Source organism: Aquarana catesbeiana, linkage group LG11 (genome assembly GCF_042186555.1).
Source record: "Aquarana catesbeiana isolate 2022-GZ linkage group LG11, ASM4218655v1, whole genome shotgun sequence".
Classification (NCBI taxonomy): domain Eukaryota; kingdom Metazoa; phylum Chordata; class Amphibia; order Anura; family Ranidae; genus Aquarana; species Aquarana catesbeiana.
The window spans coordinates 185,897,506-185,969,594 of NC_133334.1; the positions used below are offsets into that span (position 1 = coordinate 185,897,506).

The 72,089-nt window shown below is 49.0% G+C and overlaps 1 pseudogene; it reads left to right on the forward strand.

The window, feature by feature from the left end:
• Positions 1-17,207: 17,207 nt before the first annotated feature.
• Positions 17,208-18,417, forward strand: LOC141111728 (ammonium transporter Rh type A pseudogene; annotated as a pseudogene).
• The last annotated feature ends 53,672 nt before the right edge of the window (positions 18,418-72,089 follow it).

The following is a 72,089-nucleotide window of genomic DNA, read 5'->3' on the forward strand; positions in this document are numbered from 1 at the left end:
TCATTTTTTATTACTTTTTTTTTTCTCCCTTTTGTTGTTAATATCTGTGTACCTGACCTGCAAAAATACTGTTAATGGGAGAGGAGTTTTCTTTTAAAGAAAAACATTTTGGTTTTTGTTTTTTGTTTTTTTATTTAGTTATTTTTTTGTCTTATTATTTTTTTTCAACTGATGTAAAGTCCCTGACAAGTCTTGTTGCTTCTCTATTTTTTTAGAAACTCCTGCTATTAACCTGACTTTTAATTAATCAATTGGTGTTAGAAATAGCTCATATGAAAAGCTAAAGCCCTCCCAAATGATGTTTAATGCACTGAAATAAATTAGTTTCACTGAAAAAATATTTATCATATTTATCAAGACAGACAGGTCAAATTTTGGCAAGACAAAAGTTTTGTCGCCTATACAGAAATTGAACAACTTTACTGAAAATCCAAAAATATGTCAGCAAATTAAGTAGTGGTGCTGTGAGATCCAAATTTAATATATTGTATGAAAAAAAAAAAGGAAAAAATGGCCTGAATGGGCCAACAAACCAGTATGGAGGAGTCCCTTGCCCCTAAAGCAATTACAACATATCATCATAGATCAAAGGAGAAAATTTTTCCTCCGCCCTTCTATATATATATATATAAATTTTTTTTTTTATATATATATTTTTTTTTTAACGCAAATTGCACTTAGTAAAATATAAACACATATTTTTTTTTTTTTTTAATTAAATTATTTAATTCAATATATTATTTTTCTCTTTTTTTTTTTTTTTTTTTTTTTTTACGAATTGCACTTAGTCAAATATATACATTTTCTTTTTTTTTTTTTTTTTTTTTAAATTTTCAACACACAAAGTATACCTATGTGCTGCAAACACTCACCTAAAGTTGACCAGAGCTGGGCGTGGGGAAGAGGGAGTCTCAGAGCGGTATTTGAAACTCCCCGCCCATGACGTCACCGCCCACGACGCGCCTGCGCCGTAGGTCAGCGATCGTACCGCGCATGCGCGGTTCCAGAGCATTACACCGTATTACGTGTGCGCGAGCCAAGCCTCGGTCTCGAGGAGGCTACTGCGCATGCGCGAACGGTGCAAACGCCGTACCCGGAAGTGGTGAGGCGAGCTGGAACGCACCAGCGCTCCAGCCGCCATGAGGGGCGGAAAAGGACCCAAAAGCGACCGGTCTCACTGACATAGAGGCCGGAGATACCTGAGGAAAGACAGGATACACAGAAAAACACTGCCATGGAGACAAACATGCTTCCGACCTTTCCAGCCGTTGATACGTCCAGAAGTTTTCGGCATACAGAGGCAACCATCCCTCCACCACAAGGGGAAAACCTTCAGCCTCAGACGCTACTCGCCCGCCCGTGGCTGGGCCCTGAGCTGCACCGCAAGAGGTATGCCATAATCCTGGATCCGTCCGACCGGACGTGAACATCTTGAGTAGGTCCATTGGAGGAGGACAAAAAAGGAACGCAGTAGCTAGTGGTGAGTACTCATTTATGGGAATGGGGTCCTATAGCATTGGAGAGGAGGCGGGGTTAACCCACACGTAGGCTGCCATGGAGTCTGTCAGGAAATATATTTTAGCGGCACTTCAGGTCAATTTGTACACAAGCGACAAGACTTTTGTCAAGGACTGTATTCGTTTTTTTAATACAGATTCAAGGCTCTTTAACAGTCTTGGTTGGAGCAGCGTTCAATCTGTAGTTTTTTTCGGTTTTTTTTGTGTTTTTCATTATTATTCCCACTATTTTTCCTGGTAATTTTCATTACTCTCATTCATTACCTCTCTTCTGTTCCTTTTCCTTCTTTCTATCATCTATCTTCTCAAGATAATGTCATATCATTTTTGTTTTAAAAAAAGACTTTGCCTGCCTGCAAGTATCATATTTTAACTAAAGTATCCCTGGACATCCAGTTTTTATGTCTTAATGTAATTCCACCTCCCCTAGTCTACCTACTGTTTTAATCAAAGCCCCGTGAGCAGGTGTGGTGAACCCAGGGACCTGGCAATAACAGGCAGTGTTGACTATCCCTACCATCAAGGGCCATGGATGATACTGGCTATTGCTCAGACTCTGTACTCTGTGGGGATCCCACTCTACTCGTCCACATTACACCCCTTATAAGTATTTAGTCTTAATGGCCAACATTCTGCTCCTGTCTGGCATTCCTCCAATATCTGTACACTAACGTTCTCCTCTCTCTTTTTGTATTCATGCACGACTGTCTGGAGGCCCGCCCGACCACAACCTGAAGAAGCAACAACTAAATTATTTCTTGAGATAAATGTGTCACAAATAAGACTTTCCTGAAATTTCCTTCACCATGCTAAAAAGTAAGCGGCTGCTGATTGGACTCTGATGTAAGGGGGCTGGTGATGGGACTCTGGTGGGGCTGCTGATTGGACTCTGTAAGGGGCTGCTGATGTGATTCTGATGTAAGGGGATGGTGATGGGACTCTGTAAGGGGCTGGTGGTGGGACTCTGATGTAAGGGGCTGGTGATGGGACTCTGATGTAAAGGAATGGTGATGGGACTCTGATGTAAAGGGCTGGTGATGGGATCTGATTAAGGGGCTGCTGATGGGACTCTGATGTAAGGGGCAGCTGATAGGACTCTGATGTAAGGGGATAGTGATGGGACTCTGATCTAAGGGGCTGGTTATGGGACTCTGATGTAAGGGGGCTGGTGAGGGGTCTCTGGAGGGGCTGCTGATTGGACTCTGTAAGGGGCTGCTGTGATTCTGATGTAAGGGGCTGCTGATTGGACTTTGATGTAAGGGGGCTTGTTATGGGACTCTGTAAGGGGCTGGTGATGGGACTCTGATGTAAGGGGCTGGTAATGGGACTCTGTAAGGGGCTGGTGATGGGAGTCTCATGTAAGGGGCTGGTGATGGGATCTGATTAAGGAGCTGTTGATTGGACTCTGGTGTAAGGGGGGTGCTGATGGGACTCTGTAAGGGGCTGCTGATGGCATTCTGATGTAAGGGGCAGCTGATGGGACTCTGATGTAAGGGGATAGTGATGGGACTCTGATGTAAAGGGATGGTGATGGGACTCTGATGTAAAGGGATGGTGATGGGACTCTGATGTAAAGGGCTGGTGATGGGATCTGATTAAGGGGCTGCTAATGGGACTCTGATGTAAGGGGCAGCTGATGGGACTCTGATGTAAGGGGCTGGTTATGGGACTCTGATGCAAGGGGGCTGGTGATGGGACTCTGATGTAAGAGGATGCTGATGGGACTCTGTAAGGGGCTGCTGATGGGACTCTGATGTAAGGGGGCTGGTTATGGGACTCTGTAAGGGGCTGGTTATGGGACTATGTAAGGGGCTGGTGATGGGACTCTGATGTAAGGGGGCTGGTGATGGGACTCTGATGTAAGGGGGCTGGTGGTGGGACTCTGATGTAAGGGGCTGCTGATGCGACTCTGTAAGGGGCTGCTGATAGGATTTTAATGTAAGTGGCTGATGATGGGACTCTGTAAGGGCTGGTGATTGGACTCTGATGTAAGGGGGCTGGTGAGGGGTCTCTGGAGGGGCTGCTGATGGGACTCTGTAAGGGGCTGCTGATGTGATTCTGATGTAAGGGGCTGCTGATGGGACTCTGATGTAAGGGGCTGATAATGGGACTCTGATGTAAGGGGTGGCTGATGGGACTCTGATGTAAGAGGGCTGCTGATGTGATTCTGCTGTAAGGGGCTGCTGATTTGACTCTGTTGTAAGGGGCTGGTTATGGGACTCTGATGTAAGGGGCTGCTGATGGGACTCTGTAAGGGGCTGCTGATGGCACTCTGATGTAAGGAGGCTGCTGATGTGATTCTGATGTAAGGGGGCTGGTGATGGGACTCTGGCGGGGCTGCTGATGGGACTCTAGAATCACAGCAGCCCCTTACAGAGTCCCATCAGCAGCCCCGCCAGAGTCCCATCACCAGCCCCCTTACATCAGAATCACATCAGCAGCCCCCTTACATCAGAGTCCAATGAGCAGCCCCTTACTTTAGAATCACAGCAGCCCCTTACAAAGTAAGGGGCTGGTTATGAGTCTCTGTAAGGGGGCTGGTTATGGGACTCTGTAAGGGGGCTGGTTATGGGACTCTGATGTAAGGGGCTGGTGATGGGACTCTGATGTAAGGGGCTGATGATGGGACTCTGATGTAAGGGGCAGCTGATGGGACTCTGATGTAAGGGGATAGTGATGGGATTCTGATGTAAGGGGCTGATGATGGGACTCTGATGTAAGGGGCAGCTGATGGGACTCTGATGTAAGGGGATAGTGATGGGACTCTGATGTAAGGGGCGGCTGATGGGACTCTGATGCAAGGGCGTTACTTTAGAATCACAGCAGCCCCTTACAAAGTAAGGGGCTGGTTATGAGACTCTGTAAGGGGGCTGGTTATGGGACTCTGTAAGGGGGCTAGTTATGGGACTCTGTAAGGGGCTGGTTATGGGACTCTGATGTAAGGGGCTGGTTATGGGACTCTGATGTAAGGGGCTGGTGATGGGACTCTGATGTAAGGGGCTGATGATGGGACTCTGATGTAAGGGGCAGCTGATGGGACTCTGATGTAAGGGGATAGTGATGGGATTCTGATGTAAGGGGCTGATGATGGGACTCTGATGTAAGGGGCAGCTGATGGGACTCTGATGTAAGGGGATAGTGATGGGACTCTGATGTAAGGGGATAGTGATGGGACTCTGATGTAAGGGGCTGCTGATGGGACTCTGATGTAAGGGGCTACTGATGGGACTCTGATGTAAGGGGCTGCTGATGGGATTCCGATGTAAGAGGCTGATAATGGGACTCTGATGTAAGGGGCGGCTGATGGGACTCTGATGCAAGGGCGTTGGTGATGGGACTCTGTAAGGGGGCTGATGATGGGATTCTGATGTAAGCGGCTGCTGATTGGACTCTGATGTAAGGGGGCTGGTGATGGGACTCTGGCGGGCTGCTGATTGGACTCTGTAAGGGGCTGCTGATGTGATTCTGATGTAAGGGGCTTCTGATGGGACTTTGATGTAAAGGGCTGCTGATGCGACTCTGTAAAGGGGCTGATGATCGGACTCTGATGTAAGGGGATGGTGATGGGACTCTGATGTAAGGGGCTGGTGAGGGTTCTCTGGAGGGGCTGCTGATGTGATTCTGATGTAAGGGGCTGCTGATTGGACTCTGATGTAAGGGGGCTGAAGATGGGACTCTGATGTAAGGGGCTGCTGATTGGACTCTGATGTAAGGGGGCTGGTTATGGGACTCTGTAAGGGGCTGGTGATGGGACTCTGATGTAAGGGGCTGGTGATGGGATCTGATTAAGGAGCTGTTGATTTGACTCTGGTGTAAGGGGGGTGCTGATGGGACTCTGATGTAAGGGGCAGCTGATGGGACTCTGATATAAGGGGATAGTGATGGGACTCTGATGTAAAGTGATGGTGATGGGACTCTGATGTAAAGGGCTGGTGATGGGATCTGATTAAGGGGCTGCTGATGGGACTCTGATGTAAGGGGCAGCTGATGGGACTCTGATGTAAGGGGATAGTGATGGGACTCTGATGTAAGGGGCTGGTTATGGGACTCTAATGCAAGGGGGCTGGTGATGGGACTCTGATGTAAGGGGCTGCTGATGCGACTCTGATGTAAAGGGGCTGCTGATGGGATTTTAATGTAAGGGGCTGATGATGGGACTCTGTAAGGGGATAGTGATGGGACTCTGATGTAAGCGGCTGGTTATGGGACTCTGTAAGGGGCTGGTGTTGGTACTCTGTAAGGGGCTGCTGATGTGATTCTGCTATAAGGGGCTGCTGATGTGATTCTGCTATAAGGGGCTGCTGATTGGACTCTGATGTAAGGGGCTGGTTATGGGACTTTGATGTAAGGGGCTGGTTATGGGACTCTGATGTAAGGGGCTGGTTATGGGACTATGATGTAAGGGGCTGGTTATGGGACTATGATGTAAGGGGCTGGTTATGGGACTATGATGTAAGGGGCTGCTGATGGGACTCTGATGTGAGGGGCTGGTGATGGGGCTCTAATGTAAAAGGCTGCATAGGGGTCTGTGATGTAAGAGGGCTGGTGATGGGAGTCTGAAGTAAGGGAGTGTTGATGACACTCTGATGTAAGGGGAGACGATAGAGATAGAGCTGATATAGATACAGATGATAAAGCTAAAGATGATAAAGCTAGACTCAGAGATAATAGAGATGACAGAGCTAGAGATGAGGTAGAGATGATAGAGGTAGAGATGATAAAGAAACAGATGATAGAGGTTCAGCTGATAGAGCTAAAAATTAAAGAGCTACAGATGAAAGAGCTAGAGATGATATAGTTAGAGATTACAGAGCTAGCGATGATAGAGCTAGAATTGTAGAGCTAGAGATGTTTGAGCGAGATGATAAAGCTATTGATGATATATTTTTCAGAGCTAGCGACGATAGAGCTAGAGATGATAGAGTTAGATATGATAAAGCTAGATATGATAGCGCTTGAGATCAATAGGTATAGAAATTATAAAGCCAGAGATGAGAATAGCTAGAGACGAAAGAGCTGATAGAATCTGATAGAGATAAAGATGATAGAGACAGCGATGATAGAGATAGAGTTAATCGAGCGCGAGATGATAGTTAAGCTGGCCATACACCATACAATTTTCTTATTCAATTTTCTTTAGATTTACCTTCAACTATGTAGTGCAAGGGTTTGCCTGATTGCATACACATTGAAAGGGTATAGGTTTCACCTCATATTATATGGTTTTGGTAAATCTAAAGGAAAGTTGAACAGGAAAATTGTATAGTGTATGGCCAGCCTTATTATAGAGTTGGAAATGGTAGAGCAAGAGATGATAAAGCTAGAGATGATAGAGCTGGAGATGATAGAACTAGAGATGATAGACATTATAGAATTATAATTGTAAGAGCTAGAACGATTAGAACGATAGCGATATAGAAAGATCGAGATACATAAAGAGATATATAGAGATACAGAGAGAGCTTGAGATACTGGGAGAGCTAGAGATAGAGAGAGAGCTAGAGATACGGATAGAAGTAAAAGAAGGGAGATAGGGAAATACGGAGATAGCTCTCCATTTCTTACTTTTTAACTGTCTATATCTTTCATTATCGCTCTAACTTAATCTCTCTATCTTTAGCAAAATCTATATTTCTTGGTCTATCACTAACGCTCTATCTCTCTATAGAGATTGGGAGAAAAGATAGACAGATAGAGCTGGATAGAAATAAAACAAGATCGACACAGAAAAATATTTAGACATAAGAGCTGGAAGAAATTAACCTGGATAGGCGATTAGATAGATAGAGCTTCAGCGAGAGAGAGAGAGCTAACTATCACTATCCATCTCTATCATCTCTATTATCTCTATCTTCTCTATTTCTATTATCTCTAGCTCGTGATAGAGATGATAGATCCCTATCACCATCATCTCAAGCTCTATGTTCTATAGCTCTATCATCTGTACTGCTCTATCACCTGTAGCTCTGTCATCTCTAACTCTATCATCGCTAGCTTTATCATCCATAGCTCTATCTTCTTTAACTCTATCATCTCTGACTGTATCATCTCTGTCTCTATTATCTGTAGCTCTATCATCTCTAACTCAATCATCTCTGGCTCTATGATCTCTAGCTCTGTCATCTCTCTAGCTCTATCATCTGTAGTTTAAAATCTCTAGCTCTATCATCTATGACTGTATTATCTCTGGCTCTATCATCTGTAGCTCTATCATCTGTAGCTCTATCATCTGTAGCTCTATCATCTGTAGCTCTATCATCTCTAGCTCTATCATCTCTAGCTCTATCATCACTATCTCTATCATCTCTATAAGCTCTATCAGCTCTATCATGTCTTGCTCTATAGTCTCTAGCTATAGAGGATCTATCTCTGGTTCTATCATCATATCCTTATGATCTCTAGCTCTGTCATCTCTAGCTCTATCATCTCTATCCTTATCATATCTAGCTCTATCATCTCTGGTTCTAACATCTCTGGCTCTATCATCTCTAGCTCTATCATCTCTGGCACTATTATCTCTAAGTGTATCATCTCTTGCCCTATCATCCATAGCTCTATCTTCTTTCACTCTATCATCTCTAACTGTATCATCTCTAGCTCTATCATCTCTAACTCTATCATCTGTACCTCTATCACTCTAGCTCTATCATCTCTAACTCTACAATAACTGGCTTTATCATCTCTATAAGCTCTATCATCACTATCTCTATCATCTCTATCAGCTCTATCATTTCTGGCGCTATTATCTCTAATACTTATGACCTTTAGCTCTATCTCTTACCCAATCATCTCTATAGAGCAAGAGATGATACATTTAGAGATAATAATGCCAGAGATGATAAGGATAGAGATGAAAGAGCTAGAGATGACAGAGCTAGTGAAATTAGATCTAGAGATTATAGTGATGCTTAGAGCTACAAATGATAGAGCTAGAGATGATACAGCTAGATATGATACAGCTAGAGAGGATAGAGTTAAGGATGGGAGAGCTAGAGTCGACAGAGCTATGGATGATAGCGCTAGAGACGATAGAGATGACAGAGAGATAGAGATAGACATGGATAATCTCTAATCCGCTTAATCTCTCTAGAGATCTTAGATTTATAAATAACTCCCTATTTTTCAATGTCGGTCTAGGTCTAGTTCTATTAAGCTCTAATCTGTCTGTCTCTTTTCCCTATCTCCTGGATAAGAGATAGAGCGATAGTGATAGACCTAGAGATATAGAAATTTCTAAAGTAATGGAGATAGAGATATAATATAAGTTAGAGGGATAGAGAAAGATAGTAGTATATGCCAAGACAGATAAAGAGTAAGAAATGGAGAGCTATCTCCGTATTTCCCTCTTGGGATTCGAACCAGTGACCCTTCTTACTGCTAGGCGAAAGTGCTAACCACTGCACCACTGTGCCGCCCACCTCTATCCTTATGATCTCTAGGAGGCACTTACATCAGAGTCCCATCAGCAGCCCATTACATCAGAGTCCCATCAGCGGCCCTTTACATCAGAGTCCCATCAGAAGCCCCTTACATTGGAGTCCCATCATTAACTTCTTACATCAGAGTCCCATCACCAGAGCCTTACATGTGAATCCCATCAGCAGCCCCTTAGAGAGTGTCCCATCACCAGCCCCTTACATCAGAGTCCCATCACCAGCCCCTTACATCAGAGTCCCATCAACAGCCCCTAACTTCAGAGTCCCATTACCAGCCCCCATACATCATAGTCCCATTAGCAGCCCCTTACATCAGAGTCCCTTCAGCAGCCCCTTCCGAATCCCATCACCAGCCCCTTACATCAGAGTCCCATCAGCTGCCCCTTACTTCAGAGTTCCACCATCAGCCCCCTTACATCAGAGCCACATCAACAATCCCTTATATCAGAGTCCCATCAGCAGCAACTTATATCAGAGTCCCATCAGCAGCCCTTTACATCCAAGTCCCATCAGCAGCCCTTTACATCCAAGTCCCATCAGCAGCCCTTTACATCCAAGTCCCATCAGCAGCCCCCTTACATCAGAGTCCCATCAGCAGCCCCTTACATCAGAGTCCCATCAGGAGCCCTTTACAAAGTCCCATCAAGGGGCTGCTGATGGGATACTCTGATGTAAGGGGATGGTTATTGGATACTCTTATGTAAGGGGCTGGTGATGGGACTCTTATATAAGGGGTTGCTGATGGGACTCTGATGTAAGGGGACTGGAGATGGTACTCTGATGTAAGGACGCTGCTGATTGGACTCTGATGTAAGGGGCTGCTGATGGGACTCTGATGTAATGAGCTGGTCATGAAACTCTGATGTAAGGGGCTGGTGAGGGGATTCTGTGATGTAAGGGGCTGGTGATGGGACACTCTAATGTCAGGGGCGGTTGATGGGACGCTTATATAAGGGGCTGCTGATGGGACTCTGAGGTTAGGGGGCTGTTAATGGGACCCTGATGTAGCTGGGCTGCTGATGAGATTCTTATGAAGGGGGCTGCTGATGGAACACTCTGATATAAGGGGCTGATGATGGGAGTTTCTGATGTAAGGGGCTGCTGAATGGACTCTGATGTAAGAGGTTAATGATGGGACTCTAATGTTAGGGGCTGTTAATGGGACTTTGATATAAGGGGGCTGCTGATGGGATTCAGATGTAAGGGGCTGCTGATGGGAATCTGATGTAAGGGGTTTCTGAAGGGTCTCTCATGGGAGTCTGAAGTAAGGGCCTGCTGAATGGACACCGATGTAAGGGGCTGCTGATGGGACACGATTTAAGGAACTGCTGATGGGACTCTGAAGTAAGGGGTTTCTGGTAGGATTCTGATGGAAGGGGTTTCTGATGAGACTCTGATGTAAGAGCTAATCATGGGACTGGTGAAGGGACTTTGATGTAAGGGACTGCTGATAGGGCTCTGATGTAAAAGGCTGCTTAGATGTCTGTGATGTAAGAGGGCTGGTGATGGGAGTCTGAAGAAAGGGAGTGTTGATGAGACTCTGATAGAGATGATAGAGATAGAGCTGATAGAGATACAGATGATAACGCTAAAGATGATAAAGTTAGACATAGAAAGTCAGACAGAGAGCTGATAGAGATTACAGAGCTAGAGATGATAGAGTTAGAGATAGTAGAGCTAGAGATGTTTGAGCGAGAAGATAAAGCTATATATAGATAGATTCTTCAGAGCTAGCGACGATAGAGTTAGATATGATAAAGCTAGATATGATAGCGCTGGAGATCAATAGGCATAGAAATTATAAAGCCAGAGATGAGAATAGCTAGAGACGATCGAGCTAGAGATGAAAGAGCTGATAGAAGCTGATAGAGATAAAGATGATAGAGACAGCGATGAAAGAGATAGAGTTGATAAGAGCGCGAGATGATAGTTATTATAGAGTTAGAGATGATAGAGCTGGAGATAATAGAACTAGAGCTGGTAGAGATAGCGATGATAGAGCTAGAGATGAAAGACATTATAGAGTTAGAATTGTAAGAGCTAGAACTGTTAGAACGATAGCGATATAGAAAGATCGAGCTACATAAAGAGAAATATAGAGATATAGCTAGAGATACAGAGAGAGCTTGAGATACTGGGAGAGATAGAGAGAGCTAAGAGATACGGATTTCTAACTTTCCTAACTTTTCCTTCATTATAGATAATGAAGAATAGGAAATAGAGATAAAGCCTTATCATCTCTAGCTCTATAATCTCTAGATTTGCCATCTGTAGCTCTATCATCTCTCTCCTTATCATCTCTAGCTCTATCATCACTATCTCTATCCTTTCTATCATCTCTATAAGCTCTATCATCTCTATCATGTCTAGCTCTATCGTCTTTAACTCTATCATCTTTGGCTATCATCATATCCTTATGATAGAGCTAGAGATGATAGAGTTAGAGATGATAGAGCTAGAGACGATAGAGCTAGACATTGATAGAGATGATAGAGTTTATAGAGATGATAGAAAGGATAGAGCTAGAGATGATAGAGCTAGAGATGATAGAGCTAGAGATGATAGAGCTAGACATTGATAGAGATGATAGAGTTTATAGAGATGATAGAAAGGATAGAGTTAGAGATGACAGAGTTAGAGATGACAGAGCTAGAGATCATATCTAGCTCTATCATCTCTGACTGTATTATCTCTCTCTCTATTATCTGTAGCTCTTTTAGCTCTATCATATTTAGCTCTATCAATTTAGAGCTTAGATATGAAGGAGCTAGAGATTATAGGGATAGGGAAGATAGAGCTAGAGATGATAGAGCTAGAGTGATGATAGCGCTAGAGATTATAGTGAAGCTAGAGCTACAAATGAGATGATACAGCTAGAGAGGATAGAGTTAAGGAAGAGAGCTAGAGTTGACAAAGCTATGGATGATAGCGCTAGAGACGATAGAGATGATATACATGGATAATCTCTAATCCGCTTAATCTCTCTAGAGAAATATATAAATATAACTCCCTATCTCTCTATCTCTATTTTTCTATGTCGATCTAGGTCTATTTCTATTAAGATCAAATCTGTCTGTCTCTTTTCCCTATCTCTTGGATAGTGATATAGACTATAGTTATGGAGATAGAGAGATATAAATTAAGTTAGAGCGATAGAGAAAGATAGAAGCATATAGGTAGACAGATAAAAAGTAAGAAATGGAGAGCTATCTCTGTATTTCCCTCTTTTAACTCTACTTGTATATCTAGCTCTATCTGTACTTCTATCTCTCTCTCTGTTTCTCTAGCTTTACCTGTATCTATAGTTCTCCCTTGATCTCTAGCTCGTCCAGTATCTCTGTATCTCTTGTGTCTTATCTCCTTATGTCTATCGATCTTTCTATAATCTCTATATCTCCATCTTTCTAACTTTCCAGCTCTCTATTTCTATCCCCAATTATCATCTCTAGCTCTACAATCCCTAGTTCTGTCATCTCTAGCTCTATAATCTCTAACTCTACATCTCTAGCTCTATCATCTCTACCTCTATTATTTCTTATTCTATCCTCTCTGGCTCTATCATCTCTAGCTCTTACATCTCTAACCCTATAATCTCTATTATCTCTCGCTCTATCTCTATCATCGCTATCCCTATCATCTTTCTAGAGATATATATATCTATATAACATCTCTCTAGAGATATATATAAATATAACTCCCTATCTCTCTATCTCTATTTTTCTATGTCGATCTAGGTCTATTTCTATTAAGCTCTAATCTGTCTGTCTCTTTTCCCTATCTCTTCGATAGTGATATAGAACTAGAGCTATAGTTATGGAGATAGAGAGATATAAATTAAGTTAGAGCTCTTTATTTCTATCATCTTTAACTCTATGATCTCTGGCTCTATAATTATTATTATTATTTCAGATACTTATATAGCGCCGTCAAATTACGCAGCGCTTTACATATACATTGTACATTCACATCAGTCCCTACACTCAATCTAAGGTCCCTAACTCACATTCATAGATACTAGGGACAATTTAGACAGAATCCAATTAACCCACCAGCATGTCTTTGCAGCCCCCCTTACATCAAAGTCCCATCACCAGCCCTTTACATAAGCGTCCCATTTGGAGCCACTTACATCGGAATCCCATCAGCAGCCCATTACCAATTCCCATCACCAACCCACATACATCCGAATCACATGAGAAGCCCCTTCCATCAGAGTCCCAACAAAAACCCCTTACATCAGAGTCCCATCAACAGCCCCTTATGGAGTGTCCCATCAGCAGCCCCTTACATCAGAGTCCCATCAACAGCCCCTTATGGAGTGTCCCATCAGCAGCCCCTTACATCAGAGTCCCATCAGCAGCCCCTTACATCAGAGTCCCATCAGAAGCCCCTTACATCAGAGTCCCATCAGCAGCCCCTTACATCAGAGTCCCATCAGAAGCCCCTTACATCAGCGTCCCATCAACAGCCTGCTATATCAGAGTCATATCAGCAGCCCACTTACATCAGGGTTCCATCAACAGTACCCTTATATGAGAGTCCCAGCATTAGCCCCTTACATTAGAGTCAAATCAGCAGCCCCCTTATATCAGAGTCCCATCACCAGCCCCCTGCATCAGAGTGTCCCATCACCAACCCTTTACATCACAGTCCAATCAACAGTAACTTACATCAGTGTCCAATCAACAGTCCAAACTTTAGAGACCCATTAGCAGCCCCTTACATCAGAGTCCCATCTTCAGCCCCCTTACATCAAAGTCCCATAAGCAGCTGCCTTACATCAAAATCCCATAAGCAGCTGCCTTACATCAGAGTCCCATCAGCAGCCCCTTACATCAGAGTCTCAACAGAAGCCCCTATTGATGATAGATTTTTCAGAGCTAGCGACGATAGAATTAGATATGATAAAGCTAGATATGATAGCGCTGGAAATCAATAGGTATAGAAATTATAAAGCCATCGAGCTAGAGATGAAAGAGATGATAGAAGCTGATAGAGATAACGATGATAGAGACAGCGATGATAGAGATAGAGTTGATAGAGCGCGAGATTATAGTTATTATAGAGTTATTAAGAGATATATAGAGATATAGCTAGAGATACAGAGAGAGCTTGAGATACAAGGGAGAGCTAGAGATAGAGAGAGCTAAGAGATACGGATAGGAATAAAAGAATAGCGATAGGGAAATACGGAAATATAGCTCTCCATTTCTTACTTTTTAAATATATCCTTTCATTATCGCTCTAACTTAATCCATGTCTCTTAATCTCCATATCTCTCTATGTTTAGCAAAATCTATATCTAGGTCTATCACTAGCGCTCTATCTCTCTCTCACTCTCTTATCGCTATCTTGGGAGAAAAGATAGACAGATAGAGCTGAATAGAAATAAAACAAGATCGACACAGAAAAATAGAAATATTTAGATATAAGAGCGGGAAAAAAATTAACCTGGATAGAGTGTAGAAAGATTAGGTCTCTCTCATGCAGAAGCTCTAACTATCTCTGTCCATCTCTATCATCTCTATTATCTCTATCTTCTCTAAATCTATCATCTAATAGCATCTAATAGCTCTAACATCTTTTTACCTCTACCTCTATCTGTATCTCTAGCTCTCCTTGTATCTCTAGTTCTCCCAGTATCTCTAGCTCTCCCAGTGTCTCTGTATCTATTTATATATATATATATATATATATATATATATATATATATATATATATATATATATATATATATATATATAATCTCCTTGTGTCTCTATTTCTATCTTTCTAACTTTCCAGCTCTCTATTTCCTATACCTCATTATCTATATAGAGATGATAAAGCCTTATCATCTCTAGCTCTATAATCTTTAGATCTGCCATCTGTAGCTATACTCTACATCTATAGCTCTAGCATCTCTAGCTTTATCATTTCTGTCTCTAGCATCGCTATCTCTATAATCTTTATCAGCTCTATCACCTCTAACGCTATAATCTCTAACTTTATCATCGTTCGCTCTATCATCCCTAACTCTATCATCTCTATCAGCTCTATCATGTCTAGCTCTATCATGTCTAGCTCTATCATGTCTAGCTCTATCATTTCTGGCTCTATTCCTTATGACCTCTAGCTCTATCATCTGATGATTGAGTTAGAGCTTAATCATCTCTAGCTCTCTGAGCTTAATCATCTCTAGCACTAACATCTCTAGCTCTATCATCTCTAATCCTATCTTCCTTAGCTCTGTCATCTCTAGGTCTATCACATCTAAATCTATCATCTATAGCTCTATCATCTGCAGCGATCTCTCACCTTTAGCTCTATCATTTCTGGCTCTATCATCTGTACCTCTATTACCTGGCTCTATCATCTGTAGCTCTATCATCTCTAGCTATATGTTCCCTATCTCTATCATCTCTAGCTGTCATACCTGGCTTTATCATCTCTAGCTCTGTCATCTCTAACTCTACAATAACTAACTCAATCATCTTTATAAGCTCGATCTGCTCTATCATGTCTAGCTCTATCATCGCTGACTGTAGCATCTCTGGCTCTATCATTTGTAGCTCTATCATCTGTAGCTCTATCAGCGCTATCTCTATCGTCTTTATCATCTCTATCATCTCTATCAGCTCTATCATGTCTTGCTCTATAGTATCTAGCTATAGAGGATCTATCTCTGGCTCTATCATCATATCCTCATCCTCATATCATATAGAGATCATAATCTCTAGCTCTATCATCTCTAGCTCTGTCATCTCTAGCATCTCTCTCCTTATCATATCTAGCTCTATCATCTCTTGCTCTAACATCTCTGGCTCTATCATTTCGTGCTCTATCATCTCTGGCACTATTATCTCTAAGTGTATCATCTCTTGCTCTATCATCCATAGCTCTATCTTCTTTTCACTCTATCATCTCTAAATATATCATCTCTAACTCTAATCACCTCTAACTCTATCATTTCTATCATATCAAGCTCTATCATCTCTGGCTCCTATCATCACTATCTCTATCCTTTCTATCATCTCTATAAGCTCTATCATCTCTATCATGTCTAGCTCTATCGTCTCTAGCTCTATAATCTTTGGCTCTATCATCATATCCTAGATCTATCATCTCTAACTCTATCATCTTTTAGCTCTATCATATTTAGCTCTATCAACTTAGAGCTTAGATATGAAGGAGCTAGAGATGATAGGGATAGGGAAGATAGAGCTAGAGATGATAGAAATAGATATGATAAGGATAGAGATGACAGAGCAAGAGATGACAGAGCTTAGTGGAGATAGAGCTAGAGATTATAGTATGCTAGAGCTACAAATGAGATGATACACCTAGAGCTGATACAGCTAGAGAGGATAGAGTTAAGGAAGAGAGCTAGAGTTGACAAAGCTATGGATGATAGCGCTACAGACGATAGAGATAATATACATGGATAATCTCTAATCCGCTTAATCTCTCTAGATATATATATAAATATAATTCCCTATCTCTCTATCTCTATTTTTCTATGTCGATCTAGGTCTATTTCTATTAAGCTCTAATCTGTCTGTCTCTTTTCCCTATCTCTTCGATAGTGATATAGACCTAGAGCTATAGTTATGGAGATAGAGAGATATAAATTAAGTTAGAGAGATTGAGAAAGATAGAAGCATATAGCTAGACAGACAAAAAGTAAGAAATGGAGAGCTATCTCCGTATTTCCCTCTTTTAACTCTACTTGTATATCTAGCTCTATCTGTAATTCTAGCTCTCTCTCTCTTTTTTTTTTCTCTAGCTTTACCTGTATCTATAGTTCTCCCTTTATCTCTAGCTCGTCCAGTATCTCTGTATCTCTCTTTGTCTTATCTCCTTATGTCTCTCGATCTTTCTGTAATCTCTATATCTCTATCTTTCTAACTATCCAGCTCTCTATTTCTATCCCCATTCTATAATCTCTAGTTCTGTCATCTCTAGCTCTATAATATCTAACTCAAAATCTCTAGCTCTATCATCTCTACCTCTATTATTTCTTATTCTATCCTCTCTGGCTCTATCATCTCTAGCTCTTACATCTCTAACCCTATAATCTCTATTATCTCTCGCTCTATAGAGCTGGTTATTGTTGGTGTGCCAGCACCTGCAGATGCTACAGTATGAAGTAGCACTTCAGATCTAGATCTAATTTTCGGACTAGACCCTCCTTGAATGTGCCATATCTTGCCAGCTACATTCATGATGCATCCATCATCGGAGAAGACTGCAGCAGGTTGACCTCTAGCTTTTTCAGGTTTTTCAAGATGTCCACGTGATGATCTTTGTGGGCTTCGGCTTCTTGATGACATTTTTGAAAAGATATGGTTTCAGCAGTGTTGGATTCAACTTACTGATTGCAGCCTTTGGTCTCCAGAGGGGAACCTTGATGCTTTTGGCACTTACATGATGGAAAAATTGAGCTTGGTATCAAAAGCATGATTAATGCCGACTTCAGCACGGCAACTGTTTTAATTTCCTTTGGAGCAGTTCTGGGGAAAACAAGTCCTCTGCAGATTTTGATAATGGCAGTAATAGAAGTCTTCGTCTTCGCATGTAATGAGCATCTTGTTGTTAGTATTTTGAATGCCACCGACGTTGGAGCATCCATGACCATCCACACTTTTGGAGCATACTTTGGTTTGGCTGCATCAGCTGTCCTTTATCGCCCGTGTCTGATGAAGGGCCTTGATAACGAAGGTCTACCTCTCAGATCTGTTTGCCATGATTGGGAATCTGTTTTTGTGGATGTTCTGGCCAAGCTTCAATTCAGCCATTACCAACCCTGGAGCAGAGCAGGAAATGGCCGTAATTAACACTTACTTCTCATTAGCTGCCTGTGTCCTGACTGCCTATGCCTTCTCCAGCTTCTCCAACACAAAGGGAAGTTTGATATGGTCCACATTCAGAATGCCACCCTGGCCGGAGGTGTTGCTGTAGGCACCTGTGCTGATCTGAATATTGGCCCATTTGGGGCTATGATAATTGGTTTTATTGCTGGCATCAATGCAGTGGCAACAACACCAGCGACACCTCCCAGAGTTCCCGGCAAGCCATGCAAATTGTGCACATCACAAGTGTCTTGGATCCTCAGCTTGGAAGCGAATATTGGCGTTAAGTACTTTTTACTTTTTACTTTTTACTTTTTACAAGACACTTGTGTGCACAATTTGCATGGCTTGCCGGGAACTCTGGGAGGTGTCGCTGGTGTTGTTGCCACTGCATTGGGAGCCGCCAAGTCTGAGTATACACCATTCATACAAGGAGCTGCTTTGGCTGCAACTACTGGCATGGCTGTGGTTGGAGGTGTTATCACAGGGTTTATCTTGAAACTACCTTTCTGGGGACAGCCACCTGAACAGAGCTGCTATGATGACACAGTTTACTGGGAAGTTCCTCTAGAAGAAGAAGAACATGACAACCACTATCAAGGCGAACACGGGAACATCAAAATGGAAGCATAGAAAGGACAAGCCAGCCTGTACTTTTTCTGATCAAACTATTCCTTTAACTTACAAAAAATTAATTATGTCTACTTTATGTCTAACTATCTATTACAGTAAAGAAAGACATAATTTTAAAAGACCACTAAATCTATTTAGGATCTTAGATGAAGTGAAAAGAGTAAAGAGTAAACTGAATATTGCCTTTATCTTATTCTGACTATGTGTAGTTCTTCTTGTAGAGAATAAACTTTGTAGTGTTCCGGCCTCCAAGGTGGGGGTTGGAAGATGGGGACTTTCAGTGTGCCACAAATATATAAAAAAAAACCCCTTAAAAATAAACTTCATTTTTACATTGAAATTTGAAGAAAATCCACGTCAATTCTATTGTCTGACTTCGGTAATACGGTGGAGTTGAGGATCAATTGTTGTGGATTTTATTTCGATGTAGAAAAGGTTGTGTTTATATATATGTATATATATGTATATATATATATATATACACGATATATATATGTATATGTGTATTTTGGTACGCTGGGGGTCCCTATTTTTCTACCCCATTTTCTGGAGGTTGTAACACTATGAAGTTTAAATCTCTGTATTTTTGAGATAGCCATGTATGCAATCCGTAGGATGGTTCCACCTAGGAGATATTAGAAAAATTCCCCTTCATGTAGCTCCCGTGCAATCAACATGTGGCTAATCAATTTAAAAGTCTATGACCTATTAAAATAGAATTATGCCTTAAAAGTAAGCTGTAATCCTTGATGTCACCAGCAGACGCTGCTGCAGAAAATATTTGATACTGCACCCTCTGGTCTTTGCAAAATTTGGTACACCAGGCAGATGATTCTCTTCAATAGAAAACTGTATTTTCCTTTTGGAAGTATAAAAAAAGGGGATAAATAAGTGTCAAACAGAAAGAAGGGCTACCAGTCCAAATATAGTACCTCCTCTTCAATGCTGTCTACCTTCTAGGTTGGGCATAGAAGATATTAAGCTGCATGTAAATACCAAGTGTTTAAAAGTTTCAAATATTTCATCATCTGTGATGCTAAATGAAAACCTGTATGTTAAATTAACTGATTTCAAATTTTTTGTAATGTAAAACATTCATATATTGCAGTGTCAGCTGTGAAACAGTAACTGTGGCTGATTTACAGTTTGCCAAAGTTCATTGTTAACAATAACAAGTTAAGATTTAACTTTTTGGAGAAATGTAAGAGACGGGGCAGTTTATACATTGCAACATCAACTGTGAAACAACATAATGGATGATTTAACAAGACATAACAATTCGTTTTAGGTTTTGAAATGCTATGTTTTATTTTTACAGAAAGTCTGCTATTGAACAATTGTCTTATCCCTCATTGAACCAGACAACAGTTGTGCAGGAAATGGCTCCTTTTCAGGCTTAATGCCACCATGCTCATTAGCTGGGTGGTACACAAAGAGGAAGAGAATGAAGGAGAGTGAAATGTTGGGTCATTTTTTTAATGTACCAAACTATGCCTTTTATCATTTGTACCAAACCTTTTACCCTTTGTACCAAACTATGCCTCTTGCTTCCTACACCAAACTATGCCCTATGCCCCTTATTCCTCTTCAAAAAACTATGTATTTTACCATATGCATCAACCTATGCCTTTTACCCCATGCACAAAGGATATGCCTTTACCCCACGTTCAAACTATTGGTTTTTACCCAATGCAGTAACCTATGCCTTTACCCCATGTACCAAGACATCAGAGTACCATCAGCAGCCCCCTTTCATCAAAGCCCCATAAGCAGCTGCCTTACATCAGAGTCCCATCAGCAGCCCCTTCCATCAGAGTCCCATCAGCAGCCCCTTACATCAGAGTCCATTCTGCAGCCCCTTACATCAGAGCCCAATCAGCAGCCCTTTAATCAGAAAGTCCCATCACCAGCGCCTTACGTCAGAGTGTCCAATTACCAGCCCCTTACATCAGAGTCCCATGAGCAGCCCTTACATCCGAGTGTCCGATCAACAGCCCCCTATATCAGAGTCCCATCAGCAGGCCCTTACATCAGAATCCCAAAAGCAGCCTCCTTACATCAGGGTCCCATTAACAGCCCCCTAACATCAGAGTCCCATCAGCAGCCCCTAAGATCAGAGTGTCTTATCACCAGCCCCTTACATCAGCGTCCTATCAACAGCCCCCTATATCAGAGTCATATCAGCAGCCCCCTTACATCAGGGTTCCATCAACAGCCCCCTTATATGAGAGTCCCATCATGAGCCCCTTACATCAGAGTCACATCAGCAGCCCCCTTACATCAGAGTCCCATCAACAGCCCCTTACATCATGGTCCCATCAGCAGCCCCTTACATCAGAGTACAATCAGCAGCCCCCTTCCATCAGAGATCCATCACCAGTCCCCTTACATCATTGTCCCTTCAGCAGCCCCTTACATCAGAGTCTCATCAGAAGCCAGAATCAGTCCCTTCAGCAGCCCCTAAGATTAGAGTCCAATCAGATGCTTCAAACATCGGAGATCAATCAGCAGCCCCTTTAGAGTCCCATCACAGCCCCTTAAATCAGAATCCCATCACCAGCCCCTTACATCAGAGTGCTATCAGGAGCCCCTTACATCAGAGTCCCATCAGCAGCCCCTTACATCAGAGTTCATTCAGCAGCCCCTTAAATCAGAGTCCAATCTGCAGATCCTTACATAGGAGTCCCATCACCAGCCACCTTACATCAGAGTCCCATCTGTATCCTCTTACATCAGAGTCCCATCAGCAGCTCCTAACATCAGAGTCCCATCAGCAACCCCTTACATCAGAGTCCCCTCAGCAGCCCCTTATATCCGAGTATCCCATCACCAGCCCCTTTCATCAGCGTCCCATCAACAGCCCCTACATCAGATTTTCATCAACAGCCCCCTTACATCAGGGTCCCATCAACAGCCCCCTTACATTAGAGACCCATGAGCAGCCCCTTACATCAGATTCCCATCAGCAGCCCTTAACATCAGAGTCCCATCAGCAACCCCTTACATCAGAGTCCCATCAGCAGCCCCTTATATCCGAGTATCCCATCACCAGCCCCTTTCATCAGCGTCCCATCAACAGCCCCTACATCAGAGTCTCATCAACAGCCCCCTTACATCAGGGTCCCATCAACAGGCCCTTACATTAGAGTCCCATGAGCAGCCCCTTACATCAGAGTCCCATCAGCAGCCCCCTAAAGAGTCCCATCAGCAGCCCCTTTACATCAGGCTCCTATCAGCAGCCCCCTTACATCAAGGTCCCATCAGCAGCCCCCTTGCATCAAATTCCCATAAGCAGCTGCCTTACATCAGAGTCCCATCAGCAGCCCCTTACATCAGAGTCCCATCAGCAGCCCCTTAGATCAGAGTCTCATCAGAAGCCCCTTACAGAGACCCATCAGCAACCCCTTACATCAGAGTCCCATCACCAGCCCCCTTACATCAGAGTCCCATCTGTACCTTCTTACATCAGAGTCTCATCAGAAGCCCCTTACAGCAGAGACCCATCAGCAACCCCTTACATCAGAGTCCCATCAGCAGCCCCCTTACATCAAAGTCCCATAAGCAGCTGCCTTACATCAGAGTCCCATCATAAACCTCTTACATCAGAGCCCCATCAGCAGCACCCTTACATCAAAGTCCCATAAGCAGCTGCCTTACATCAGAGTCCCATCAGCAGCCACTTACATCAGAGTTCATTCAGCAGCCCCTTAAATCAGAGTCCAATCAGCAGCACCTTAAATAAGAGTCCCATCACCAGCCCCCTTACATCAGAGTCCCATCTGTATCTTCTTACATCAGAGTCTCATCAGAAGCCCATTACAGCAGAGACCCATCAGCAACCCCTTACATCAGAGTCCCATCAGCAGCCCCCTTACATCAAAGTCCCATAAGCAGCTGCCTTACATCAGAGTCTCATCAGAAGCCCCTTACATCAGAGTTCATTCAGCAGCCCCTTAAATCAGAGTCCAATCAATAGCACCTTAAATAAGAGTCCCATCACCAGCCCCCTTACATCAGAGTCCCATCTGTATCTTCTTACATCAGAGTCTCATCAGAAGCCCATTACAGCAGAGACCCATCAGCAACCCCTTACATCAGAGTCCCATCAGCAGCCCCCTTACATCAAAGTCCCATAAGCAGCTGCCTTACATCAGAGTCTCATCAGAAGCCCCTTACATCAGAGACCCATCAGCAGCACCCTTACATCAAAGTCCCATAAGAAGCTGCCTTACATCAGAGTCCCATCAGCAGCCCCTTACATCAGAGTTCATTCAGAAGCCCCTTAAATCAGAGTCCAATCAGCAGCCCCTTACATAAGAGTCCCATCACCAGCCCCCTTACATCAGAGTCCCATCTGTATCTTCTTACATCAGAGTCTCATCAGAAGCCCCTTACATCAGAGACCCATCAGCAACCCCTTACATCAGAGTCCAATCATTAACCACTTACATCAGAGTCCCATCAGCTGCACCCTTACATCAAAGTCCCATCAGCAGCCCCTTAAATCAGAGTCCAATCAGCAGCTCCTTTCATCAGAGTCCCATCAGCAGCCCCGAGTGTCCCATCACCAGCCCCTTTCATCAGCGTCCCATCAACAGCCCCTACATCAGAGTCTCATCAACAGCCCCCTTACAACAGGGTCCCATCAACAGCCCCCTTACATTAGAGTCCCATGAGCAGCCCCTTACATCAGATTCCTATCAGCAGCCCCTTACATCAGAGTCCCATCAGCAGCCCCCTAAAGAGTCCCATCAGCAGCCCCTTTACATCAGGCTCCCATCAACAGCCCCCTTACATCAAGGTCCCATCAGCAGCCCCTAACATCAGAGTCCCATCAGCAGCCCCTTACATCAGAGTCCCATCAGGAACCCCTTACATCAAAGTCCCATCAGAAACCCCTAACATCAGAGTCCCATCACCAGCCCCTTACATCTGAATCCCATCAGCAGCCCCTTACAGAGTATCCCATCACCAGCGCCTTACATCAGAGTCCCATCAGCAGCCCCCTTACATCAAAGTCCCATAAGCAGCTGCCTTACATCAGAGTCCCATCAGCAGCCCCTTACATCAGAGTCCCATCAGCAGCCCCTTAGATCAGAGTCTCATCAGAAGCCCCTTACATCAGAGACTCATCAGCAACCCCTTACATCGGACTCCCATCATAAACCTCTTACATCAGAGTCCCATCAGCAGCCCCTTACATCAGAGTCCCTTCAGCAGCCCCTTACATCATAGTCCCATCACCAGCCCCTTACATCAGAGTCCCATCAGCAGCCCCTTACATCATAGTCCCATCACCAGCCCCTTACATCAGAGTCCAATCAACAGCCCCTAACTTTAGAGTCCCTTCAGCAGCCCCTTACATCAGATTGCCATCAGCAGCCCCTAACATCAGAGTCCCATCATTAGCCCCTAAGATTAGAGACCAATCAGATGCTTCAAACATCGGAGTTCAATCAGCAGCCCCTTCAGAGTCCCATCACCAGCCCCTTACATCAGAATCCCATCACCGGCTCCTTACATCAGAGTGCTATCAGGAGCCCCTTACATCAGAGGCCCATCAGCAGCCCCTTACATCAGAGTTCATTCAGCAGCCCCTTAAATCAGAGTCCAATCTGCAGATCCTTACATAAGAGTCCCATCACCAGCCACCTTACATCAGAGTCCCATCTGTATCCTCTTACATCAGAGTCCCATCAGCAGCCCCTAACATCAGAGTCCCATCAGCAACCCCTTACATCAGAGTCCCATCAGCAGCCCCTTATATCCGAGTTATCCCATCACCAGCCCCTTTCATCAGCGTCCCATCAACAGCCCCTACATCAGAGTCTCATCAACAGCCCCCTTACATCAGGGTCCCATCAACAGCCCCCTTACATTAGAGTCCCATGAGCAGCCCCTTACATCAGATTCCCATCAGCAGCCCCTTACATCAGAGTCCCATCAGCAGCCCCCTAAAGAGTCCCATCAGCAGCCCCTTTACATCAGGCTCCCATCAGCAGCCCCCTTACATCAAGGTCCCATCAGCAGCCCCTAACATCAGAGTCCCATCAGCAGCCACCTTACATCAAAGTCCCATAAGCAGCTGCCTTACATCAGAGTCTAATCAGAAGCCCCTTACATCAGAGACCCATCAGCAACCCCTTACATCAGAGTCCCATCATAAACCTCTTACATCAGAGTCCCATCAGCAGCACCCTTACATCAAAGTCCCATAAGCAGCTGCCTTACATCAGAGTCCCATCAGCAGCCCCTTACATCAGAGTTCATTCAGAAGCCCCTTAAATCAGAGTCCAATCAGCAGCCCCTTACATAAGAGTCCCATCACCAGCCCCCTTACATCAGAGTCCCATCTGTATCTTCTTACATCAGAGTCTCATCAGAAGCCCCTTACATCAGAGACCCATCAGCAACCCCTTACATCAGAGTCCAATCATTAACCTCTTACATCAGAGTCCCATCAGCTGCACCCTTACATCAAAGTCCCATCAGCAGCCCCTTAAATCAGAGTCCAATCAGCAGCTCCTTTCATCAGAGTCCCATCAGCAGCCCCGAGTGTCCCATCACCAGCCCCTTTCATCAGCGTCCCATCAACAGCCCCTACATCAGAGTCTCATCAACAGCCCCCTTACATCAGGGTCCCATCAACAGCCCCCTTACATTAGAGTCCCATGAGCAGCCCCTTACATCAGATTCCCATCAGCAGCCCCTTACATCAGAGTCCCATCAGCAGCCCCCTAAAGAGTCCCATCAGCAGCCCCTTTACATCAGGCTCCCATCAGCAGCCCCCTTACATCAAGGTCCCATCAGCAGCCCCTAACATCAGAGTCCCATCAGCAACCCTTTACATCAGAGTCCCATCAGCAACCCCTTACATCAAAGTCCCATCAGAAACCCCTTACATCAGAGTCCCATCACCAGCCCCTTACATCTGAATCCCATCAGCAGCCCCTTACAGAGTTTCCCATCACCAGCGCCTTACATAAGAGTCCCATCAGCAGCCCCCTTGCATCAAATTCCCATAAGCAGCTGCCTTACATCAGAGTCCCATCAGCAGCCCCTTACATCAGAGTCCCATCAGCAGCCCCTTAGATCAGAGTCTCATCAGAAGCCCCTTACATCAGAGACCCATCAGCAACCCCTTACATCAGAGTCCCATCTGTACCTTCTTACATCAGAGTCTCATCAGAAGCCCCTTACAGCAGAGACCCATCAGCAACCCCTTACATCAGAGTCCCATCAGCAGCCCCCTTACATCAAAGTCCCATAAGCAGCTGCCTTACATCAGAGTCTCATCAGAAGCCCCTTACATCAGAGTTCATTCAGCAGCCCCTTAAATCAGAGTCCAATCAATAGCACCTTAAATAAGAGTCCCATCACCAGCCCCCTTACATCAGAGTCCCATCTGTATCTTCTTACATCAGAGTCTCATCAGAAGCCCCTTACAGCAGAGACCCATCAGCAACCCCTTACATCAGAGTCCCATCAGCAGCCACCTTACATCAAAGTCCCATAAGCAGCTGCCTTACATCAGAGTCTCATCAGAAGCCCCTTACATCAGAGACCCATCAGCAACCCCTTACATCAGAGTCCCATCATAAACCTCTTACATCAGAGTCCCATCAGCAGCACCCTTACATCAAAGTCCCATAAGCAGCTGCCTTACATAAGAGTCCCATCACCAGCCCCCTTACATCAGAGTCCCATCTGTATCTTCTTACATCAGAGTCTCATCAGAAGCCCCTTACATCAGAGACCCATCAGCAACCCCTTACATCAGAGTCCAATCATTAACCTCTTACATCAGAGTCCCATCAGCTGCACCCTTACATCAAAGTCCCATCAGCAGCCCCTTAAATCAGAGTCCAATCAGCAGCTCCTTTCATCAGAGTCCCATCAGCAGCCCCGAGTGTCCCATCACCAGCCCCTTTCATCAGCGTCCCATCAACAGCCCCTACATCAGAGTCTCATCAACAGCGCCCTTACAACAGGGTCCCATCAACAGCCCCCTTACATTAGAGTCCCATGAGCAGCCCCTTACATCAGATTCCTATCAGCAGCCCCTTACATCAGAGTCCCATCAGCAGCCCCCTAAAGAGTCCCATCAGCAGCCCCTTTACATCAGGCTCCCATCAACAGCCCCCTTACATCAAGGTCCCATCAGCAGCCCCTAACATCAGAGTCCCATCAGCAGCCCCTTACATCAGAGTCCCATCAGGAACCCCTTACATCAAAGTCCCATCAGAAACCCCTTACATCAGAGTCCCATCACCAGCCCCTTACATCTGAATCCCATCAGCAGCCCCTTACAGAGTATCCCATCACCAGCGCCTTACATCAGAGTCCCATCAGCAGCCCCCTTACATCAAAGTCCCATAAGCAGCTGCCTTACATCAGAGTCCCATCAGCAGCCACTTACATCAGAGTCCCATCAGCAGCCCCTTAGATCAGAGTCTCATCAGAAGCCCCTTACATCAGAGACTCATCAGCAACCCCTTACATCGGAGTCCCATCATAAACCTCTTACATCAGAGTCCCATCAGCAGCCCCTTACATCAGAGTCCCATCAGCAGCCCCTTACATCATAGTCCCATCACCAGCCCCTTACATCAGAGTCCCATCAGCAGCCCCTTACATCATAGTCCCATCACCAGCCCCTTACATCAGAGTGCAATCAACAGCCCCTAACTTTAGAGTCCCTTCAGCAGCCCCTTACATCAGATTGCCATCAGCAGCCCCTAACATCAGAGTCCCAACATTAGCCCCTAAGATTAGAGTCCAATCAGATGCTTCAAACATCGGAGTTCAATCAGCAGCCCCTTCAGAGTCCCATCACCAGCCCCTTACATCAGAATCCCATCACCGGCCCCTTACATCAGAGTGCTATCAGGAGCCCCTTACATCAGAGGCCCATCAGCAGCCCCTTACATCAGAGTTCATTCAGCAGCCCCTTAAATCAGAGTCCAATCTGCAGATCCTTACATAAGAGTCCCATCACCAGCCACCTTACATCAGAGTCCCATCTGTATCCTCTTACATCAGAGTCCCATCAGCAGCCCCTAACATCAGAGTCCTTTCAGCAACCCCTTACATCAGAGTCCCATCAGCAGCCCCTTATATCCGAGTATCCCATCACCAGGCCCTTTCATCAGCGTCCCATCAACAGCCCAAACATCAGAGTCTCATCAACAGCCCCCTTACATCAGGGTCCCATCAACAGCCCCCTTACATTAGAGTCCCATCAGCAGCCCCTTTACATCAGGCTCCCATCAGCAGCCCCCTTACATCAAGGTCCCATCAGCAGCCCCTAACATCAGAGTCCCATCAGCAGCCCCTTACATCAGAGTCCCATCAGGAACCCCTTACATCAAAGTCCCATCAGAAACCCCTTACATCAGAGTCCCATCACCAGCCCCTTACATCTGAATCCCATCAGCAGCCCCTTACAGAGTATCCCATCACCAGCGCCTTACATCAGAGTCCCATCAGCAGCCCCCTTACATCAAAGTCCCATAAGCAGCTGCCTTACATCAGAGTCCCATCAGCAGCCACTTACATCAGAGTCCCATCAGCGGCCCCTTAGATCAGAGTCTCATCAGAAGCCCCTTACATCAGAGACTCATCAGCAACCCCTTACATCGGAGTCCCATCATAAACCTCTTACATCAGAGTCCCATCAGCAGCCCCTTACATCAGAGTCCCATCAGCAGCCCCTTACATCATAGTCCCATCACCAGCCCCTTACATCAGAGTCCCATCAGCAGCCCCTTACATCATAGTCCCATCACCAGCCCCTTACATCAGAGTCCAATCAACAGCCCCTAACTTTAGAGTCCCTTCAGCAGCCCCTTACATCAGATTGCCATCAGCAGCCCCTAACATCAGAGTCCCAACATTAGCCCCTAAGATTAGAGTCCAATCAGATGCTTCAAACATCGGAGTTCAATCAGCAGCACCTTCAGAGTCCCATCACCAGCCCCTTACATCAGAATCCCATCACCGGCCCCTTACATCAGAGTGCTATCAGTAGCCCCTTACATCAGAGGCCCATCAGCAGCCCCTTACATCAGAGTTCATTCAGCAGCCCCTTAAATCAGAGTCCAATCTGCAGATCCTTACATAAGAGTCCCATCACCAGCCACCTTACATCAGAGTCCCATCTGTATCCTTTTACATCAGAGTCCCATCAGCAGCCCCTAACATCAGAGTCCTTTCAGCAACCCCTTACATCAGAGTCCCATCAGCAGCCCCTTATATCCGAGTATCCCATCACCAGCCCCTTTCATCAGCGTCCCATCAACAGCCCAAACATCAGAGTCTCATCAACAGCCCAAACATCAGAGTCTCATCAACAGCCCCCTTACATCAGGGTCCCATCAACAGCCCCCTTACATTAGAGTCCCATGAGCAGCCCCTTACATCAGATTCCCATCAGCAGCCCCCTAAAGAGTCCCATCAGCAACCCCTTTACATCAGGCTCCCATCAGCAGCCCCCTTACATCAAGGTCCCATCAGCAGCCCCTAACATCAGAGTCCCATCAGCAGCCCCTTACATCAGAGTCCCATCAGCAACCCCTTACATCAAAGTCCCATCAGAAACCCCTTACATCAGAGTCCCATCACCAGCCCCTTACATCTGAATCCCATCAGCAGCCCCTTACAGAGTTTCCCATCACCAGCGCCTTACATAAGAGTCCCATCAGCAGCCCCCTTACATCAAATTCCCATAAGCAGCTGCCTTACATCAGAGTCCCATCAGCAGCCCCTTACATCAGAGTCCCATCAGCAGCCCCTTAGATCAGAGTCTCATCAGAAGCCCCTTACATCAGAGACCCATCAGCAACCCCTTACATCAGAGTCCCATCATAAACCTCTTACATCAGAGTCCCATAAGCAGCACCCTTACATCAAAGTCCCATAAGCAGCTGCCTTACATCAGAGTCCCATCAGCAGCCCCTTACATCAGAGTTCATTCAGCAGCCACTTAAATCAGAGTCCAATCAGCAGCACCTTAAATAAGAGTCCCATCACCAGCCCCCTTACATCAGAGTCCCATCTGTATCTTCTTACATCAGAGTCTCATCAGAAGCCCCTTACAGCAGAGACCCATCAGCAACCCCTTACATCAGAGTCCCATCAGCAGCCCCCTTACATCAAAGTCCCATAAGCAGCTGCCTTACATCAGAGTCTCATCAGAAGCCCCTTACATCAGAGACCCATCAGCAACCCCTTACATCAGAGTCCCATCATAAACCTCTTACATCAGAGTCCCATCAGCAGCACCCTTACATCAAAGTCCCATAAGCAGCTGCCTTACATCAGAGTCCCATCAGCAGCCCCTTACATCATAGTCCCATCACCAGCCCCTTACATCAGAGTCCAATCAACAGCCCCTAACTTTAGAGTCCCATCAGCAGCCCCTTACATCAGAGTCCCATCAGCAGCCCTTTACATCCAAGTCCCGTCACCAGCCCTTTACATCCAAGTCCCATCACCAGCCCCCTTAAATCAGAGTCCCATCAGCAGCCCCTAACATCAGGGTCCCATCAGCAGCCCCCTAATTCAGAGTCCCATCAGAAGCCCCTTACATCAGAGTCCCATCAGCAACCCCTTACATCAGAGTCCCATCAGTAACTCCCATCAATGATCCCATTGTATCAGAGTCCCATCACCAGTCCCTTACATCTGAATCCCATCAGCAGCCCCTTAAAGAGTGTCCCATCACCAGCCCCTTACATTAGAAACCCATCAGCAGCCCCTTACATCAGAGTCCCATCAGCAGCCCCCTTATATCAAAGTCCCATAAGCAGCTGCCTTACATCAGAGTCCCATCAGCAGCCCCTTACATCAGAGTCCCATCAGCAGCCCCTAACATCAGAGTCCCATCAGCAGCCCTTACATCAGAGTCCCAACAGAAGCCCCTTACATCAGAGTCCATTTAGCAGCCCCTTACATCAGAAACTCCCATCATCAGCCCCGTACATCAGAGTGTCCCATCATCAGCCCCTTACATCAGTGTTCCATCAGCAGCCCCCTACATCAGAATCCCATCAGCAGTCCCCCTACATCAGGGTCCAATTAACAGCCCCCGAACATCAGAGTCCCGTCAGCAGCCCCCTAAAAGACTCTGATCCCATCAGCAGCCCTTAAGATCAGAGTGTCTTATCACCAGCCCCTTACATCAGAGTCCAATCAGAAGCCCCATTCATCAGAGTCCTATCATCAGCCCCCTTACATCAGGGTTCCATGAACAGCCCCCTTATATGAGGGTCCCATCATTTGCCCCTTTCATCAGAGGCACATCAGCAGCCCCCATATATCAGAGTCCCATCAACAGCCCCCTACACCAGAGTCCCATCAGCAGCCCCCTTACTTCATGGTCCCATCAGCAGCCCCTTACATCAGAGTACAATCAGCAGACCCTTACATCAGAGTCCCATCACCAGTCCCCTTACATCAGAGTCCCATCAGCAGCCCCTTACATCAGAGTCCCATCAGCAACCCTTTACTAATGTACCCCTTACATCAGAGTGTCCAATCACCATCCCCTTACATAAGAGTATCCCATCACCAGCCCCTTACATCAGAGTGTCCCATCACCAGCCTCTTACATCAGAGTCCCATCAGGAGCCACTTAAATCAGAGTCCAATCAGCAGATGATGACGCAAAGTCCCGTCAGCAGCCCTCTTACATCAGAGTCCCATTACCAGCTCCTTACATCAGAGTCCCATCAGCAGCCCCTTACATCAGAGTCCAATCAGCAGCCCCTTACATCAGAGTCCCATCAGCAGCCCCTTACATAAGAGTGTCCCAACACAAACCCCTTACATTAGAGTGTCCCATCACCAGCCCCTTACATCAGAGTGTCCAATCACAATCTCCTTACATCAGAGTATCCCCCCACCAGCCTCTTACATCAGAGTGTCCCATCACCAGCCTCTTACATCAGAGTCTCATCAGGAGCCACTTAAATCAGAGTCCAATCAGCAGATCATAACAGCAGAGTCCCATCAGCAGCCCCTTACATCCGAGTGTCCCAACACAAACCCCTTATATCACAGTGTCCTATCACCAGCCCCTTATATCAGAGTGTCCCATCACCAGCCCCTTATATCAGAGTGCCATCAGGAGACCCTTACATCAGAGTCCCATCAGCAGCAACTTCAAAGTCTCATCACCAGCCCCCCTACATCAGGGTCCCATCAACAGCCCCTAACATTAGAGTCCCATTAGCAGCCCCTTACATCTGAGTCCCATCACCAGCCCCTTACATCAGAGTCCCATCAACAGCCCCCTTACATCAAAGTCCAATCACCAGCCCCCTTATAAAAGAGTCCCATCAGCATCCCCTTACATCAGAGTCCCATCAGCAGCCCCTTACAGAGTCTCATCATCAGGCCCCTAACATCAGAGGCCCATCAGCAGCCCCTAAGATCAGATTCCAATCAGCAGCCCCTTCAGAGTCCCATCACCAGCCCCTTACATCAGAGTCCCATCAGCATCCTCTTACATCAGAGTCCCATTTGCAGCCCCTTACAGAGTCTCATCACCAGCCCCTTACTTCAGAGTCCCATCACCTGCCCCTTACATCAGAGTCCTATCAGGAGCCACTATACATCAGAGTCCCATCAGCATACCTTTACATCAGAGTCCCATCAGCCTACCCTTACATAGAGTCCCATCACCAGCCCCCTTACATTAGAGTCCCATCAGCAGCCCCTTACTTCAGAGTCCCACCATCAGCCCCTTACATCAAAGTCCCATCACAAGCCCCCTTACATCAAAGCCACATCAACAGTCCCTTATATCAAAGTCCCATCAGCAGCCCCGAACATCAGAGGCCCATCAGCAGCCCCTAAGATCAGAGTCCCATCAGCAGCCCCTAACATCTGAGTCCCATCAGCAGCCCCTTACATCAGAGTCCCATCACCAGCCCCTTACATCACAGTCCAATCAACAGCCCCTAACTTTAGAGTCCCATCAGCAGCCCCTTACATCAGAGTCCCATCAGCAGCCCTTTACATCCAAGTCCCATCACCAGCCCTTTACATCCAAGTCCCATCCCCAGCCCCCTTAAATCAGAGTCCCATCAGCAGCCCCTAACATCAGGGTCCCATCAGCAGCCCTTTAATTCAGAGTCCCATCAGAAGCCCCTTACATCAGAGTCCCATCAGCAACCCCTTACATCAGAGTCCCATCAGCAGCCCCTAAAGTCAGAGGCCCATCAGCAGCCCCTAAGATCAGAGTCCAATCAGCAGCCCCTTCAATGTCTCATCACCAGCCCCTTACTTCAGAGTCCCATCACCAGCCCCTTACATCAGAGTCCAATCAACAGCCCCTAACTTTAGAGTCCCATCAGCAGCCCCTTGCATCAGAGTCCCATCAGCAGCCCTTTACATCCAAGTCCCATCATGAGCCCTTTACATCCAAGTCCCATCACCAGCCCCCTTACATCAGAGTCCCATCACCTGCCCCTTACATCAGAGTCCTATCAGGAGCCCCTTACATCAGAGTCCCATCAGCATCCCCTTACATCAGAGTCCAATCAGCAGCCCCTTACAGAGTCTCATCACCAGCCCCCTTACATCAGAGTCCCATCAGCAGCCCCTTACTTCAGAGTCCCACCACCAGCCCCTTACATCAGTGTCCCATCACAAGCCCCCTTACATCAGAGCCACATCAACAGTCCATTATATCAGAGTCCCATCAGCAGCCCCTAACATCTGAGTCCCATCAGCAGCCGCTTACATCAGAGTCCCATCACCAGCCCCTTACATCAGAGTCCAATCAACAGCCCCTAACTTTATAGTCCCATCAGCAGCCCCTTACATCAGAGTCCCATCAGCAGCCCTTTACATCCAAGTCCCATCACCAGCCCTTTACATCCAAGTCCCATCCCCAGCCCCCTTAAATCAGAGTCCCATCAGCAGCCCCTAACATCAGGGTCCCATCAGCAGCCCTTTAATTCAGAGTCCCATCAGAAGCCCCTTACATCAGAGTCCCATCAGCAACCCCTTACATCAGAGTCCCATCAGTAACTCCCATCAATGATCCCATTGTATCAGAGTCCCATCACCAGTCCCTTAAATCTGAATCCCATCAGCAGCCCCTTACAGAGTGTCCCATCACCAGCCCCTTACATTAGAAAACCATCAGCAGCCCCTTACATCAGAGTCCCATCAGCAGCCCCCTTATATCAAAGTCTCATAAGCAGCTGCCTTACATCAGAGTCCCATCAGCAGCCCTTACATTAGAGTCTCAACAGAAGCCCCTTACATCAGAGTCCATTCAGCAGCCCCTTACATCAGAAACTCCCATCATCAGCCCCTTACATCAGAGTGTCCCATCATCAGCCCCGTACATCAGAGTGTCCCATCATCAGCCCCTTACATCAGTGTTCCATCAGCAGCCCCCTACATCAGAATCCCATCAGCAGTCCCCCTACATCAGGGTCTCATTAACAGCCCCCTAACATCAGAGTCCCATCAGCAGCCCCTAAGATCAGAGTGTATTATCACCAGGCCCTTACATCAGAGTCCAATCAGAAGCCCCATTCATCAGAGTCTCATCAGCAGCCCCCTTACATCAGGGTTCCATGAACAGCCCCCTTATATGAGGGTCCCATCATTTGCCCCTTTCATCAGAGGCACATCAGCAGCCCCTTACATTAGAGTGTCCCATCACCAGCCCCTTACATCAGAGTCCCATCAACAGCCCCTAACATCAGAGTCCCATTACCAGCCCCCATCCATCAAAGTCCCATCAGCAGCCCCCTTACTTCAGTGTCCCATCAACAGCCCCCTTACATCATGGTCCCATCAGCAGCCCCTTACATCAGAGTACAATCAGCAGCATCCTTACATCAGAGTCCCATCACCAGTCCCCTTACATCAGAGTCCCATCAGCAACCCCTTACATCTGAGTCCCATCAGCAACCCCTTATATAAGAGTCCCATCAGCAGCCCCTTACATTAGAGTGTCCCATCACCAGACCCCTACATCAGGGTCCCATCATCAGCCCCTTACATCAGTGTTCCATCAGCAGCCCCCTACATCAGAATCCCATCAGCAGTCCCCCTACATCAGGGTCCCATTAACAGCCCCCTAACATCAGAGTCCCATCAGCAGCCCCTAAGATCAGAGTGTATTATCACCAGGCCCTTACATCAGAGTCCAATCAGAAGCCCCATTCATCAGAGTCTCATCAGCAGCCCCCTTACATCAGGGTTCCATGAACAGCCCCCTTATATGAGGGTCCCATCATTTGCCCCTTTCATCAGAGGCACATCAGCAGCCCCTTACATTAGAGTGTCCCATCACCAGCCCCTTACATCAGAGTCCCATCAACAGCCCCTAACATCAGAGTCCCATTACCAGCCCCCATCCATCAAAGTCCCATCAGCAGCCCCCTTACTTCAGTGTCCCATCAACAGCCCCCTTACATCATGGTCCCATCAGCAGCCCCTTACATCAGAGTACAATCAGCAGCATCCTTACATCAGAGTCCCATCACCAGTCCCCTTACATCAGAGTCCCATCAGCAACCCCTTACATCTGAGTCCCATCAGCAACCCCTTATATAAGAGTCCCATCAGCAGCCCCTTACATTAGAGTGTCCCATCACCAGACCCCTACATCAGGGTCCCATTAACAGCCCCCTAACATCAGAGTCCCATCAGCAGCCCCTAAGATCAAAGTGTATTATCACCAGGCCCTTACATCAGAGTCCAATCAGAAGCCCCATTCTTCAGAGTCTCATCAGCAGCCCCCTTACATCAGGGTTCCATGAACAGCCCCCTTATATGAGGGTCCCATCATTTGCCCCTTTCATCAGAGGCACATCAGCAGCCCCCTTACATCAGAGTCCCATCAACAGCCCCCTACATCAGAGTCCCATCAGCAGCCCCCTTACTTCAGTGTCCCATCAACAGCCCCCTTACATCATGGTCCCATCAGCAGCCCCTTACATCAGAGTACAATCAGCAGCATCCTTACATCAGAGTCCCATCACCAGTCCCCTTACATCAGAGTCCCATCAGCAACCCCTTACATCAGAGTCCCATCAGCAACCCCTTATATAAGAGTCCCATCAGCAGCCCCTTACATTAGAGTGTCCCATCACCAGCCCCTTACATCAGAGTCCCATCAACAGCCCCTAACATCAGAGTCCCATTACCACCCCCTATACATCAAAGTCCAATCACCAGCCCCCTTACATTAGAGTCCCTTCAGCAGCCCCTTACATTAGAGTCCCATCAGCAGCCCCTAACATCAGAGGCCCATCAGCAGCCCCTAAGATCAGAGTCCAATCAGCAGCCCCTTCCGAGTCCCATCACCAGCCCCTTACATCAGAGTCCCATCACCTGGCCCTTACATCAGAGTTCTATCAGGAGCCCCTTACATCAGAGTCCCATCAGCATCTCCTTACATCAGAGTCCCATCAGCAGCCCCTTACTTTAGAGTCCCACCATCAGCCCCTTACATCAAAGTCCCATCACAAGCCCCCTTACATCAGAGCCACATCAACAGTCCCTTATATCAGAGTCCTATCAACAGCCCCTAACATCAAAGTCCCATCAACAGCCCCTAACATCAGAGTCCCATTACCAGCCCCCTTACATCAAAGTCCAATCAGCAGCCCCCTTCCATTAGAGTCCCATCAGCAGCCCCTTACATTAGAGTCCCATCAGCAGCCCCTAAAGTCAGAGGCCCATCAGCAGCCCCTAAGATCAGATTCCAATCAGCAGCCCCTTAAGAGTCCCATCACCAGCCCCTTACATCAGAGTCCCATCACCTGCCCCTTACATCAGAGTCCTATCAGGAGCCCCTTACATCAGAGTCCCATCAGCATCCCCTTACATCAGAGTCCAATCAGCAGCCCCTTACAGAGTCTCATTACCAGCCCCCTTACATCAGAGTCCCATCAGCATCCTCTTACATCAGAGTCCCATCAGCAGCCCCTTACAGAGTTTCATCACCAGCCCCCTTACATCAGAGTCCAAACAGCATCCCCTTACTTCAGAGTCCCACCACCAGCCCCTTACATCAACGTCCCATCGCAAGCCCCTTTACATCAGAGCCACATCAACAGTCCCTTATATCAGAGTCCTATCAACAGCCCCTAACATCAAAGTCCCATCAACAGCCCCTAACATCAGAGTCCCATTACCAGCCCCCTTACATCAAAGTCCAATCAGCAGCCCCCTTCCATTAGAGTCCCATCAGCAGCCCCTTACATTAGAGTCCCATCAGCAGCCCCTAAAGTCAGAGGCCCATCAGCAGCCCCTAAGATCAGATTCCAATCAGCAGCCCCTTAAGAGTCCCATCACCAGCCCCTTACATCAGAGTCCCATCACCTGCCCCTTACATCAGAGTCCTATCAGGAGCCCCTTACATCAGAGTCCCATCAGCATCCCCTTACATCAGAGTCCAATCAGCAGCCCCTTACAGAGTCTCATTACCAGCCCCCTTACATCAGAGTCCCATCAGCATCCTCTTACATCAGAGTCCCATCAGCAGCCCCTTACAGAGTTTCATCACCAGCCCCCTTACATCAGAGTCCAAACAGCATCCCCTTACTTCAGAGTCCCACCACCAGCCCCTTACATCAACGTCCCATCGCAAGCCCCTTTACATCAGAGCCACATCAACAGTCCCTTATATCAGAGTCCCATCACCAGCCCCTTACATCAGAGTCCAATCAACAGCCCCTAACTTAAGAGTCCCATTACCAGCCCCCTTACATCAAAGTCCAATCAGCAGCCCCCTTACATTAGAGTCCCATCAGCAGCCCCTTACATTAGAGTCCCTTCAGCAGCCCCTAACATCTGAGTCCCATCAGCAGCCCCTAAGATCAGATTCCAATCAGCAGCCCCTTCAGAGTCCCATCACCTGCCCCTTACAACAGAGTCCTATCAGGAACCCCTTACATCAGAGTCCCATCAGCATCCCCTTACATCAGAGTCCCATCAGCAGCCCCTTACAGAGTCTCATCACCAGCCCCCTTACATCAGAGTCCCATCAGCAGCCCCTTTCTTCAGAGTCCCACCAGCAGCCCCTTACATCAAAGTCCCATCACAAGCCCCCTTACATCAGAGCCACATCAACAGTCCCTTATATCAGAGTCCTATCAACAGCCCCTAACATCAAAGTCCCATCAACAGCCCCTAACATCAGAGTCCCATTACCAGCCCCCTTACATCAAAGTCCAATCAGCAGCCCCCTTACATTAGAGTCCCATCAGCAGCCCCTTACATTAGAGTCCCATCAGCAGCCCCTTTCTTCAGAGTCCCACCAGCAGCCCCTTACATCAAAGTCCCATCACAAGCCACCTTACATCAGAGCCACATCAACAGTCCCTTATATCAGAGTCCTATCAACAGCCCCTAACATCAAAGTCCCATCAACAGCCCCTAACATCAGAGTCCCATTACCAGCCCCCTTACATCAAAGTCCAATCAGCAGCCCCCTTACATTAGAGTCCCATCAGCAGCCCCTTACATTAGAGTCCCATCAGCAGCCCCTAAAGTCAGAGGCCCATCAGCAGCCCCTAAGATCAGAGTCCAATCAGCTGCCCCTTCAATGTCTCATCACCAGCCCCTTACTTCAGAGTCCCATCACCAGCCCCTTACATCAGAGTCCAATCAACAGCCCCTAACTTTAGAGTCCCATCAGCAGCCCCTTGCATCAGAGTCCCATCAGCAGCCCTTTACATCCAAGTCCCATCATGAGCCCTTTACATCCAAGTCCCATCACCAGCCCCCTTACATTAGAGTCCCATCAGCAGCCCCTAACATCAGAGTCCCATCAGCAGCCCCTAACATCAGAGTCCCATCAGCAGCCCCTTGCTTCAAAGTCCCATCAGAAGCCCCTTACATCAGAGTCCCATCAGCAACCCCTTACATCAGAGTCCCATCAGTAACCCCTTACATCAGATTCCGATTAACCAGCCCCTTACATCTGAATCCCATCAGCAGCCCCATTATATCAAAGTCCCATAAGCAGCTGCCTTACATCAGAGCCCCATCAGCAGCCCCTTACATCAGAGTCCCATCAGCAGCCCCTTACATCAGAGTCCCATCAGCAGCCCCTTACATCAGAGTCTCAACAGAAGACCCTTTCATTAGAGTCCCATCAGCAACCCCTTACATCAGAGTCCCATCATTAACCTCTTACATCAGAGTCCATTCAGCAGCCCCTTACATCAGAAACTCATCACCAGACCCTTACTTCAGAGTCCCATCACCTGCCCCTTTCATCAGAGTCCTATCAGGAGCCCCTTACATCAGAGTCCCATCAGCATACCCTTACATCAGAGTCCCATCAGCATACCCTTACATCAGAGTCCCATCACCAGCCCCCTTACATCAGAGTCCCATCAGCAGCCCCTTACTTCAGAGTCCCACCATCAGCCCCTTACATCAAAGTCCCATCACAAGCCCCCTTACATCAGAGCCACATCAACAGTCCCTTATATCAAAGTCCCATCAGCAGCCCCTAAGATCAGATTCCAATCAGCAGCCCCTTCAGAGTCCCATCACCAGCCCCTTACATCAGAGTCCCATCAGTAACCCCTTACATCAGATTCCGATTAACCAGCCCCTTACATCTGAATCCCATCAGCAGCCCCCTTATATCAAAGTCCCATAAGCAGCTGCCTTACATCAGAGCCCCATCAGCAGCCCCTTACATCAGAGTCCCATCAGCAGCCCCTTACATCAGAGTCCCATCAGCAGCCCTTACATCAGAGTCTCAACAGAAGCCCCTTTCATCAGAGTCCCATCAGCAACCCCTTACATCAGAGTCCCATCATTAACCTCTTACATCAGAGTCCCATCAGCAGCCCCTAACATCAGAGGCCCATCAGCAGCCCCTAAGATCAGAGTCCAATCAGCAGCCCCTTCCGAGTCCCATCACCAGCCCCTTACATCAGAGTCCCATCACCTGCCCCTTACATCAGAGTCCTATCAGGAGCCCCTTACATCAGAGTCCCATCAGCATCTCCTTACATCAGAGTCCCATCAGCAGCCCCTTACTTTAGAGTCCCACCATCAGCCCCTTACATCAAACTCCCATCACAAGCCCCCTTACATCAGAGCCACATCAACAGTCCCTTATATCAGAGTTCCATCAGCAGCCCCTAACATCTGAGTCCCAACAGTAGCCCCTTACATCAGAGTCCCATCAGCAGCCCCTTTCTTCAGAGTCCCACCAGCAGCCCCTTACATCAAAGTCCCATCACAAGCCCCCTTACATCAGAGCCACATCAACAGTCCCTTATATCAGAGTCCTATCAACAGCCCCTAACATCAAAGTCCCATCAACAGCCCCTAACATCAGAGTCCCATTACCAGCCCCCTTACATCAAAGTCCAATCAGCAGCCCCCTTACATTAGAGTCCCATCAGCAGCCCCTTACATTAGAGTCCCATCAGCAGCCCCTAAAGTCAGAGGCCCATCAGTGGCCCCTAAGATCAGAGTCCAAATAGCAGCCCCTTCAGAGTCTCATCACCAGCCCCTTACTTCAGAGTCCCATCACCTGCCCCTTACATCAGAGTCCTATCAGGAGCCCCTTACATCAGAGTCCCATCAGCATACCCTTACATCAGAGTCCCATCAGCATACCCTTACATCAGAGTCCCATCACCAGCCCCCTTACATCAGAGTCCCATCAGCACCCCCTTACTTCAGAGTCCCACCATCAGCCCCTTACATCAAAGTCCCATTACAAGCCCCCTTACATCAGAGCCACATCAACAGTCCCTTATATCAAAGTCCCATCAGCACTCCTGAACATCAGAGGCCCATCAGCAGCCCCTAAAATCAGATTCCAATCAGCAGCCCCTTAAGAGTCCCATCACCAGCCCCTTACATCAGAGTCCCATCAGCATACCCTTACATCAGAGTCCCATCACCAGCCCCCTTACATCAGAGTCCCATCAGCACCCCCTTACTTCAGAGTCCCACCATCAGCCCCTTACATCAAAGTCCCATTACAAGCCCCCTTACATCAGAGCCACATCAACAGTCCCTTATATCAAAGTCCCATCAGCACTCCTGAACATCAGAGGCCCATCAGCAGCCCCTAAAATCAGATTCCAATCAGCAGCCCCTTAAGAGTCCCATCACCAGCCCCTTACATCAGAGTCCCATCACCTGCCCCTTACATCAGAGTCCTATCAGGAGCCCCTTACATCAGAGTCCCATCAGCATCCCCTTACATCAGAGTCCAATCAGCAGCCCCTTACAGAGTCTCATCACCAGCCCCCTTACATCAGAGTCCCATCAGCAGCCCCTTACTTCAGAGTCCCACCACCAGCCTCTTACATCAGTGTCCCATCACAAGCCCCCTTACATCAGAGCCACATCAACAGTCCATTATATCAGAGTCCCATCAGCAGCCCCTAACAGCTGAGTCCCATCAGCAGCCCCTTACATCAGAGTCCCATCACCAGCCCCTTACATCAGAGTCCAATCAACAGCCCCTAACTTTAGAGTCCCATCAGCAGCCCCTTACATCAGAGTCCCATCAGCAGCCCTTTACATCCAAGTCCCATCACCAGCCCTTTACATCCAAGTCCCATCCCCAGCCCCCTTAAATCAGAGTCCCATCAGCAGCCCCTAACATCAGGGTCCCATCAGCAGCCCTTTAATTCAGAGTCCCATCAGAAGCCCCTTACATCAGAGTCCCATCAGCAACCCCTTACATCAGAGTCCCATCAGTAACTCCCATCAATGATCCCATTGTATCAGAGTCCCATCACCAGTCCCTTACATCTGAATCCCATCAGCAGCCCCTTACAGAGTGTCCCATCACCAGCCCCTTACATTAGAAACCCATCAGCAGCCCCTTACATCAGAGTCCCATCAGCAGCCCCCTTATATCAAAGTCTCATAAGCAGCTGCCTTACATCAGAGTCCCATCAGCAGCCCCTTACATCAGAGTCCCATCAGCAGACCCTTACATCAGAGTCCCATCAGCAGCCCTTACATCAGAGTCTCAACAGAAGCCCCTTACATCAGAGTCCATTCAGCAGCCCCTTACATCAGAAACTCCCATCATCAGCCCCTTACATCAGAGTGTCCCATCATCAGCCCCGTACATCAGAGTGTCCCATCATCAGCCCCTTACATCAGTGTTCCATCAGCAGCTCCCTACATCAGAATCCCATCAGCAGTCCCCCTACGTCAGGGTCCCATTAACAGCCCCCTAACATCAGAGTCCCATCAGCAGCCCCTAAGATCAGAGTGTATTATCACCAGGCCCTTATATCAGAGTCCAATCAGAAGCCCCATTCATCAGAGTCTCATCAGCAGCCCCCTTACATCAGGGTTCCATGAACAGCCCCCTTATATGAGGGTCCCATCATTTGCCCCTTTCATCAGAGGCACATCAGCAGCCCCTTACATCAGAGTCCCATCAACAGCCCTTAACATCAGAGTCCCATTACCAGCCCCCATCCATCAAAGTCCCATCAGCAGCCCCCTTACTTCAGTGTCCCATCAACAGCCCCCTTACATCATGGTCCCATCAGCAGCCCCTTACATCAGAGTACAATCAGCAGCATCCTTACATCAGAGTCCCATCACCAGTCCCCTTACATCTGAGTCCCATCAGCAACCCCTTATATAAGAGTCCCATCAGCAGCCCCTTACATTAGAGTGTCCCATCACCAGCCCCCTACATCAGGGTCCCATTAACAGCCCCCTAACATCAGAGTCCCATCAGCAGCCCCTAAGATCAAAGTGTATTATCACCAGGCCCTTACATCAGAGTCCAATCAGAAGCCCCATTCTTCAGAGTCTCATCAGCAGCCCCCTTACATCAGGGTTCCATGAACAGCCCCCTTATATGAGGGTCCCATCATTTGCCCCTTTCATCAGAGGCACATCAGCAGCCCCCTTACATCAGAGTCCCATCAACAGCCCCCTACATCAGAGTCCCATCAGCAGCCCCCTTACTTCAGTGTCCCATCAACAGCCCCCTTACATCATGGTCCCATCAGCAGCCCCTTACATCAGAGTACAATCAGCAGCATCCTTACATCAGAGTCCCATCACCAGTCCCCTTACATCAGAGTCCCATCAGCAACCCCTTACATCAGAGTCCCATCAGCAACCCCTTATATAAGAGTCCCATCAGCAGCCCCTTACATTAGAGTGTCCCATCACCAGCCCCTTACATCAGAGTCCCATCAACAGCCCCTAACATCAGAGTCCCATTACCAGCCCCCATACATCAAAGTCCAATCACCAGCACCCTTACATTAGAGTCCCTTCAGCAGCCCCTTACATTAGAGTCCCATCAGCAGCCCCTAACATCAGAGGCCCATCAGCAGCCCCTAAGATCAGAGTCCAATCAGCAGCCCCTTCCGAGTCCCATCACCAGCCCCTTACATCAGAGTCCCCTCACCTGGCCCTTACATGAGAGTCCTATCAGGAGCCCCTTACATCAGAGTCCCATCAGCAGCCCCTTACTTTAGAGTCCCACCATCAGCCCCTTACATCAAAGTCCCATCACAAGCCCCCTTACATCAGAGCCACATCAACAGTCCCTTATATCAGAGTCCTATCAACAGCCCCTAACATCAAAGTCCCATCAACAGCCCCTAACATCAGAGTCCCATTACCAGCCCCCTTACATCAAAGTCCAATCAGCAGCCCCCTTCCATTAGAGTCCCATCAGCAGCCCCTTACATTAGAGTCCCATCAGCAGCCCCTAAAGTCAGAGGCCCATCAGCAGCCCCTAAGATCAGATTCCAATCAGCAGCCCCTTAAGAGTCCCATCACCAGCCTCTTACATCAGAGTCCCATCACCTGCCCCTTACATCAGAGTCCTATCAGGAGCCCCTTACATCAGAGTCCCATCAGCATCCCCTTACATCAGAGTCCAATCAGCAGCCCCTTACAGAGTCTCATTACCAGCCCCCTTACATCAGAGTCCCATCAGCATCCTCTTACATCAGAGTCCCATCAGCAGCCCCTTACAGAGTTTCATCACCAGCCCCCTTACATCAGAGTCCAAACAGCAGCCCCTTACTTCAGAGCCCCACCACCAGCCCCTTACATCAACGTCCCATCGCAAGCCCCTTTACATCAGAGCCACATCAACAGTCCCTTATATCAGAGTCCCTTCAGCAGCCCCTAACATCTGAGTCCCATCAGCAGCCCCTAAGATCAGATTCCAATCAGCAGCCCCTTCAGAGTCCCATCACCTGCCCCTTACAACAGAGTCCTATCAGGAACCCCTTACATCAGAGTCCCATCAGCATCCCCTTACATCAGAGTCCCATCAGCAGCCCCTTACAGAGTCTCATCACCAGCCCCCTTACATCAGAGTCCCATCAGCAGCCCCTTTCTTCAGAGTCCCACCAGCAGCCCCTTACATCAAAGTCCCATCACAAGCCCCCTTACATCAGAGCCACATCAACAGTCCCTTATATCAGAGTCCTATCAACAGCCCCTAACATCAAAGTCCCATCAACAGCCCCTAACATCAGAGTCCCATTATCTGCCCCCTTACATCAAAGTCCAATCAGCAGCCCCCTTACATTAGAGTCCCATCAGCAGCCCCTTACATTAGAGTCCCATCAGCAGCCCCTAAAGTCAGAGGCCCATCAGCAGCCCCTAAGATCAGAGTCCAATCAGCAGCCACTTCAATGTCTCATCACCAGCCCCTTAATTCAGAGTCCCATCACCAGCCCCTTACATCAGAGTCCAATCAACAGCCCCTAACTTTAGAGTCCCATCAGCAGCCCCTTGCATCAGAGTCCCATCAGCAGCCCTTTACATCCAAGTCCCATCATGAGCCCTTTACATCCAAGTCCCATCACCAGCCCCCTTACATTAGAGTCCCATCACCAGCCCCTAACATCAGAGTCCCATAAGCAGCCCCTAACATCAGAGTCCCATCAGCAGCCCCTTGCTTCAAAGTCCCATCAGAAGCCCCTTACATCAGAGTCCCATCAGCAACCCCTTACATCAGAGTCCCATCAGTAACCCCTTACATCAGATTCCGATTAACCAGCCCCTTACATCTGAATCCCATCAGCAGCCCCATTATATCAAAGCCCCATAAGCAGCTGCCTTACATCAGAGCCCCATCAGCAGCCCCTTACATCAGAGTCCCATCAGCAGCCCCTTACATCAGAGTCCCATCAGCAGCCCTTACATCAGAGTCTCAACAGAAGCCCCTTTCATCAGAGTCCCATCAGCAACCCCTTACATCAGAGTCCCATCATTAACCTCTTACATCAGAGTCCATTCAGCAGCCCCTTACATCAGAAACTCATCACCAGACCCTTACTTCAGAGTCCCATCACCTGCCCCTTTCATCAGAGTCCTATCAGGAGCCCCTTACATCAGAGTCCCATCAGCATACCCTTACATCAGAGTCCCATCACCAGCCCCCTTACATCAGAGTCCCATCAGCAGCCCCTTACTTCAGACTCCCACCATCAGCCCCTTACATCAAAGTCCCACCATCAGCCCCCTTACATCAGAGCCACATCAACAGTCCCTTATATCAAAGTCCCATCAGCAGCCCCTAAGATCAGATTCCAATCAGCAGCCCCTTCAGAGTCCCATCACCAGCCTCTTACATCAGAGTCCCATCAGTAACCCCTTACATCAGATTCCGAATAACCAGCCCCTTACATCTGAATCCCATCAGCAGCCCCCTTATATCAAAGTCCCATAAGCAGCTGCCTTACATCAGAGCCCCATCAGCAGCCCCTTACATCAAAGTCCCATCAGCAGCCCCTTTCATCAGAGTCCCATCAGCAACCCCTTACATCAGAGTCCCATCATTAACCTCTTACATCAGAGTCCCATCAGCAGCCCCTAACATCAGAGGCCCATCAGCAGCCCCTAAGATCAGAGTCCAATCAGCAGCCCCTTCCGAGTCCCATCACCAGCCCCTTACATCAGAGTCCCATCACCTGCCCCTTACATCAGAGTCCTATCAGGAGCCCCTTTCATCAGAGTCCCATCAGCATCTCCTTACATCAGAGTCCCATCAGCAGCCCCTTACTTTAGAGTCCCACCATCAGCCCCTTACATCAAACTCCCATCACAAGCCCCCTTACATCAGAGCCACATCAACAGTCCCTTATATCAGAGTTCCATCAGCAGCCCCTAACATCTGAGTCCCAACAGTAGCCCCTTACATCAGAGTCCCATCAGCAGCCCCTTTCTTCAGAGTCCCACCAGCAGCCCCTTACATCAAAGTCCCATCACAAGCCCCCTTACATCAGAGCCACATCAACAGTCCCTTATATCAGAGTCCTATCAACAGCCCCTAACATCAAAGTCCCATCAACAGCCCCGAACATCAGAGTCCCATTACCAGCCCCCTTACATCAAAGTCCAATCAGCAGCCCCCTTACATTAGAGTCCCATCAGCAGCCCCTTACATTAGAGTCCCATCAGCAGCCCCTAAAGTCAGAGGCACATCAGTGGCCCCTAAGATCAGAGTCCAAATAGCAGCCCCTTCAGAGTCTCATCACCAGCCCCTTACTTCAGAGTCCCATCACCTGCCCCTTACATCAGAGTCCTATCAAGAGCCCCTTACATCAGAGTCCCATCAGCATACCCTTACATCAGAGTCCCATCAGCATACCCTTACATCAGAGTCCCATCACCAGCCCCCTTACATCAGAGTCCCATCAGCACCCCCTTACTTCAGAGTCCCACCATCAGCCCCTTACATCAAAGTCCCATCACAAGCCCCCTTACATCAGAGCCACATCAACAGTCCCTTATATCAAAGTCCCATCAGCACTCCCGAACATCAGAGGCCCATCAGCAGCCCCTAAAATCAGATTCCAATCAGCAGCCCCTTAAGAGTCCCATCACCAGCCCCTTACATCAGAGTCCCATCACCTGCCCCTTACATCAGAGTCCTATCAGGAGCCCCTTACATCAGAGTCCCATCAGCATCCCCTTACATCAGAGTCCAATCAGCAGCCCCTTACAGAGTCTCATCACCAGCCCCCTTACATCAGAGTCCCATCAGCAGCCCCTTACTTCAGAGTCCCACCACCAGCCCCTTACATCAGTGTCCCATCACAAGCCCCCTTACATCAGAGCCACATCAACAGTCCATTATATCAGAGTCCCATCAGCAGCCCCTAACATCTGAGTCCCATCAGCAGCCCCTTACATCAGAGTCCCATCACCAGCCCCTTACATCAGAGTCCAATCAACAGCCCCTAACTTTAGAGTCCCATCAGCAGCCCCTTACATCAGAGTCCCATCAGCAGCCCTTTACATCCAAGTCCCATCACCAGCCCTTTACATCCAAGTCCCATCCCCAGCCCCCTTAAATCAGAGTCCCATCAGCAGCCCCTAACATCAGGGTCCCATCAGCAGCCCTTTAATTCAGAGTCCCATCAGAAGCCCCTTACATCAGAGTCCCATCAGCAACCCCTTACATCAGAGTCCCATCAGTAACTCCCATCAATGATCCCATTGTATCAGAGTCCCATCACCAGTCCCTTACATCTGAATCCCATCAGCAGCCCCTTACAGAGTGTCCCATCACCAGCCCCTTACATTAGAAACCCATCAGCAGCCCCTTACATCAAAGTCTCATAAGCAGCTGCCTTACATCAGAGTCCCATCAGCAGCCCCTTACATCAGAGTCTCAACAGAAGCCCCTTACATCAGAGTCCATTCAGCAGCCCCTTACATCAGAAACTCCCATCATCAGCCCCGTACATCAGAGTGTCCCATCATCAGCCCCGTACATCAGAGTGTCCCATCATCAGCCCCTTACATCAGTGTTCCATCAGCAGCCCCCTACATCAGAATCCCATCAGCAGTCCCCCTACATCAGGGTCCCATTAACAGCCCCCTAACATCAGAGTCCCATCAGCAGCCCCTAAGATCAGAGTGTATTATCACCAGGCCCTTACATCAGAGTCCAATCAGAAGCCCCATTCATCAGAGTCTCATCAGCAGCCCCCTTACATCAGGGTTCCATGAACAGCCCCCTTATATGAGGGTCCCATCATTTGCCCCTTTCATCAGAGGCACATCAGCAGCCCCTTACATTAGAGTGTCCCATCACCAGCCCCTTACATCAGAGTCCCATCAACAGCCCTTAACATCAGAGTCCCATTACCAGCCCCCATCCATCCAAGTCCCATCAGCAGCCCCCTTACTTCAGTGTCCCATCAACAGCCCCCTTACATCATGGTCCCATCAGCAGCCCCTTACATCAGAGTACAATCAGCAGCATCCTTACATCAGAGTCCCATCACCAGTCCCCTTACATCAGAGTCCCATCACCTGCCCCTTACATCAGAGTCCTATCAGGAGCCCCTTACATCAGAGTCCCATCAGCATCCCCTTACATCAGAGTCCAATCAGCAGCCCCTTACAGAGTCTCATTACCAGCCCCCTTACATCAGAGTCCCATCAGCATCCTCTTACATCAGAGTCCCATCAGCAGCCCCTTACAGAGTTTCATCACCAGCCCCCTTACATCAGAGTCCAAACAGCAGCCCCTTACTTCAGAGCCCCACCACCAGCCCCTTACATCAACGTCCCATCGCAAGCCCCTTTACATCAGAGCCACATCAACAGTCCCTTATATCAGAGTCCCTTCAGCAGCCCCTAACATCTGAGTCCCATCAGCAGCCCCTAAGATCAGATTCCAATCAGCAGCCCCTTCAGAGTCCCATCACCTGCCCCTTACAACAGAGTCCTATCAGGAACCCCTTACATCAGAGTCCCATCAGCATCCCCTTACATCAGAGTCCCATCAGCAGCCCCTTACAGAGTCTCATCACCAGCCCCCTTACATCAGAGTCCCATCAGCAACCCCTTTCTTCAGAGTCCCACCAGCAGCCCCTTACATCAAAGTCCCATCACAAGCCCCCTTACATCAGAGCCACATCAACAGTCCCTTATATCAGAGTCCTATCAACAGCCCCTAACATCAAAGTCCCATCAACAGCCCCTAACATCAGAGTCCCATTATCAGCCCCCTTACATCAAAGTCCAATCAGCAGCCCCCTTACATTAGAGTCCCATCAGCAGCCCCTTACATTAGAGTCCCATCAGCAGCCCCTAAAGTCAGAGGCCCATCAGCAGCCCCTAAGATCAGAGTCCAATCAGCAGCCCCTTCAATGTCTCATCACCAGCCCCTTAATTCAGAGTCCCATCACCAGCCCCTTACATCAGAGTCCAATCAACAGCCCCTAACTTTAGAGTCCCATCAGCAGCCCCTTGCATCAGAGTCCCATCAGCAGCCCTTTACATCCAAGTCCCATCATGAGCCCTTTACATCCAAGTCCCATCACCAGCCCCCTTACATTAGAGTCCCATCAGCAGCCCCTAACATCAGAGTCCCATAAGCAGCCCCTAACATCAGAGTCCCATCAGCAGCCCCTTGCTTCAAAGTCCCATCAGAAGCCCCTTACATCAGAGTCCCATCAGCAACCCCTTACATCAGAGTCCCATCAGTAACCCCTTACATCAGATTCCGATTAACCAGCCCCTTACATCTGAATCCCATCAGCAGCCCCATTATATCAAAGTCCCATAAGCAGCTGCCTTACATCAGAGCCCCATCAGCAGCCCCTTACATCAGAGTCCCATCAGCAGCCCCTTACATCAGAGTCCCATCAGCAGCCCTTACATCAGAGTCTCAACAGAAGCCCCTTTCATCAGAGTCCCATCAGCAACCCCTTACATCAGAGTCCCATCATTAACCTCTTACATCAGAGTCCATTCAGCAGACCCTTACATCAGAAACTCATCACCAGACCCTTACTTCAGAGTCCCATCACCTGCCCCTTTCATCAGAGTCCTATCAGGAGCCCCTTACATCAGAGTCCCATCAGCATACCCTTACATCAGAGTCCCATCAGCATACCCTTACATCAGAGTCCCATCACCAGCCCCCTTACATCAGAGTCCCATCAGCAGCCCCTTACTTCAGAGTCCCACCATCAGCCCCTTACATCAAAGTCCCATCACAAGCCCCCTTACATCAGAGCCACATCAACAGTCCCTTATATCAAAGTCCCATCAGCAGCCCCTAAGATCAGATTCCAATCAGCAGCCCCTTCAGAGTCCCATCACCAGCCTCTTACATCAGAGTCCCATCAGTAACCCCTTACATCAGATTCCGATTAACCAGCCCCTTACATCTGAATCCCATCAGCAGCCCCCTTATATCAAAGTCCCATAAGCAGCTGCCTTACATCAGAGCCCCATCAGCAGCCCCTTACATCAAAGTCCCATCAGCAGCCCCTTTCATCAGAGTCCCATCAGCAACCCCTTACATCAGAGTCCCATCATTAACCTCTTACATCAGAGTCCCATCAGCAGCCCCTAACATCAGAGGCCCATCAGCAGCCCCTAAGATCAGAGTCCAATCAGCAGCCCCTTCTGAGTCCCATCACCAGCCCCTTACATCAGAGTCCCATCACCTGCCCCTTACATCAGAGTCCTATCAGGAGCCCCTTACATCAGAGTCCCATCAGCATCTCCTTACATCAGAGTCCCATCAGCAGCCCCTTACTTTAGAGTCCCACCATGAGCCCCTTACATCAAACTCCCATCACAAGCCCCCTTACATCAGAGCCACATCAACAGTCCCTTATATCAGAGTTCCATCAGCAGCCCCTAACATCTGAGTCCCAACAGTAGCCCCTTACATCAGAGTCCCATCAGCAGCCCCTTTCTTCAGAGTCCCACCAGCAGCCCCTTACATCAAAGTCCCATCACAAGCCCCCTTACATCAGAGCCACATCAACAGTCCCTTATATCAGAGTCCTATCAACAGCCCCTAACATCAAAGTCCCATCAACAGCCCCTAACATCAGAGTCCCATTACCAGCCCCCTTACATCAAAGTCCAATCAGCAGCCCCCTTACATTAGAGTCCCATCAGCAGCCCCTTACATTAGAGTCCCATCAGCAGCCCCTAAAGTCAGAGGCCCATCAGTGGCCCCTAAGATCAGAGTCCAAATAGCAGCCCCTTCAGAGTCTCATCACCAGCCCCTTACTTCAGAGTCCCATCACCTGCCCCTTACATCAGAGTCCTATCAAGAGCCCCTTACATCAGAGTCCCATCAGCATACCCTTACATCAGAGTCCCATCAGCATACCCTTACATCACAGTCCCATCACCAGCCCCCTTACATCAGAGTCCCATCAGCACCCCCTTACTTCAGAGTCCCACCATCAGCCCCTTACATCAAAGTCCCATCACAAGCCCCCTTACATCAGAGCCACATCAACAGTCCCTTATATCAAAGTCCCATCAGCACTCCCGAACATCAGAGGCCCATCAGCAGCCCCTAAAATCAGATTCCAATCAGCAGCCCCTTAAGAGTCCCATCACCAGCCCCTTACATCAGAGTCCCATCACCTGCCCCTTACATCAGAGTCCTATCAGGAGCCCCTTACATCAGAGTCCCATCAGCATCCCCTTACATCAGAGTCCAATCAGCAGCCCCTTACAGAGTCTCATCACCAGCCCCCTTACATCAGAGTCCCATCAGCAGCCCCTTACTTCAGAGTCCCACCACCAGCCCCTTACATCAGTGTCCCATCACAAGCCCCCTTACATCAGAGCCACATCAACAGTCCATTATATCAGAGTCCCATCAGCAGCCCCTAACATCTGAGTCCCATCAGCAGCCCCTTACATCAGAGTCCCATCACCAGCCCCTTACATCAGAGTCCAATCAACAGCCCCTAACTTTAGAGTCCCATCAGCAGCCCCTTACATCAGAGTCCCATCAGCAGCCCTTTACATCCAAGTCCCATCACCAGCCCTTTACATCCAAGTCCCATCCCCAGCCCCCTTAAATCAGAGTCCCATCAGCAGCCCCTAACATCAGGGTCCCATCAGCAGCCCTTTAATTCAGAGTCCCATCAGAAGCCCCTTACATCAGAGTCCCATCAGCAACCCCTTACATCAGAGTCCCATCAGTAACTCCCATCAATGATCCCATTGTATCAGAGTCCCATCACCAGTCCCTTACATCTGAATCCCATCAGCAGCCCCTTACAGAGTGTCCCATCACCAGCCCCTTACATTAGAAACCCATCAGCAGCCCCTTACATCAGAGTCCCATCAGCAGCCCCCTTATATCAAAGTCTCATAAGCAGCTGCCTTACATCAGAGTCCCATCAGCAGCCCCTTACATCAGAGTCTCAACAGAAGCCCCTTACATCAGAGTCCATTCAGCAGCCCCTTACATCAGAAACTCCCATCATCAGCCCCGTACATCAGAGTGTCCCATCATCAGCCCCGTACATCAGAGTGTCCCATCATCAGCCCCTTACATCAGTGTTCCATCAGCAGCCCCCTACATCAGAATCCCATCAGCAGTCCCCCTACATCAGGGTCCCATTAACAGCCCCCTAACATCAGAGTCCCATCAGCAGCCCCTAAGATCAGAGTGTATTATCACCAGGCCCTTACATCAGAGTCCAATCAGAAGCCCCATTCATCAGAGTCTCATCAGCAGCCCCCTTACATCAGGGTTCCATGAACAGCCCCCTTATATGAGGGTCCCATCATTTGCCCCTTTCATCAGAGGCACATCAGCAGCCCCTTACATTAGAGTGTCCCATCACCAGCCCCTTACATCAAAGTCCCATCAACAGCCCTTAACATCAGAGTCCCATTACCAGCCCCCATCCATCCAAGTCCCATCAGCAGCCCCCTTACTTCAGTGTCCCATCAACAGCCCCCTTACATCATGGTCCCATCAGCAGCCCCTTACATCAGAGTACAATCAGCAGCATCCTTACATCAGAGTCCCATCACCAGTCCCCTTACATCAGAGTCCCATCAGCAACCCCTTACATCTGGGTCCCATCAGCAACCCCTTATATAAGAGTCCCATCAGCAGCCCCTTACATTAGAGTGTCCCATCACCAGCCCCCTACATCAGGGTCCCATTAACAGCCCCCTAACATCAGAGTCCCATCAGCAGCCCCTAAGATCAAAGTGTATTATCACCAGGCCCTTACATCAGAGTCCAATCAGAAGCCCCATTCTTCAGAGTCTCATCAGCAGCCCCCTTACATCAGGGTTCCATGAACAGCCCCCTTATATGAGGGTCCCATCATTTGCCCCTTTCATCAGAGGCACATCAGCAGCCCCCTTACATCAGAGTCCCATCAACAGCCCCCTACATCAGAGTCCCATCAGCAGCCCCCTTACTTCAGTGTCCCATCAACAGCCCCCTTACATCATGGTCCCATCAGCAGCCCCTTACATCAGAGTACAATCAGCAGCATCCTTACATCAGAGTCCCATCACCAGTCCCCTTACATCAGAGTCCCATCAGCAACCCCTTACATCAGAGTCCCATCAGCAACCCCTTATATAAGAGTCCCATCAGCAGCCCCTTACATTAGAGTGTCCCATCACCAGCCCCCTACATCAGGGTCCCATTAACAGCCCCCTAACATCAGAGTCCCATCAGCAGCCCCTAAGATCAAAGTGTATTATCACCAGGCCCTTACATCAGAGTCCAATCAGAAGCCCCATTCTTCAGAGTCTAATCAGCAGCCCCCTTACATCAGGGTTCCATGAACAGCCCCCTTATATGAGGGTCCCATCATTTGCCCCTTTCATCAGAGGCACATCAGCAGCCCCCTTACATCAGAGTCCCATCAACAGCCCCCTACATCAGAGTCCCATCAGCAGCCCCCTTACTTCAGTGTCCCATCAACAGCCCCCTTACATCATGGTCCCATCAGCAGCCCCTTACATCAGAGTACAATCAGCAGCATCCTTACATCAGAGTCCCATCACCAGTCCCCTTACATCAGAGTCCCATCAGCAACCCCTTACATCAGAGTCCCATCAGCAACCCCTTATATAAGAGTCCCATCAGCAGCCCCTTACATTAGAGTGTCCCATCACCAGCCCCTTACATCAGAGTCCCATCAACAGCCCCTAACATCAGAGTCCCATTACCAGCCCCCATACATCAAAGTCCAATCACCAGCCCCCTTACATTAGAGTCCCTTCAGCAGCCCCTTACATTAGAGTCCCATCAGCAGCCCCTAACATCAGAGGCCCATCAGCAGCCCCTAAGATCAGAGTCCAATCAGCAGCCCCTTCCGAGTCCCATCACCAGCCCCTTACATCAGAGTCCCATCACCTGGCCCTTACATCAGAGTTCTATCAGGAGCCCCTTACATCAGAGTCCCATCAGCATCTCCTTACATCAGAGTCCCATCAGCAGCCCCTTACTTTAGAGTCCCACCATCAGCCCCTTACATCAAAGTCCCATCACAAGCCCCCTTGCATCAGAGCCACATCAACAGTCCCTTATATCAGAGTCCTATCAACAGCCCCTAACATCAAAGTCCCATCAACAGCCCCTAACATCAGAGTCCCATTACCAGCCCCCTTACATCAAAGTCCAATCAGCAGCCCCCTTACATTAGAGTCCCATCAGCAGCCCCTTACATTAGAGTCCCATCAGCAGCCCCTAAAGTCAGAGGCCCATCAGCAGCCCCTAAGATCAGATTCCAATCAGCAGCCCCTTAAGAGTCCCATCACCAGCCCCTTACATCAGAGTCCCATCACCTGCCCCTTACATCAGAGTCCTATCAGGAGCCCCTTACATCAGAGTCCCATCAGCATCCCCTTACATCAGAGTCCAATCAGCAGCCCCTTACAGAGTCTCATTACCAGCCCCCTTACATCAGAGTCCCATCAGCATCCTCTTACATCAGAGTCCCATCAGCAGCCCCTTACAGAGTTTCATCACCAGCCCCCTTACATCAGAGTCCAAACAGCAGCCCCTTACAGAGTTTCATCACCAGCCCCCTTACATCAGAGTCCAAACAGCAGCCCCTTACTTCAGAGTCCCACCACCAGCCCCTTACATCAACGTCCCATCGCAAGCCCCTTTACATCAGAGCCACATCAACAGTCCCTTATATCAGAGTCCCATCACCAGCCCCTTACATCAGAGTCCAATCAACAGCCCCTAACTTAAGAGTCCCATTACCAGCCCCCTTACATCAAAGTCCAATCAGCAGCCCCCTTACATTAGAGTCCCATCAGCAGCCCCTTACATTAGAGTCCCTTCAGCAGCCCCTAACATCTGAGTCCCATCAGCAGCCCCTAAGATCAGATTCCAATCAGCAGCCCCTTCAGAGTCCCATCATCTGCCCCTTACAACAGAGTCCTATCAGGAACCCCTTACATCAGAGTCCCATCAGCATCCCCTTACATCAGAGTCCCATCAGCAGCCCCTTACAGAGTCTCATCACCAGCCCCCTTACATCAGAGTCCCATCAGCAGCCCCTTTCTTCAGAGTCCCACCAGCAGCCCCTTACATCAAAGTCCCATCACAAGCCACCTTACATCAGAGCCACATCAACAGTCCCTTATATCAGAGTCCTATCAACAGCCCCTAACATCAAAGTCCCATCAACAGCCCCTAACATCAGAGTCCCATTACCAGCCCCCTTACATCAAAGTCCAATCAGCAGCCCCCTTACATTAGAGTCCCATCAGCAGCCCCTTACATTAGAGTCCCATCAGCAGCCCCTAAAGTCAGAGGCCCATCAGCAGCCCCTAAGATCAGAGTCCAATCAGCTGCCCCTTCAATGTCTCATCACCAGCCCCTTACTTCAGAGTCCCATCACCAGCCCCTTACATCAGAGTCCAATCAACAGCCCCTAACTTTAGAGTCCCATCAGCAGCCCCTTGCATCAGAGTCCCATCAGCAGCCCTTTACATCCAAGTCCCATCATGAGCCCTTTACATCCAAGTCCCATCACCAGCCCCCTTACATTAGAGTCCCATCAGCAGCCCCTAACATCAGAGTCCCATCAGCAGCCCCTAACATCAGAGTCCCATCAGCAGCCCCTTGCTTCAAAGTCCCATCAGAAGCCCCTTACATCAGAGTCCCATCAGCAACCCCTTACATCAGAGTCCCATCAGTAACCCCTTACATCAGATTCCGATTAACCAGCCCCTTACATCTGAATCCCATCAGCAGCCCCATTATATCAAAGTCCCATAAGCAGCTGCCTTACATCAGAGCCCCATCAGCAGCCCCTTACATCAGAGTCCCATCAGCAGCCCCTTACATCAGAGTCCCATCAGCAGCCCCTTACATCAGAGTCTCAACAGAAGCCCCTTTCATCAGAGTCCCATCAGCAACCCCTTACATCAGAGTCCCATCATTAACCTCTTACATCAGAGTCCATTCAGCAGCCCCTTACATCAGAAACTCATCACCAGACCCTTACTTCAGAGTCCCATCACCTGCCCCTTTCATCAGAGTCCTATCAGGAGCCCCTTATATCAGAGTCCCATCAGCATACCCTTACATCAGAGTCCCATCAGCATACCCTTACATCAGAGTCCCATCACCAGCCCCCTTACATCAGAGTCCCATCAGCAGCCCCTTACTTCAGAGTCCCACCATCAGCCCCTTACATCAAAGTCCCATCACAAGCCCCCTTACATCAGAGCCACATCAACAGTCCCTTATATCAAAGTCCCATCAGCAGCCCCTAAGATCAGATTCCAATCAGCAGCCCCTTCAGAGTCCCATCACCAGCCCCTTACATCAGAGTCCCATCAGTAACCCCTTACATCAGATTCCAATTAACCAGCCCCTTACATCTGAATCCCATCAGCAGCCCCCTTATATCAAAGTCCCATAAGCAGCTGCCTTACATCAGAGCCCCATCAGCAGCCCCTTACATCAGAGTCCCATCAGCAGCCCCTTACATCAGAGTCCCATCAGCAGCCCTTACATCAGAGTCTCAACAGAAGCCCCTTTCATCAGAGTCCCATCAGCAACCCCTTACATCAGAGTCCCATCATTAACCTCTTACATCAGAGTCCCATCAGCAGCCCCTAACATCAGAGACCCATCAGCAGCCCCTAAGATCAGAGTCCAATCAGCAGCCCCTTCCGAGTCCCATCACCAGCCCCTTACATCAGAGTCCCATCACCTGCCCCTTACATCAGAGTCCTATCAGGAGCCCCTTACATCAGAGTCCCATCAGCATCTCCTTACATCAGAGTCCCATCAGCATCTCCTTACATCAGAGTCCCACCATCAGCCCCTTACATCAAACTCCCATCACAAGCCCCCTTACATCAGAGCCACATCAACAGTCCCTTATATCAGAGTTCCATCAGCAGCCCCTAACATCTGAGTCCCAACAGTAGCCCCTTACATCAGAGTCCCATCAGCAGCCCCTTTCTTCAGAGTCCCACCAGCAGCCCCTTACATCAAAGTCCCATCACAAGCCCCCTTACATCAGAGCCACATCAACAGTCCCTTATATCAGAGTCCTATCAACAGCCCCTAACATCAAAGTCCCATCAACAGCCCCTAACATCAGAGTCCCATTACCAGCCCCCTTACATCAAAGTCCAATCAGCAGCCCCCTTACATTAGAGTCCCATCAGCAGCCCCTTACATTAGAGTCCCATCAGCAGCCCCTAAAGTCAGAGGCCCATCAGTGGCCCCTAAGATCAGAGTCCAAATAGCAGCCCCTTTAGAGTCTCATCACCAGCCCCTTACTTCAGAGTCCCATCACCTGCCCCTTACATCAGAGTCCTATCAGGAGCCCCTTACATCAGAGTCCCATCAGCATACCCTTACATCAGAGTCCCATCAGCATACCCTTACATCAGAGTCCCATCACCAGCCCCCTTACATCAGAGTCCCATCAGCACCCCCTTACTTCAGAGTCCCACCATCAGCCCCTTACATCAAAGTCCCATCACAAGCCCCCTTACATCAGAGCCACATCAACAGTCCCTTATATCAAAGTCCCATCAGCACTCCTGAACATCAGAGGCCCATCAGCAGCCCCTAAAATCAGATTCCAATCAGCAGCCCCTTAAGAGTCCCATCACCAGCCCCTTACATCAGAGTCCCATCACCTGCCCCTTACATCAGAGTCCTATCAGGAGCCCCTTACATCAGAGTCCCATCAGCATCCCCTTACATCAGAGTCCAATCAGCAGCCCCTTACAGAGTCTCATCACCAGCCCCCTTACATCAGAGTCCCATCTGCAGCCCCTTACTTCAGAGTCCCACCACCAGCCTCTTACATCAGTGTCCCATCACAAGCCCCCTTACATCAGAGCCACATCAACAGTCCATTATATCAGAGTCCCATCAGCAGTCCCTAACATCTGAGTCCCATCAGCAGCCCCTTACATCAGAGTCCCATCACCAGCCCCTTACATCAGAGTCCAATCAACAGCCCCTAACTTTAGAGTCCCATCAGCAGCCCCTTACATCAGAGTCCCATCAGCAGCCCTTTACATCCAAGTCCCATCACCAGCCCTTTACATCCAAGTCCCATCCCCAGCCCCCTTAAATCAGAGTCCCATCAGCAGCCCCTAACATCAGGGTCCCATCAGCAGCCCTTTAATTCAGAGTCCCATCAGAAGCCCCTTACATCAGAGTCCCATCAGCAACCCCTTACATCAGAGTCCCATCAGTAACTCCCATCAATGATCCCATTGTATCAGAGTCCCATCACCAGTCCCTTACATCTGAATCCCATCAGCAGCCCCTTACAGAGTGTCCCATCACCAGCCCCTTACATTAGAAACCCATCAGCAGCCCCTTACATCAGAGTCCCATCAGCAGCCCCCTTATATCAAAGTCTCATAAGCAGCTGCCTTACATCAGAGTCCCATCAGCAGCCCCTTACATCAGAGTCCCATCAGCAGACCCTTACATCAGAGTCCCATCAGCAGCCCTTACATCAGAGTCTCAACAGAAGCCCCTTACATCAGAGTCCATTCAGCAGCCCCTTACATCAGAAACTCCCATCATCAGCCCCTTACATCAGAGTGTCCCATCATCAGCCCCGTACATCAGAGTGTCCCATCATCAGCCCCTTACATCAGTGTTCCATCAGCAGCTCCCTACATCAGAATCCCATCAGCAGTCCCCCTACATCAGGGTCCCATTAACAGCCCCCTAACATCAGAGTCCCATCAGCAGCCCCTAAGATCAGAGTGTATTATCACCAGGCCCTTATATCAGAGTCCAATCAGAAGCCCCATTCATCAGAGTCTCATCAGCAGCCCCCTTACATCAGGGTTCCATGAACAGCCCCCTTATATGAGGGTCCCATCATTTGCCCCTTTCATCAGAGGCACATCAGCAGCCCCTTACATCAGAGTCCCATCAACAGCCCTTAACATCAGAGTCCCATTACCAGCCCCCATCCATCAAAGTCCCATCAGCAGCCCCCTTACTTCAGTGTCCCATCAACAGCCCCCTTACATCATGGTCCCATCAGCAGCCCCTTACATCAGAGTACAATCAGCAGCATCCTTACATCAGAGTCCCATCACCAGTCCCCTTACATCAGAGTCCCATCAGCAACCCCTTACATCTGGGTCCCATCAGCAACCCCTTATATAAGAGTCCCATCAGCAGCCCCTTACATTAGAGTGTCCCATCACCAGCCCCCTACATCAGGGTCCCATTAACAGCCCCCTAACATCAGAGTCCCATCAGCAGCCCCTAAGATCAAAGTGTATTATCACCAGGCCCTTACATCAGAGTCCAATCAGAAGCCCCATTCTTCAGAGTCTCATCAGCAGCCCCCTTACATCAGGGTTCCATGAACAGCCCCCTTATATGAGGGTCCCATCATTTGCCCCTTTCATCAGAGGCACATCAGCAGCCCCCTTACATCAGAGTCCCATCAACAGCCCCCTACATCAGAGTCCCATCAGCAGCCCCCTTACTTCAGTGTCCCATCAACAGCCCCCTTACATCATGGTCCCATCAGCAGCCCCTTACATCAGAGTACAATCAGCAGCATCCTTACATCAGAGTCCCATCACCAGTCCCCTTACATCAGAGTCCCATCAGCAACCCCTTACATCAGAGTCCCATCAGCAACCCCTTATATAAGAGTCCCATCAGCAGCCCCTTACATTAGAGTGTCCCATCACCAGCCCCTTACATCAGAGTCCCATCAACAGCCCCTAACATCAGAGTCCCATTACCAGCCCCCATACATCAAAGTCCAATCACCAGCCCCCTTACATTAGAGTCCCTTCAGCAGCCCCTTACATTAGAGTCCCATCAGCAGCCCCTAACATCAGAGGCCCATCAGCAGCCCCTAAGATCAGAGTCCAATCAGCAGCCCCTTCCGAGTCCCATCACCAGCCCCTTACATCAGAGTCCCATCACCTGCCCCTTACATCAGAGTCCTATCAGGAGCCCCTTACATCAGAGTCCCATCAGCATCTCCTTACATCAGAGTCCCATCAGCAGCCCCTTACTTTAGAGTCCCACCATCAGCCCCTTACATCAAAGTCCCATCACAAGCCCCCTTACATCAGAGCCACATCAACAGTCCCTTATATCAGAGTCCTATCAACAGCCCCTAACATCAAAGTCCCATCAACAGCCCCTAACATCAGAGTCCCATTACCAGCCCCCTTACATCAAAGTCCAATCAGCAGCCCCCTTACATTAGAGTCCCATCAGCAGCCCCTTACATTAGAGTCCCATCAGAAGCCCCTAAAGTCAGAGGCCCATCAGCAGCCCCTAAGATCAGATTCCAATCAGCAGCCCCTTAAGGGTCCCATCACCAGCCCCTTACATCAGAGTCCCATCACCTGCCCCTTACATCAGAGTCCTATTAGGAGCCCCTTACATCAGAGTCCCATCAGCATCCCCTTACATCAGAGTCCAATCAGCAGCCCCTTACAGAGTCTCATTACCAGCCCCCTTACATCAGAGTCCCATCAGCATCCTCTTACATCAGAGTCCCATCAGCAGCCCCTTACAGAGTTTCATCACCAGCCCCCTTACATCAGAGTCCAAACAGCAGCCCCTTACTTCAGAGTCCCACCACCAGCCCCTTACATCAACGTCCCATCGCAAGCCCCTTTACATCAGAGCCACATCAACAGTCCCTTATATCAGAGTCCCTTCAGCAGCCCCTAACATCTGTGTCCCATCAGCAGCCCCTAAGATCAGATTCCAATCAGCAGCCCCTTCAGAGTCCCATCACCTGCCCCTTACAATAGAGTCCTATCAGGAACCCCTTACATCAGAGTCCCATCAGCATCCCCTTACATCAGAGTCCCATCAGCAGCCCCTTACAGAGTCTCATCACCAGCCCCCTTACATCAGAGTCCCATCAGCAGCCCCTTTCTTCAGAGTCCCACCAGCAGCCCCTTACATCAAAGTCCCATCACAAGCCCCCTTACATCAGAGCCACATCAACAGTCCCTTATATCAGAGTCCTATCAACAGCCCCTAACATCAAAGTCCCATCAACAGCCCCTAACATCAGAGTCCCATTACCAGCCCCCTTACATCAAAGTCCAATCAGCAGCCCCCTTACATTAGAGTCCCATCAGCAGCCCCTTACATTAGAGTCCCATCAGCAGCCCCTAAAGTCAGGGGCCCATCAGCAGCCCCTAAGATCAGAGTCCAATCAGCAGCCCCTTCAATGTCTCATCACCAGCCCCTTACTTCAGAGTCCCATCACCAGCCCCTTACATCAGAGTCCAATCAACAGCCCCTAACTTTAGAGTCCCATCAGCAGCCCCTTGCATCAGAGTCCCATCATGAGCCCTTTACATCCAAGTCCCATCACCAGCCCCCTTACATTAGAGTCCCATCAGCAGCCCCTAACATCAGAGTCCCATCAGCAGCCCCTTGCTTCAAAGTCCCATCAGAAGCCCCTTACATCAGAGTCCCATCAGCAACCCCTTACATCAGAGTCCCATCAGTAACCCCTTACATCAGATTCCGATTAACCAGCCCCTTACATCTGAATCCCATCAGCAGCCCCATTATATCAAAGTCCCATAAGCAGCTGCCTTACATCAGAGCCCCATCAGCAGCCCCTTACATCAGAGTCCCATCAGCAGCCCCTTACATCAGAGTCTCAACAGAAGCCCCTTTCATCAGAGTCCCATCAGCAACCCCTTACATCAGAGTCCCATCATTAACCTCTTACATCAGAGTCCATTCAGCAGCCCCTTACATCAGAAACTCATCACCAGACCCTTACTTCAGAGTCCCATCAACTGCCCCTTTCATCAGAGTCCTATCAGGAGCCCCTTACATCAGAGTCCCATCAGCATACCCTTACATCAGAGTCCCATCAGCATACCCTTACATCAGAGTCCCATCACCAGCCCCCTTACATCAGAGTCCCATCAGCAGCCCCTTACTTCAGAGTCCCACCATCAGCCCCTTACATCAAAGTCCCATCACAAGCCCCCTAACATCAGAGCCACATCAACAGTCCCTTATATCAAAGTCCCATCAGCAGCCCCTAAGATCAGATTCCAATCAGCAGCCCCTTCAGAGTCCCATCACCAGCCCCTTACATCAGAGTCCCATCAGTAACCCCTTACATCAGATTCCGATTAACCAGCCCCTTACATCTGAATCCCATCAGCAGCCCCCTTATATCAAAGTCCCATAAGCAGCTGCCTTACATCAGAGCCCCATCAGCAGCCCCTTACATCAGAGTCCCATCAGCAGCCCCTTACATCAGAGTCCCATCAGCAGCCCTTACATCAGAGTCTCAACAGAAGCCCCTTTCATCAGAGTCCCATCAGCAACCCCTTACATCAGAGTCCCATCATTAACCTCTTACATCAGAGTCCCATCAGCAGCCCCTAACATCAGAGGCCCATCAGCAGCCCCTAAGATCAGAGTCCAATCAGCAGCCCCTTCCGAATCCCATCACCAGCCCCTTACATCAGAGTCCCATCACCTGCCCCTTACATCAGAGTCCTATCAGGAGCCCCTTACATCAGAGTCCCATCAGCATCTCCTTACATCAGAGTCCCATCAGCAGCCCCTTACTTTAGAGTCCCACCATCAGCCCCTTACATCAAACTCCCATCACAAGCCCCCTTACATCAGAGCCACATCAACAGTCCCTTATATCAGAGTTCCATCAACAGCCCCTAACATCTGAGTCCCAACAGTAGCCCCTTACATCAGAGTCCCATCAGCAGCCCCTTTCTTCAGAGTCCCACCAGCAGCCCCTTACATCAAAGTCCCATCACAAGCCCCCTTACATCAGAGCCACATCAACAGTCCCTTATATCAGAGTCCTATCAACAGCCCCTAACATCAAAGTCCCATCAACAGCCCCTAACATCAGAGTCCCATTACCAGCCCCCTTACATCAAAGTCCAATCAGCAGCCCCCTTACATTAGAGTCCCATCAGCAGCCCCTTACATTAGAGTCCCATCAGCAGCCCCTAAAGTCAGAGGCCCATCAGTGGCCCCTAAGATCAGAGTCCAAATAGTAGCCCCTTCAGAGTCTCATCACCAGCCCCTTACTTCAGAGTCCCATCACCTGCCCCTTACATCAGAGTCCTATCAAGAGCCCCTTACATCAGAGTCCCATCAGCATACCCTTACATCAGAGTCCCATCAGCATACCCTTACATCAGAGTCCCATCACCAGCCCCCTTACATCAGAGTCCCATCAGCACCCCCTTACTTCAGAGTCCCACCATCAGCCCCTTACATCAAAGTCCCATCACAAGCCCCCTTACATCAGAGCCACATCAACAGTCCCTTATATCAAAGTCCCATCAGCACTCCCGAACATCAGAGGCCCATCAGCAGCCCCTAAAATCAGATTCCAATCAGCAGCCCCTTAAGAGTCCCATCACCAGCCCCTTACATCAGAGTCCCATCACCTGCCCCTTACATCAGAGTCCTATCAGGAGCCCCTTACATCAGAGTCCCATCAGCATCCCCTTACATCAGAGTCCAATCAGCAGCCCCTTACAGAGTCTCATCACCAGCCCCCTTACATCAGAGTCCCATCAGCAGCCCCTTACTTCAGAGTCCCACCACCAGCCCCTTACATCAGTGTCCCATCACAAGCCCCCTTACATCAGAGCCACATCAACAGTCCATTATATCAGAGTCCCATCAGCAGCCCCTAACATCTGAGTCCCATCAGCAGCCCCTTACATCAGAGTCCCATCACCAGCCCCTTACATCAGAGTCCAATCAACAGCCCCTAACTTTAGAGTCCCATCAGCAGCCCCTTACATCAGAGTCCCATCAGCAGCCCTTTACATCCAAGTCCCATCACCAGCCCTTTACATCCAAGTCCCATCCCCAGCCCCCTTAAATCAGAGTCCCATCAGCAGCCCCTAACATCAGGGTCCCATCAGCAGCCCTTTAATTCAGAGTCCCATCAGAAGCCCCTTACATCAGAGTCCCATCAGCAACCCCTTACATCAGAGTCCCATCAGTAACTCCCATCAATGATCCCATTGTATCAGAGTCCCATCACCAGTCCCTTACATCTGAATCCCATCAGCAGCCCCTTACAGAGTGTCCCATCACCAGCCCCTTACATTAGAAACCCATCAGCAGCCCCTTACATCAGAGTCCCATCAGCAGCCCCCTTATATCAAAGTCTCATAAGCAGCTGCCTTACATCAGAGTCCCATCAGCAGCCCCTTACATCAGAGTCTCAACAGAAGCCCCTTACATCAGAGTCCATTCAGCAGCCCCTTACATCAGAAACTCCCATCATCAGCCCCGTACATCAGAGTGTCCCATCATCAGCCCCGTACATCAGAGTGTCCCATCATCAGCCCCTTACATCAATGTTCCATCAGCAGCCCCCTACATCAGAATCCCATCAGCAGTCCCCCTACATCAGGGTCCCATTAACAGCCCCCTAACATCAGAGTCCCATCAGCAGCCCCTAAGATCAGAGTGTATTATCACCAGGCCCTTACATCAGAGTCCAATCAGAAGCCCCATTCATCAGAGTCTCATCAGCAGCCCCCTTACATCAGGGTTCCATGAACAGCCCCCTTATATGAGGGTCCCATCATTTGCCCCTTTCATCAGAGGCACATCAGCAGCCCCTTACATTAGAGTGTCCCATCACCAGCCCCTTACATCAGAGTCCCATCAACAGCCCTTAACATCAGAGTCCCATTACCAGCCCCCATCCATCCAAGTCCCATCAGCAGCCCCCTTACTTCAGTGTCCCATCAACAGCCCCCTTACATCATGGTCCCATCAGCAGCCCCTTACATCAGAGTACAATCAGCAGCATCCTTACATCAGAGTCCCATCACCAGTCCCCTTACATCAGAGTCCCATCAGCAACCCCTTACATCTGGGTCCCATCAGCAACCCCTTATATAAGAGTCCCATCAGCAGCCCCTTACATTAGAGTGTCCCATCACCAGCCCCCTACATCAGGGTCCCATTAACAGCCCCCTAACATCAGAGTCCCATCAGCAGCCCCTAAGATCAAAGTGTATTATCACCAGGCCCTTACATCAGAGTCCAATCAGAAGCCCCATTCTTCAGAGTCTCATCAGCAGCCCCCTTACATCAGGGTTCCATGAACAGCCCCCTTATATGAGGGTCCCATCATTTGCCCCTTTCATCAGAGGCACATCAGCAGCCCCCTTACATCAGAGTCCCATCAACAGCCCCCTACATCAGAGTCCCATCAGCAGCCCCCTTACTTCAGTGTCCCATCAACAGCCCCCTTACATCATGGTCCCATCAGCAGCCCCTTACATCAGAGTACAATCAGCAGCATCCTTACATCAGAGTCCCATCACCAGTCCCCTTACATCAGAGTCCCATCAGCAACCCCTTACATCAGAGTCCCATCAGCAACCCCTTATATAAGAGTCCCATCAGCAGCCCCTTACATTAGAGTGTCCCATCACCAGCCCCCTACATCAGGGTCCCATTAACAGCCCCCTAACATCAGAGTCCCATCAGCAGCCCCTAAGATCAAAGTGTATTATCACCAGGCCCTTACATCAGAGTCCAATCAGAAGCCCCATTCTTCAGAGTCTAATCAGCAGCCCCCTTACATCAGGGTTCCATGAACAGCCCCCTTATATGAGGGTCCCATCATTTGCCCCTTTCATCAGAGGCACATCAGCAGCCCCCTTACATCAGAGTCCCATCAACAGCCCCCTACATCAGAGTCCCATCAGCAGCCCCCTTACTTCAGTGTCCCATCAACAGCCCCCTTACATCATGGTCCCATCAGCAGCCCCTTACATCAGAGTACAATCAGCAGCATCCTTACATCAGAGTCCCATCACCAGTCCCCTTACATCAGAGTCCCATCAGCAACCCCTTACCTCAGAGTCCCATCAGCAACCCCTTATATAAGAGTCCCATCAGCAGCCCCTTACATTAGAGTGTCCCATCACCAGCCCCTTACATCAGAGTCCCATCAACAGCCCCTAACATCAGAGTCCCATTACCAGCCCCCATACATCAAAGTCCAATCACCAGCCCCCTTACATTAGAGTCCCTTCAGCAGCCCCTTACATTAGAGTCCCATCAGCAGCCCCTAACATCAGAGGCCCATCAGCAGCCCCTAAGATCAGAGTCCAATCAGCAGCCCCTTCCGAGTCCCATCACCAGCCCCTTACATCAGAGTCCCATCACCTGGCCCTTACATCAGAGTTCTATCAGGAGCCCCTTACATCAGAGTCCCATCAGCATCTCCTTACATCAGAGTCCCATCAGCAGCCCCTTACTTTAGAGTCCCACCATCAGCCCCTTACATCAAAGTCCCATTACAAGCCCCCTTGCATCAGAGCCACATCAACAGTCCCTTATATCAGAGTCCTATCAACAGCCCCTAACATCAAAGTCCCATCAACAGCCCCTAACATCAGAGTCCCATTACCAGCCCCCTTACATCAAAGTCCAATCAGCAGCCCCCTTACATTAGAGTCCCATCAGCAGCCCCTTACATTAGAGTCCCATCAGCAGCCCCTAAAGTCAGAGGCCCATCAGCAGCCCCTAAGATCAGATTCCAATCAGCAGCCCCTTAAGAGTCCCATCACCAGCCCCTTACATCAGAGTCCCATCACCTGCCCCTTACATCAGAGTCCTATCAGGAGCCCCTTACATCAGAGTCCCATCAGCATCCCCTTACATCAGAGTCCAATCAGCAGCCCCTTACAGAGTCTCATTACCAGCCCCCTTACATCAGAGTCCCATCAGCATCCTCTTACATCAGAGTCCCATCAGCAGCCCCTTACAGAGTTTCATCACCAGCCCCCTTACATCAGAGTCCAAACAGCAGCCCCTTACAGAGTTTCATCACCAGCCCCCTTACATCAGAGTCCAAACAGCAGCCCCTTACTTCAGAGTCCCACCACCAGCCCCTTACATCAACGTCCCATCGCAAGCCCCTTTACATCAGAGCCACATCAACAGTCCCTTATATCAGAGTCCCATCACCAGCCCCTTACATCAGAGTCCAATCAACAGCCCCTAACTTAAGAGTCCCATTACCAGCCCCCTTACATCAAAGTCCAATCAGCAGCCCCCTTACATTAGAGTCCCATCAGCAGCCCCTTACATTAGAGTCCCTTCAGCAGCCCCTAACATCTGAGTCCCATCAGCAGCCCCTAAGATCAGATTCCAATCAGCAGCCCCTTCAGAGTCCCATCACCTGCCCCTTACAACAGAGTCCTATCAGGAACCCCTTACATCAGAGTCCCATCAGCATCCCCTTACATCAGAGTCCCATCAGCAGCCCCTTACAGAGTCTCATCACCAGCCCCCTTACATCAGAGTCCCATTAGCAGCCCCTTTCTTCAGAGTCCCACCAGCAGCCCCTTACATCAAAGTCCCATCACAAGCCACCTTACATCAGAGCCACATCAACAGTCCCTTATATCAGAGTCCTATCAACAGCCCCTAACATCAAAGTCCCATCAACAGCCCCTAACATCAGAGTCCCATTACCAGCCCCCTTACATCAAAGTCCAATCAGCAGCCCCCTTACATTAGAGTCCCATCAGCAGCCCCTTACATTAGAGTCCCATCAGCAGCCCCTAAAGTCAGAGGCCCATCAGCAGCCCCTAAGATCAGAGTCCAATCAGCTGCCCCTTCAATGTCTCATCACCAGCCCCTTACTTCAGAGTCCCATCACCAGCCCCTTACATCAGAGTCCAATCAACAGCCCCTAACTTTAGAGTCCCATCAGCAGCCCCTTGCATCAGAGTCCCATCAGCAGCCCTTTACATCCAAGTCCCATCATGAGCCCTTTACATCCAAGTCCCATCACCAGCCCCCTTACATTAGAGTCCCATCAGCAGCCCCTAACATCAGAGTCCCATCAGCAGCCCCTAACATCAGAGTCCCATCAGCAGCCCCTTGCTTCAAAGTCCCATCAGAAGCCCCTTACATCAGAGTCCCATCAGCAACCCCTTACATCAGAGTCCCATCAGTAACCCCTTACATCAGATTCCGATTAACCAGCCCCTTACATCTGAATCCCATCAGCAGCCCCATTATATCAAAGTCCCATAAGCAGCTGCCTTACATCAGAGCCCCATCAGCAGCCCCTTACATCAGAGTCCCATCAGCAGCCCCTTACATCAGAGTCTCAACAGAAGCCCCTTTCATCAGAGTCCCATCAGCAACCCCTTACATCAGAGTCCCATCATTAACCTCTTACATCAGAGTCCATTCAGCAGCCCCTTACATCAGAAACTCATCACCAGACCCTTACTTCAGAGTCCCATCACCTGCCCCTTTCATCAGAGTCCTATCAGGAGCCCCTTACATCAGAGTCCCATCAGCATACCCTTACATCAGAGTCCCATCAGCATACCCTTACATCAGAGTCCCATCACCAGCCCCCTTACATCAGAGTCCCATCAGCAGCCCCTTACTTCAGAGTCCCACCATCAGCCCCTTACATCAAAGTCCCATCACAAGCCCCCTTACATCAGAGCCACATCAACAGTCCCTTATATCAAAGTCCCATCAGCAGCCCCTAAGATCAGATTCCAATCAGCAGCCCCTTCAGAGTCCCATCACCAGCCCCTTACATCAGAGTCCCATCAGTAACCCCTTACATCAGATTCCAATTAACCAGCCCCTTACATCTGAATCCCATCAGCAGCCCCCTTATATCAAAGTCCCATAAGCAGCTGCCTTACATCAGAGCCCCATCAGCAGCCCCTTACATCAGAGTCCCATCAGCAGCCCCTTACATCAGAGTCCCATCAGCAGCCCTTACATCAGAGTCTCAACAGAAGCCCCTTTCATCAGAGTCCCATCAGCAACCCCTTACATCAGAGTCCCATCATTAACCTCTTACATCAGAGGCCCATCAGCAGCCCCTAAGATCAGAGTCCAATCAGCAGCCCCTTCCGAGTCCCATCACCAGCCCCTTACATCAGAGTCCCATCACCTGCCCCTTACATCAGAGTCCTATCAGGAGCCCCTTACATCAGAGTCCCATCAGCAGCCCCTTACTTTAGAGTCCCACCATCAGCCCCTTACATCAAACTCCCATCACAAGCCCCCTTACATCAGAGCCACATCAACAGTCCCTTATATCAGAGTTCCATCAGCAGCCCCTAACATCTGAGTCCCAACAGTAGCCCCTTACATCAGAGTCCCATCAGCAGCCCCTTTCTTCAGAGTCCCACCAGCAGCCCCTTACATCAAAGTCCCATCAAAAGCCCCCTTACATCAGAGCCACATCAACAGTCCCTTATATCAGAGTCCTATCAACAGCCCCTAACATCAAAGTCCCATCAACAGCCCCTAACATCAGAGTCCCATTACCAGCCCCCTTACATCAAAGTCCAATCAGCAGCCCCCTTACATTAGAGTCCCATCAGCAGCCCCTTACATTAGAGTCCCATCAGCAGCCCCTAAAGTCAGAGGCCCATCAGTGGCCCCTAAGATCAGAGTCCAAATAGCAGCCCCTTTAGAGTCTCATCACCAGCCCCTTACTTCAGAGTCCCATCACCTGCCCCTTACATCAGAGTCCTATCAGGAGCCCCTTACATCAGAGTCCCATCAGCATACCCTTACATCAGAGTCCCATCAGCATACCCTTACATCAGAGTCCCATCACCAGCCCCCTTACATCAGAGTCCCATCAGCACCCCCTTACTTCAGAGTCCCACCATCCGCCCCTTACATCAAAGTCCCATCACAAGCCCCCTTACATCAGAGCCACATCAACAGTCCCTTATATCAAAGTCCCATCAGCACTCCTGAACATCAGAGGCCCATCAGCAGCCCCTAAAATCAGATTCCAATCAGCAGCCCCTTAAGAGTCCCATCACCAGCCCCTTACATCAGAGTCCCATCACCTGCCCCTTACAACAGAGTCCTATCAGGAACCCCTTACATCAGAGTCCCATCAGCATCCCCTTACATCAGAGTCCATTCAGCAGCCCCTTACAGAGTCTCATCACCAGCCCCCTTACATCAGAGTCCCATCAGCAGCCCCTTTCTTCAGAGTCCCACCAGCAGCCCCTTACATCAAAGTCCCATCACAAGCCCCCTTACATCAGAGCCACATCAACAGTCCCTTATATCAGAGTCCTATCAACAGCCCCTAACATCAAAGTCCCATCAACAGCCCCTAACATCAGAGTCCCATTACCAGCCCCTTACATCAAAGTCCAATCAGCAGCGCCCTTACATTAGAGTCCCATCAGCAGCCCCTTACATTAGAGTCCCATCAGCAGCCCCTAAAGTCAGGGGCCCATCAGCAGCCCCTAAGATCAGAGTCCAATCAGCAGCCCCTTCAATGTCTCATCACCAGCCCCTTACTTCAGAGTCCCATCACCAGCCCCTTACATCAGAGTCCAATCAACAGCCCCTAACTTTAGAGTCCCATCAGCAGCCCCTTGCATCAGAGTCCCATCATGAGCCCTTTACATCCAAGTCCCATCACCAGCCCCCTTACATTAGAGTCCCATCAGCAGCCCCTAACATCAGAGTCCCATCAGCAGCCCCTTGCTTCAAAGTCCCATCAGAAGCCCCTTACATCAGAGTCCCATCAGCAACCCCTTACATCAGAGTCCCATCAGTAACCCCTTACATCAGATTCCGATTAACCAGCCCCTTACATCTGAATCCCATCAGCAGCCCCATTATATCAAAGTCCCATAAGCAGCTGCCTTACATCAGAGCCCCATCAGCAGCCCCTTACATCAGAGTCCCATCAGCAGCCCCTTACATCAGAGTCTCAACAGAAGCCCCTTTCATCAGAGTCCCATCAGCAACCCCTTACATCAGAGTCCCATCATTAACCTCTTACATCAGAGTCCATTCAGCAGCCCCTTACATCAGAAACTCATCACCAGACCTTTACTTCAGAGTCCCATCACCTGCCCCTTTCATCAGAGTCCTATCAGGAGCCCCTTACATCAGAGTCCCATCAGCATACCCTTACATCAGAGTCCCATCAGCATACCCTTACATCAGAGTCCCATCACCAGCCCCCTTACATCAGAGTCCCATCAGCAGCCCCTTACTTCAGAGTCCCACCATCAGCCCCTTACATCAAAGTCCCATCACAAGCCCCCTAACATCAGAGCCACATCAACAGTCCCTTATATCAAAGTCCCATCAGCAGCCCCTAAGATCAGATTCCAATCAGCAGCCCCTTCAGAGTCCCATCACCAGCCCCTTACATCAGAGTCCCATCAGTAACCCCTTACATCAGATTCCGATTAACCAGCCCCTTACATCTGAATCCCATCAGCAGCCCTCTTATATCAAAGTCCCATAAGCAGCTGCCTTACATCAGAGCCCCATCAGCAGCCCCTTACATCAGAGTCCCATCAGCAGCCCCTTACATCAGAGTCCCATCAGCAGCCCTTACATCAGAGTCTCAACAGAAGCCCCTTTCATCAGAGTCCCATCAGCAACCCCTTACATCAGATTCCCATCATTAACCTCTTACATCAGAGTCCCATCAGCAGCCCCTAACATCAGAGGCCCATCAGCAGCCCCTAAGATCAGAGTCCAATCAGCAGCCCCTTCCGAATCCCATCACCAGCCCCTTACATCAGAGTCCCATCACCTGCCCCTTACATCAGAGTCCTATCAGGAGCCCCTTACATCAGAGTCCCATCAGCATCTCCTTACATCAGAGTCCCATCAGCAGCCCCTTACTTTAGAGTCCCACCATCAGCCCCTTACATCAAACTCCCATCACAAGCCCCCTTACATCAGAGCCACATCAACAGTCCCTTATATCAGAGTTCCATCAACAGCCCCTAACATCTGAGTCCCAACAGTAGCCCCTTACATCAGAGTCCCATCAGCAGCCCCTTTCTTCAGAGTCCCACCAGCAGCCCCTTACATCAAAGTCCCATCACAAGCCCCCTTACATCAGAGCCACATCAACAGTCCCTTATATCAGAGTCCTATCAACAGCCCCTAACATCAAAGTCCCATCAACAGCCCCTAACATCAGAGTCCCATTACCAGCCCCCTTACATCAAAGTCCAATCAGCAGCCCCCTTACATTAGAGTCCCATCAGCAGCCCCTTACATTAGAGTCCCATCAGCAGCCCCTAAAGTCAGAGGCCCATCAGTGGCCCCTAAGATCAGAGTCCAAATAGTAGCCCCTTCAGAGTCTCATCACCAGCCCCTTACTTCAGAGTCCCATCACCTGCCCCTTACATCAGAGTCCTATCAAGAGCCCCTTACATCAGAGTCCCATCAGCATACCCTTACATCAGAGTCCCATCAGCATACCCTTACATCAGAGTCCCATCACCAGCCCCCTTACATCAGAGTCCCATCAGCACCCCCTTACTTCAGAGTCCCACCATCAGCCCCTTACATCAAAGTCCCATCACAAGCCCCCTTACATCAGAGCCACATCAAC